The following is a 71,707-nucleotide window of genomic DNA, read 5'->3' as shown; positions in this document are numbered from 1 at the left end:
CCAGTAGGAGGTGCTGTAGACAGATCAACTCTCCAGTAGGAGGTGCTGTAATGTAGACAGATCAACTCTCCAGTAGGAGGTGCTGTAATGTAGACAGATCAACTCTCCAGTAGAAGGTGCTGTAGACAGATCAACTCTCCAGTAGGAGGTGCTGTAATGTAGACAGATCAACTCTCCAGTAGGAGGTGCTGTAATGTAGACAGATCAACTCTCCAGTAGGAGGTGCTGTAATGTAGACAGATCAACCCTCCAGTAGGAGGTGCTGTAATGTAGACAGATCAACCCTCCAGTAGGAGGTGCTGTAATGTAGAGAGATCAACTCTCCAGTAGGAGGTGCTGTAGATAGATCAACTCTCCAGTAGGAGTTGCTGTAATGTAGATAGATCAACTCTCGAGTAGGAGGTGCAGTAATGTAGACAGATTAACTCTCCAGTAGGAGGTGCTGTAGACAGATCAACTCTCCAGTAGGAGGTGCTGTAGACAGATCAACTCTCCAGTAGGAGGTGCTGTAGACAGATCAACTCTCCAGTAGGAGGTGCTGTAGATAGATCAACACTCCAGTAGGAGGTGCTGTAGACAGATCAACTCTCCAGTAGGAGGTGCTGTAATGTAGACAGAACAACTCTCCAGTAGGAGGTGCTGTAATGTAGACAGATCAACTCTCCAGTAGGAGGTGCTGTAATGTAGACAGATCAACCCTCCAGTAGGAGGTGCTGTAATGTAGACAGATCAACTCTCCAGTAGGAGGTGCTGTAATGTAGACATAACAACTCTCCAGTAGGAGGTGCTGTAATGTAGACAGATCAACCCTCCAGTAGGAGGTGCTGTAATGTAGACAGATCAACTCTCCAGTAGGAGGTGCTGTAATGTAGACAGATCAACTCTCCAGTAGGAGGTGCTGTAATGTAGACAGATCAACTCTCCAGTAGGAGGTGCTGTAGATAGATCAACTCTCCAGTAGGAGGTGCTGTAATGTAGACAGATCAACTCTCCAGTAGGAGGTGCTGTAATGTAGACAGATCAACCCTCCAGTAGGAGGTGCTGTAATGTAGACAGATCAACCCTCCAGTAGGGGGTGCTGTAATGTAGACAGATCAACCCTCCAGTAGGAGGTGCTGTAATGTAGACAGATCAACCCTCCAGTAGGAGGTGCTGTAATGTAGACAGATCAACCCTCCAGTAGGAGGTGCTGTAGATAGATCAACTCTCCAGTAGGAGGTGCTGTAATGTAGATAGATCAACCCTCCAGTAGAAGGTGCTGTAATGTAGATAGATCAACCCTCCAGTAGGAGGTGCTGTAATGTAGACAGATCAACCCTCCAGTAGGAGGTGCTGTAGACAGATCAACTCTCCAGTAGGAGGTGCTGTAGACAGATCAACTCTCCAGTAGGAGGTGCTGTAGACAGATCAATCCTCCAGTAGGAGGTGCTGTAGATAGATCAACTCTCCAGTAGGAGGTGCTGTAGACAGATCAACTCTCCAGCAGGAGGTGCTGTAGACAGATCAACTCTCCAGTAGGAGGTGCTGTAGACAGATCAACCCTCCAGTAGGAGGTGCTGTAGACAGATCAACTCTCCAGTAGGAGGTGCTGTAGAGAGATCAACCCTCCAGTAGGAGGTGCTGTAGAGAGATCAACCCTCCAGTAGGAGGTGCTGTAGAGAGATCAACTCACCAGTAGGAGGTGCTGTAATGTAGACAGATCAATCCTCCAGTAGGAGGTGCTGTAATGTAGACAGATCAACTCTCCAGTAGGAGGTACTGTAATGTAGACAGATCAACTCTCCAGTAGGAGGTGCTGTAGATAGATCAACTCTCCAGTAGGAGGTGCTGTAGATAGATCAACTCTCCAGTAGGAGGTGCTGTAGATAGATCAACTCTCCAGTAGGAGGTGCTGTAGATAGATCAACTCTCCAGTAGGAGGTGCTGTAGAGAGATCAACTCTCCAGTAGGAGGTGCTGTAATGTAGATAGATCAACCCTCCAGTAGGAGGTGCTGTAGATAGATCAACCCTCCAGTAGTAGGTGCTGTAGATAGATCAACCCTCCAGTAGGAGGTGCTGTAGAGAGATCAACTCTCCAGTAGGAGGTGCTGTAATGTAGACAGATCAACTCTCCAGTAGGAGGTGCTGTAATGTAGACAGATAACCCTCCAGTAGGAGGTGCTGTAATGTAGACAGATCAACCCTCCAGTAGGAGGTGCTGTAGAGAGATCAACCCTCCAGTAGGAGGTGCTGTAGACAGATCAACCCTCCAGTAGGAGGTGCTGTAATGTAGACAGATCAACTCTCCAGTAGGAGGTGCTGTAGACAGATCAACTCTCCAGTAGGAGGTGCTGTAGACAGATCAACTCTCCAGTAGGAGGTGCTGTAATGTAGACAGATCAACTCTCCGGTAGGAGGTGCTGTAGACAGATCAACTCTCCAGTAGGAGGTGCTGTAGATAGACAGATCAACTCTCCAGTAGGAGGTGCTGTAGACAGATCAACCCTCCTGTAGGAGGTGCTGTAATGTAGACAGATCAACTCTCCAGTAGGAGGTGCTGTAATGTAGACAGATCAACCCTCCAATAGGAGGTGCTGTAATGTAGACAGATCAACCCTCCAGTAGGAGGTGCTGTAATGTAGACAGATCAACCCTCCAGTAGGAGGTGCTGTAGACAGATCAACTCTCCAGTAGGAGGTGCTGTAGACAGATCAACTCTCCAGTAGGAGGTGCTGTAGACAGATCAACTCTCCAGTAGGAGGTGCTGTAGACAGATCTATCCTCCAGTAGGAGGTGCTGTAGATAGATCAACTCTCCAGTAGGAGGTGCTGTAGACAGATCAATTCTCCAGTAGGAGGTGCTGTAGACAGATCAACCCTCCAGTAGGAGGTGCTGTAGACAGATCAACTCTCCAGTAGGAGGTGCTGTAGAGAGATCAACCCTCCAGTAGGAGGTGCTGTAGAGAGATCAACTCACCAGTAGGAGGTGCTGTAGACAGATCAATCCTCCAGTAGGAGGTGCTGTAATGTAGACAGATCAACCCTCCAGTAGGAGGTGCTGTAATGTAGACAGATCAACTCTCCAGTAGGAGGTGCTGTAATGTAGACAGATCAACTCTCCAGTAGGAGGTGCTGTAATGTAGACAGATCAACTCTCCAGTAGGAGGTGCTGTAGATAGATCAACTCTCCAGTAGGAGGTGCTGTAATGTAGACAGATCAACTCTCCAGTAGGAGGTGCTGTAGACAGATCAACTCTCCAGTAGGATGTGCTGTAGACAGATCAACTCTCCAGTAGGAGGTGCTGTAATGTAGACAGATCAACCCTCCAGTAGGAGGTGCTGTAATGTAGACAGATCAACTCTCCAGTAGGAGGTGCTGTAATGTAGACAGATCAACTCTCCAGTACGAGGTGCTGTAATGTAGACAGATCAACTCTCCAGTAGGAGGTGCTGTAATGTAGACAGATCAACTCTCCAGTAGGAGGTGCTGTAGACAGATCAACTCTCCAGTAGGAGGTGCTGTAATGTAGACAGATCAACTCTCCAGTAGGAGGTGCTGTAGACAGATCAACTCTCCAGTAGGATGTGCTGTAGACAGATCAACTCTCCAGTAGGAGGTGCTGTAATGTAGACAGATCAACCCTCCAGTAGGAGGTGCTGTAATGTAGACAGATCAACTCTCCAGTAGGAGGTGCTGTAATGTAGACAGATCAACTCTCCAGTACGAGGTGCTGTAATGTAGACAGATCAACTCTCCAGTAGGAGGTGCTGTACATAGATCAACTCTCCAGTAGGAGGTGCTGTAATGTAGACAGATCAACTCTCCAGTAGGAGGTGCTGTAATGTAGACAGATCAACCCTCCAGTAGGAGGTGCTGTAATGTAGACAGATCAACCCTCCAGTAGGGGGTGCTGTAATGTAGACAGATCAACCCTCCAGTAGGAGGTGCTGTAATGTAGACAGATCAACCCTCCAGTAGGAGGTGCTGTAGATAGATCAACTCTCCAGTAGGAGGTGCTGTAATGTAGATAGATCAACCCTCCAGTAGGAGGTGCTGTAATGTAGATAGATCAACCCTCCAGTAGGAGGTGCTGTAGATAGATCAACTCTCCAGTAGGAGGTGCTGTAATGTAGACAGATCAACCCTCCAGTAGAGGGGCTGTAAACAGATCAAACCTCCAGTAGGAGGTGCTGTAGACAGATCAACTCTCCAGTAGGAGGTGCTGTAGACAGATCAACTCTCCAGTAGGAGGTGCTGTAGACAGATCAATCCTCCAGTAGGAGGTGCTGTAGATAGATCAACTCTCCAGTAGGAGGTGCTGTAGACAGATCAACTCTCCAGCAGGAGGTGCTGTAGACAGATCAACTCTCCAGTAGGAGGTGCTGTAGACAGATCAACCCTCCAGTAGGAGGTGCTGTAGACAGATCAACTCTCCAGTAGGAGGTGCTGTAGAGAGATCAACCCTCCAGTAGGAGGTGCTGTAGAGAGATCAACTCACCAGTAGGAGGTGCTGTAGACAGATCAATCCTCCAGTAGGAGGTGCTGTAATGTAGACAGATCAATCCTCCAGTAGGAGGTGCTGTAATGTAGACAGATCAACTCTCCAGTAGGAGGTGCTGTAGATAGATCAACTCTCCAGTAGGAGGTGCTGTAGATAGATCAACCCTACAGTAGGAGGTGCTGTAGATAGATCAACTCTCCAGTAGGAGGTGCTGTAGAGAGATCAACTCTCCAGTAGGAGGTGCTGTAATGTAGATAGATCAACCCTCCAGTAGGAGGTGCTGTAGATAGATCAACCCTCCAGTAGTAGGTGCTGTAGATAGATCAACCCTCCAGTAGGAGGTGCTGTAGAGAGATCAACTCTCCAGTAGGAGGTGCTGTAATGTAGACAGATCAACTCTCCAGTAGGAGGTGCTGTAATGTAGACAGATAAACCCTCCAGTAGGAGGTGCTGTAATGTAGACAGATCAACCCTCCAGTAGGAGGTGCTGTAGAGAGATCAACCCTCCAGTAGGAGGTGCTGTAGACAGATCAACCCTCCAGTAGGAGGTGCTGTAATGTAGACAGATCAACTCTCCAGTAGGAGGTGCTGTAGACAGATCAACTCTCCAGTAGGAGGTGCTGTAGACAGATCAACTCTCCAGTAGGAGGTGCTGTAATGTAGACAGATCAACTCTCCAGTAGGAGGTGCTGTAGACAGATCAACTCTCCAGTAGAAGGTGCTGTAGACAGATCAACTCTCCAGTAGGAGGTGCTGTAGACAGACAGATCAACTCTCCAGTAGGAGGTGCTGTAATGTATAGAGATCAACTCTCCAGTAGGAGGTGCTGTAGATAGACAGATCAACTCTCCAGTAGGAGGTGCTGTAATGTAGACAGATCAACCCTCCAATAGGAGGTGCTGTAATGTAGACAGATCAACCCTCCAGTAGGAGGTGCTGTAGACAGATCAACCCTCCAGTAGGAGGTGCTGTAGACAGATCAACTCTCCAGTAGGAGGTGCTGTAGACAGATCAACTCTCCAGTAGGAGGTGCTGTAGACAGATCAACTGTCCAGTAGGAGGTGCTGTAATGTAGACAGATCAACCCTCCAGTAGGAGGTGCTGTAATGTAGACAGATCAACTCTCCAGTAGGAGGGGCTTTAATGTAGACAGATCAACCCTCCAGTAGGAGGTGCTGTAATGTAGACAGATCAACTCTCCAGTAGGAGGTGCTGTAGACAGATCAACTCTCCAGTAGCAGGTGCTGTAGACAGATCAACTCTCCAGTAGGAGGTGCTGTAATGTAGACAGATCAACCCTCCAGTAGGAGGTGCTGTAATGTAGACAGATCAACTCTCCAGTAGGAGGTGCTGTAATATAGACAGATCAACCCTCCAGTAGGAGGTGCTGTAGACAGATCAACTCTCCAGTAGGAGGTGCTGTAATGTAGACAGATCAACTCTCCAGTAGGAGGTGCTGTAATGTAGACAGATCAACTCTCCAGTAGTAGGTGCTGTAGACAGATCAACCCTCCAGTAGGAGGTGCTGTAATGTAGACAGATCAACTCTCCATTAGGAGGTGCTGTAATGTAGATAGATCAACTCTCCAGTAGGAGGTGCTGTAATGTAGACAGATCAACTCTCCAGTAGGAGGTGCTGTAATGTAGACAGATCAACTCTCCATTAGGAGGTGCTGTAATGTAGAGAGATCAACTCTCCAGTAGGAGGTGCTGTAGATAGATCAACTCTCCAGTAGGAGTTGCTGTAATGTAGATAGATCAACTCTCGAGTAGGAGGTGCTGTAATGTAGACAGATCAACTCTCCAGTCGGAGGTGCTGTAGACAGATCAACTCTCCAGTAGGAGGTGCTGTAGACAGATCAACTCTCCAGTAGGAGGTGCTGTAGACAGATCAACACTCCAGTAGGAGGTGCTGTAGACAGATCAACCCTCCAGTAGGAGGTGCTGTAGACAGATCAACCCTCCAGTAGGAGGTGCTGTAGATAGATCAACTCTCCAGTAGGAGGTGCTGTAGACAGATCAACCCTCCAGTAGGAGGTGCTGTAATGTAGACAGATCAACTCTCCAGTAGGAGGTGCTGTAATGTAGACAGATCAACTCTCCAGTAGGAGGTGCTGTAATGTAGAAAGATCAACCCTCCAGTAGGAGGTGCTGTAATGTACACAGATCAACCCTCCAATAGGAGGTGCTGTAGAGAGATCAACCCTCCAGTAGGAGGTGCTGTAGACAGATCAACCCTCCAGTAGGAGGTGCTGTAATGTAGACAGATCAACTCTCCAGTAGGAGGTGATGTAGATAGATCAACTCTCCAGTAGGAGGTGCTGTAGACAGATCAACCCTCCAGTAGGAGGTGCTGTAATGTAGACAGATCAACTCTCCAGTAGGAGGTGCTGTAGACAGATCAACTCTCCAGTAGGAGGTGCTGTAGCTGGACAGATCAACTTTCCAGTAGGAGGTGCTGTAATGTAGACAGATCAACCCTCCAGTAGGAGGTGCTGTAATGTAGACAGATCAACTCTCCAGTAGGAGGTGTTGTAATGTAGACAGATCAACTCTCCAGTAGGAGGTGCTGTAATGTAGACAGATCAACTCTCCAGTAGGAGGTGCTGTAGACAGATCAACTCTCCAGTAGAAGGTGCTGTAGATAGACAGATCAACTCTCCAGTAGGAGGTGCTGTAATGTAGACAGATCAACCCTCCAGTAGGAGGTGCTGTAATGTAGACAGATCAACTGTCCAGTAGGAGGTGCTGTAGACAGATCAACTCTCCAGTAGGAGGTGCTGTAGATAGATCAACTCTCCAGTAGGAGGTGCTGTAGACAGATCAACTCTCCAGTAGGAGGTGCTGTAATGTAGACAGATCAACTCTCCGTCGGAGGTGCTGTAATGTATAGAGATCAACTCTCCAGTAGGAGGTGCTGTAGATAGACAGATCAACTATCCAGTAGGAGGTGCTGTAATGTAGACAGATCAACTCTCCAGTAGGAGGTGCTGTAATGTAGACATAACAACTCTCCAGTAGGAGGTGCTGTAATGTAGACAGATCAACCCTCCAGTAGGAGGTGCTGTAGACAGATCAACTCTCCAGTAGGAGGTGCTGTAGACAGATCAACTCTCCAGTAGTAGGTGCTGTAGACAGATCAACTCTCCAGTAGGAGGTGCTGTAGACAGATCAACTCTCCAGTAGGAGGTGCTGTAGACAGATCAACTCTCCAGTAGGAGGTGCTGTAATGTAGACAGATCAACCCTCCAGTAGGAGGTGCTGTAATGTAGACAGATCAACCCTCCAGTAGGAGGTGCTGTAATGTAGACAGATCAACTCTCCAGTAGGAGGTGCTGTAATGTAGACAGATCAACTCTCCAGTAGGAGGTGCTGTAATGTAGACAGATCAACTCTCCAGTAGGAGGTGCTGTAGATAGATCAACTCTCCAGTAGGAGGTGCTGTAATGTAGACAGATCAACTCTCCAGTAGGAGGTGCTGTAATGTAGACAGATCAACCCTCCAGTAGGAGGTGCTGTAATGTAGACAGATCAACCCTCCAGTAGGGGGGTGCTGTAATGTAGACAGATCAACCCTCCAGTAGGAGGTGCTGTAATGTAGACAGATCAACCCTCCAGTAGGAGGTGCTGTAATGTAGACAGATCAACCCTCCAGTAGGAGGTGCTGTAATGTAGATAGATCAACCCTCCAGTAGGAGGTGCTGTAATGTAGACAGATCAACTCTCCAGTAGGAGGTGCTGTAGACAGATCAACTCTCCAGTAGAAGGTGCTGTAGACAGATCAATCCTCCAGTAGGAGGTGCTGTAGATAGATCAACTCTCCAGTAGGAGGTGCTGTAGACAGATCAACTCTCCAGCAGGAGGTGCTGTAGATAGATCAACTCTCCAGTAGGAGGTGCTGTAGACAGATCAACCCTCCAGTAGGAGGTGCTGTAGACAGATCAACTCTCCAGTAGGAGGTGCTGTAGAGAGATTAACCCTCCAGTAGGAGGTGCTGTAGAGAGATCAACCCTCCAGTAGGAGGTGCTGTAGAGAGATCAACTCACCAGTAGGAGGTGCTGTAATGTAGACAGATCAATCCTCCAGTAGAAGGTGCTGTAATGTAGACAGATCAACTCTCCAGTAGGAGGTGCTGTAATGTAGACAGATCAACTCTCCAGTAGGAGGTGCTGTAGATAGATCAACTCTCCAGTAGGAGGTGCTGTAGATAGATCAACTCTCCAGTAGGAGGTGCTGTAGATAGATCAACTCTCCAGTAGGAGGTGCTGTAGATAGATCAACTCTCCAGTAGGAGGTGCTGTAGAGAGATCAACTCTCCAGTAGGAGGTGCTGTAATGTAGATAGATCAACCCTCCAGTAGGAGGTGCTGTAGATAGATCAACCCTCCAGTAGTAGGTGCTGTAGATAGATCAACCCTCCAGTAGGAGGTGCTGTAGAGAGATCAACTCTCCAGTAGGAGGTGCTGTAATGTAGACAGATCAACTCTCCAGTAGGAGGTGCTGTAATGTAGACAGATAACCCTCCAGTAGGAGGTGCTGTAATGTAGACAGATCAACTCTCCAGTAGGAGGTGCTGTAGACAGATCAACTCTCCAGTAGGAGGTGCTGTAGACAGATCAACTCTCCAGTAGGAGGTGCTGTAATGTAGACAGATCAACTCTCCAGTAGGAGGTGCTGTAGACAGATCAACTCTCCAGTAGAAGGTGCTGTAGACAGATCAACTCTCCAGTAGGAGGTGCTGTAGATAGACAGATCAACTCTCCAGTAGGAGGTGCTGTAGACAAATCAACCCTCCTGTAGGAGGTGCTGTAATGTAGACAGATCAACTCTCCAGTAGGAGGTGCTGTAATATAGATAGATCAACCCTCCAGTAGGAGGTGCTGTAATGTAGACAGATCAACTGTCCAGTAGGAGGTGCTGTAGACAGATCAACTCTCCAGTAGGAGGTGCTGTAGATAGATCAACTCTCCAGTAGGAGGTGCTGTAGACAGATCAACTCTCCAGTAGGAGGTGCTGTAATGTAGACAGATCAACTCTCCGTCGGAGGTGCTGTAATGTATAGAGATCAACTCTCCAGTAGGAGGTGCTGTAGATAGACAGATCAACTATCCAGTAGGAGGTGCTGTAATGTAGACAGATAAACTCTCCAGTAGGAGGTGCAGTAATGTAGACATAACAACTCTCCAGTAGGAGGTGCTGTAATGTAGACAGATCAACCCTCCAGTAGGAGGTGCTGTAGACAGATCAACTCTCCAGTAGGAGGTGCTGTAGACAGATCAACTCTCCAGTAGTAGGTGCTGTAGACAGATCAACTCTCCAGTAGGAGGTGCTGTAGACAGATCAACTCTCCAGTAGGAGGTGCTGTAATGTAGACAGATCAACCCTCCAGTAGGAGGTGCTGTAATGTAGACAGATCAACCCTCCAGTAGGAGGTGCTGTAATGTAGACAGATCAACTCTCCAGTAGGAGGTGCTGTAATGTAGACAGATCAACTCTCCAGTAGGAGGTGCTGTAATGTAGACAGATCAACTCTCCAGTAGGAGGTGCTGTAGATAGATCAACTCTCCAGTAGGAGGTGCTGTAATGTAGACAGATCAACTCTCCAGTAGGAGGTGCTGTAATGTAGACAGATCAACCCTCCAGTAGGAGGTGCTGTAATGTAGACAGATCAACCCTCCAGTAGGGGGTGCTGTAATGTAGACAGATCAACCCTCCAGTAGGAGGTGCTGTAATGTAGACAGATCAACCCTCCAGTAGGAGGTGCTGTAATGTAGACAGATCAACCCTCCAGTAGGAGGTGCTGTAGATAGATCAACTCTCCAGTAGGAGGTGCTGTAATGTAGATAGATCAACCCTCCAGTAGAAGGTGCTGTAATGTAGATAGATCAACCCTCCAGTAGGAGGTGCTGTAATGTAGACAGATCAACCCTCCAGTAGGAGGTGCTGTAGACAGATCAACTCTCCAGTAGGAGGTGCTGTAGACAGATCAACTCTCCAGTAGAAGGTGCTGTAGACAGATCAATCCTCCAGTAGGAGGTGCTGTAGATAGATCAACTCTCCAGTAGGAGGTGCTGTAGACAGATCAACTCTCCAGCAGGAGGTGCTGTAGACAGATCAACTCTCCAGTAGGAGGTGCTGTAGACAGATCAACCCTCCAGTAGGAGGTGCTGTAGACAGATCAACTCTCCAGTAGGAGGTGCTGTAGAGAGATCAACCCTCCAGTAGGAGGTGCTGTAGAGAGATCAACCCTCCAGTAGGAGGTGCTGTAGAGAGATCAACTCACCAGTAGGAGGTGCTGTAATGTAGACAGATCAATCCTCCAGTAGGAGGTGCTGTAATGTAGACAGATCAACTCTCCAGTAGGAGGTACTGTAATGTAGACAGATCAACTCTCCAGTAGGAGGTGCTGTAGATAGATCAACTCTCCAGTAGGAGGTGCTGTAGATAGATCAACTCTCCAGTAGGAGGTGCTGTAGATAGATCAACTCTCCAGTAGGAGGTGCTGTAGATAGATCAACTCTCCAGTAGGAGGTGCTGTAGAGAGATCAACTCTCCAGTAGGAGGTGCTGTAATGTAGATAGATCAACCCTCCAGTAGGAGGTGCTGTAGATAGATCAACCCTCCAGTAGTAGGTGCTGTAGATAGATCAACCCTCCAGTAGGAGGTGCTGTAGAGAGATCAACTCTCCAGTAGGAGGTGCTGTAATGTAGACAGATCAACTCTCCAGTAGGAGGTGCTGTAATGTAGACAGATAAACCCTCCAGTAGGAGGTGCTGTAATGTAGACAGATCAACCCTCCAGTAGGAGGTGCTGTAGAGAGATCAACCCTCCAGTAGGAGGTGCTGTAGACAGATCAACCCTCCAGTAGGAGGTGCTGTAATGTAGACAGATCAACTCTCCAGTAGGAGGTGCTGTAGACAGATCAACTCTCCAGTAGGAGGTGCTGTAGACAGATCAACTCTCCAGTAGGAGGTGCTGTAATGTAGACAGATCAACTCTCCGGTAGGAGGTGCTGTAGACAGATCAACTCTCCAGTAGGAGGTGCTGTAGATAGACAGATCAACTCTCCAGTAGGAGGTGCTGTAGACAGATCAACCCTCCTGTAGGAGGTGCTGTAATGTAGACAGATCAACTCTCCAGTAGGAGGTGCTGTAATGTAGACAGATCAACCCTCCAATAGGAGGTGCTGTAATGTAGACAGATCAACCCTCCAGTAGGAGGTGCTGTAATGTAGACAGATCAACCCTCCAGTAGGAGGTGCTGTAGACAGATCAACTCTCCAGTAGGAGGTGCTGTAGACAGATCAACTCTCCAGTAGGAGGTGCTGTAGACAGATCAACTCTCCAGTAGGAGGTGCTGTAGACAGATCTATCCTCCAGTAGGAGGTGCTGTAGATAGATCAACTCTCCAGTAGGAGGTGCTGTAGACAGATCAATTCTCCAGTAGGAGGTGCTGTAGACAGATCAACCCTCCAGTAGGAGGTGCTGTAGACAGATCAACTCTCCAGTAGGAGTTGCTGCTGTAGATAGATCAACCCTCCAGTAGGAGGTGCTGTAGAGAGATCAACTCACCAGTAGGAGGTGCTGTAGACAGATCAATCCTCCAGTAGGAGGTGCTGTAATGTAGACAGATCAATCCTCCAGTAGGAGGTGCTGTAATGTAGACAGATCAACTCTCCAGTAGGAGGTGCTGTAGATAGATCAACCCTCCAGTAGGAGGTGCTGTAGATAGATCAACTCTCCAGTAGGAGGTGCTGTGGATAGATCAACTCTCCAGTAGGAGGTGCTGTAGAGAGATCAACTCTCCAGTAGGAGGTGCTGTAATGTAGATAGATCAACCCTCCAGTAGGAGGTGCTGTAGATAGATCAACCCTCCAGTAGTAGGTGCTGTAGATAGATCAACCCTCCAGTAGGAGGTGCTGTAGAGAGATCAACTCTCCAGTAGGAGGTGCTGTAATGTAGACAGATCAACTCTCCAGTAGGAGGTGCTGTAATGTAGACAGATCAACTCTCCAGTAGGAGGTGCTGTAGACAGATCAACTCTCCAGTAGGAGGTGCTGTAGACAGATCAACTCTCCAGTAGGAGGTGCTGTAATGTAGACAGATCAACCCTCCAGTAGGAGGTGCTGTAGACAGATCAACTCTCCAGTAGGAGGTGCTGTAGACAGATCAACTCTCCAGTAGGAGGTGCTGTAGACAGATCAACTCTCCAGTAGGAGGTGCTGTAATGTAGACAGATCAACCCTCCAGTAGGAGGTGCTGTAATGTAGACAGATCAACTCTCCAGTAGAAGGTGCTGTAATGTAGACAGATCAACCCTCCAGTAGGAGGTGCGGTAATGTAGACAGATTAACTCTCCAGTAGGAGGTGCTGTAATGTAGACAGATCAAATCTCCAGTAGGAGGTGCTGTAGACAGATCAACTCTCCAGTAGGAGGTGCTGTAATGTAGACAGATCAACCCTCCAGTAGGAGGTGCTGTAATGTAGACAGATCAACCCTCCAGTAGGAGGTGCTGTAATGTAGACAGATCAACTCTCCAGTAGGAGGTGCTGTAATATAGACAGATCAACCCTCCAGTAGGAGGTGCTGTAGACAGATCAACTCTCCAGTAGGAGGTGCTGTAATGTAGACAGATCAACTCTCCAGTAGGAGGTGCTGTAATGTAGACAGATCAACTCTCCAGTAGAAGGTGCTGTAGACAGATCAACTCTCCAGTAGGAGGTGCTGTAATGTAGACAGATCAACTCTCCAGTAGGAGGTGCTGTAATGTAGACAGATCAACTCTCCAGTAGGAGGTGCTGTAATGTAGACAGATCAACCCTCCAGTAGGAGGTGCTGTAATGTAGACAGATCAACCCTCCAGTAGGAGGTGCTGTAATGTAGACAGATCAACTCTCCATTAGGAGGTGCTGTAATGTAGATAGATCAACTCTCCAGTAGGAGGTGCTGTAATGTAGACAGATCAACTCTCCATTAGGAGGTGCTGTAATGTAGAGAGATCAACTCTCCAGTAGGAGGTGCTGTAGATAGATCAACTCTCCAGTAGGAGTTGCTGTAATGTAGATAGATCAACTCTCGAGTAGGAGGTGCAGTAATGTAGACAGATTAACTCTCCAGTAGGAGGTGCTGTAGACAGATCAACTCTCCAGTAGGAGGTGCTGTAGACAGATCAACTCTCCAGTAGGAGGTGCTGTAGACAGATCAACTCTCCAGTAGGAGGTGCTGTAGACAGATCAACACTCCAGTAGGAGGTGCTGTAGACAGATCAACTCTCCAGTAGGAGGTGCTGTAATTAGACATAACAACTCTCCAGTAGGAGGTGCTGTAATGTAGACAGATCAACTCTCCAGTAGGAGGTGCTGTAATGTAGACAGATCAACCCTCCAGTAGGAGGTGCTGTAATGTAGACAGATCAACTCTCCAGTAGGAGGTGCTGTAATGTAGACATATCAACTCTCCAGTAGGAGGTGCTGTAATGTAGACAGATCAACCCTCCAGTAGGAGGTGCTGTAATGTAGACAGATCAACTCTCCAGTAGGAGGTGCTGTAATGTAGACAGATCAACTCTCCAGTAGGAGGTGCTGTAATGTAGACAGATCAACTCTCCAGTAGGAGGTGCTGTAGATAGATCAACTCTCCAGTAGGAGGTGCTGTAATGTAGACAGATCAACTCTCCAGTAGGAGGTGCTGTAATGTAGACAGATCAACCCTCCAGTAGGAGGTGCTGTAATGTAGACAGATCAACCCTCCAGTAGGGGGGTGCTGTAATGTAGACAGATCAACCCTCCAGTAGGAGGTGCTGTAATGTAGACAGATCAACCCTCCAGTAGGAGGTGCTGTAATGTAGACAGATCAACCCTCCAGTAGGAGGTGCTGTAGATAGATCAACTCTCCAGTAGGAGGTGCTGTAATGTAGACAGATCAACCCTCCAGTAGAAGGTGCTGTAATGTAGATAGATCAACCCTCCAGTAGGAGGTGCTGTAATGTAGACAGATCAACCCTCCAGTAGGAGGTGCTGTAGACAGATCAACTCTCCAGTAGGAGGTGCTGTAGACAGATCAACTCTCCAGTAGGAGGTGCTGTAGACAGATCAACCCTCCAGTAGGAGGTGCTGTAGATAGATCAACTCTCCAGTAGGAGGTGCTGTAGACAGATCAACTCTCCAGCAGGAGGTGCTGTAGACAGATCAACTCTCCAGTAGGAGGTGCTGTAGACAGATCAACCCTCCAGTAGGAGGTGCTGTAGACAGATCAACTCTCCAGTAGGAGGTGCTGTAGAGAGATCAACCCTCCAGTAGGAGGTGCTGTAGAGAGATCAACCCTCCAGTAGGAGGTGCTGTAGAGAGATCAACTCTCCAGTAGGAGGTGCTGTAATGTAGACAGATCAATCCTCCAGTAGGAGGTGCTGTAATGTAGACAGATCAACTCTCCAGTAGGAGGTACTGTAATGTAGACAGATCAACTCTCCAGTAGGAGGTGCTGTAGATAGATCAACTCTCCAGTAGGAGGTGCTGTAGATAGATCAACTCTCCAGTAGGAGGTGCTGTAGATAGATCAACTCTCCAGTAGGAGGTGCTGTAGATAGATCAACTCTCCAGTAGGAGGTGCTGTAGAGAGATCAACTCTCCAGTAGGAGGTGCTGTAATGTAGATAGATCAACACTCCAGTAGGAGGTGCTGTAGACAGATCAACCCTCCAGTAGTAGGTGCTGTAGATAGATCAACCCTCCAGTAGGAGGTGCTGTAGAGAGATCAACTCTCCAGTAGGAGGTGCTGTAATGTAGACAGATCAACTCTCCAGTAGGAGGTGCTGTAATGTAGACAGATAAACCCTCCAGTAGGAGGTGCTGTAATGTAGACAGATCAACCCTCCAGTAGGAGGTGCTGTAGAGAGATCAACCCTCCAGTAGGAGGTGCTGTAGACAGATCAACCCTCCAGTAGGAGGTGCTGTAATGTAGACAGATCAACTCTCCAGTAGGAGGTGCTGTAGACAGATCAACTCTCCAGTAGGAGGTGCTGTAGACAGATCAACTCTCCAGTAGGAGGTGCTGTAATGTAGACAGATCAACTCTCCGGTAGGAGGTGCTGTAGACAGATCAACTCTCCAGTAGGAGGTGCTGTAGATAGACAGATCAACTCTCCAGTAGGAGGTGCTGTAGACAGATCAACCCTCCTGTAGGAGGTGCTGTAATGTAGACAGATCAACTCTCCAGTAGGAGGTGCTGTAATGTAGACAGATCAACCCTCCAATAGGAGGTGCTGTAATGTAGACAGATCAACCCTCCAGTAGGAGGTGCTGTAATGTAGACAGATCAACCCTCCAGTAGGAGGTGCTGTAGACAGATCAACTCTCCAGTAGGAGGTGCTGTAGACAGATCAACTCTCCAGTAGGAGGTGCTGTAGACAGATCAACTCTCCAGTAGGAGGTGCTGTAGACAGATCTATCCTCCAGTAGGAGGTGCTGTAGACAGATCAACTCTCCAGTAGGAGGTGCTGTAGACAGATCAACTCTCCAGTAGGAGGTGCTGTAGACAGATCAACCCTCCAGTAGGAGGTGCTGTAGACAGATCAACTCTCCAGTAGGAGGTGCTGTAGAGAGATCAACCCTCCAGTAGGAGGTGCTGTAGAGAGATCAACTCACCAGTAGGAGGTGCTGTAGACAGATCAACCCTCCAGTAGGAGGTGCTGTAATGTAGACAGATCAATCCTCCAGTAGGAGGTGCTGTAATGTAGACAGATCAACTCTCCAGTAGGAGGTGCTGTAGATAGATCAACCCTCCAGTAGGAGGTGCTGTAGATAGATCAACTCTCCAGTAGGAGGTGCTGTGGATAGATCAACTCTCCAGTAGGAGGTGCTGTAGAGAGATCAACTCTCCAGTAGGAGGTGCTGTAATGTAGATAGATCAACCCTCCAGTAGGAGGTGCTGTAGATAGATCAACCCTCCAGTAGTAGGTGCTGTAGATAGATCAACCCTCCAGTAGGAGGTGCTGTAGAGAGATCAACTCTCCAGTAGGAGGTGCTGTAATGTAGACAGATCAACTCTCCAGTAGGAGGTGCTGTAATGTAGACAGATCAACTCTCCAGTAGGAGGTGCTGTAGACAGATCAACTCTCCAGTAGGAGGTGCTGTAGACAGATCAACCCTCCAGTAGGAGGTGCTGTAATGTAGACAGATCAACCCTCCAGTAGGAGGTGCTGTAATTAGACAGATCAACTCTCCAGTAGGAGGTGCTGTAGACAGATCAACTCTCCAGTAGGAGGTGCTGTAGACAGATCAACTCTCCAGTAGGAGGTGCTGTAATGTAGACAGATCAACCCTCCAGTAGGAGGTGCTGTAATGTAGACAGATCAACTCTCCAGTAGAAGGTGCTGTAATGTAGACAGATCAACCCTCCAGTAGGAGGTGCGGTAATGTAGACAGATTAACTCTCCAGTAGGAGGTGCTGTAATGTAGACAGATCAAATCTCCAGTAGGAGGTGCTGTAGACAGATCAACTCTCCAGTAGGAGGTGCTGTAATGTAGACAGATCAACCCTCCAGTAGGAGGTGCTGTAATGTAGACAGATCAACCCTCCAGTAGGAGGTGCTGTAATGTAGACAGATCAACTCTCCAGTAGGAGGTGCTGTAATATAGACAGATCAACCCTCCAGTAGGAGGTGCTGTAGACAGATCAACTCTCCAGTAGGAGGTGCTGTAATGTAGACAGATCAACTCTCCAGTAGGAGGTGCTGTAATGTAGACAGATCAACTCTCCAGTAGGAGGTGCTGTAGACAGATCAACTCTCCAGTAGGAGGTGCTGTAATGTAGACAGATCAACTCTCCAGTAGGAGGTGCTGTAATGTAGACAGATCAACTCTCCAGTAGGAGGTGCTGTAATGTAGACAGATCAACCCTCCAGTAGGAGGTGCTGTAATGTAGACAGATCAACCCTCCAGTAGGAGGTGCTGTAATGTAGACAGATCAACTCTCCATTAGGAGGTGCTGTAATGTAGATAGATCAACTCTCCAGTAGGAGGTGCTGTAATGTAGACAGATCAACTCTCCATTAGGAGGTGCTGTAATGTAGAAGATCAACTCTCCAGTAGGAGGTGCTGTAGATAGATCAACTCTCCAGTAGGAGTTGCTGTAATGTAGATAGATCAACTCTCGAGTAGGAGGTGCAGTAATGTAGACAGATTAACTCTCCAGTAGGAGGTGCTGTAGACAGATCAACTCTCCAGTAGAAGGTGCTGTAGACAGATCAACTCTCCAGTAGGAGGTGCTGTAGACAGATCAACTCTCCAGTAGGAGGTGCTGTAGACAGATCAACACTCCAGTAGGAGGTGCTGTAGACAGATCAACCCTCCAGTAGGAGGTGCTGTAGACAGATCAACTCTCCAGTAGGAGGTGCTGTAGACAGATCAACCCTCCAGTAGGAGGTGCTGTAGATAGATCAACTCTCCAGTAGGAGGTGCTGTAGACAGATCAACCCTCCAGTAGGAGGTGCTGTAATGTAGACAGATCAACTCTCCAGTAGGAGGTGCTGTAATGTAGACAGATCAACTCTCCAGTAGGAGGTGCTGTAATGTAGACAGATCAACCCTCCAGTAGGAGGTGCTGTAATGTAGACAGATCAACCCTCCAGTAGGAGGTGCTGTAATGTAGACAGATCAACTCTCCATTAGGAGGTGCTGTAATGTAGATAGATCAACTCTCCAGTAGGAGTTGCTGTAATGTAGATAGATCAACTCTCCAGTAGGAGGTGCTGTAGATAGATCAACTCTCCAGTAGGAGGTGCTGTAGATAGATCAACTCTCGAGTAGGAGGTGCAGTAATGTAGACAGATTAACTCTCCAGTAGGAGGTGCTGTAGACAGATCAACTCTCCAGTAGGAGGTGCTGTAGACAGATCAACTCTCCAGTAGGAGGTGCTGTAGACAGATCAACACTCCAGTAGGAGGTGCTGTAGACAGATCAACCCTCCAGTAGGAGGTGCTGTAGACAGATCAACTCTCCAGTAGGAGGTGCTGTAGACAGATCAACCCTCCAGTAGAAGGTGCTGTAATGTAGACAGATCAACTCTCCAGTAGGAGGTGCTGTAATGTAGACAGATCAACTCTCCAGTAGGAGGTGCTGTAATGTAGAAAGATCAACCCTCCAGTAGGAGGTGCTGTAATGTACACAGATCAACCCTCCAATAGGAGGTGCTGTAGAGAGATCAACCCTCCAGTAGGAGGTGCTGTAGACAGATCAACCCTCCAGTAGGAGGTGCTGTAATGTAGACAGATCAACTCTCCAGTAGGAGGTGATGTAGATAGATCAACTCTCCAGTAGGAGGTGCTGTAGACAGATCAACCCTCCAGTAGGAGGTGCTGTAATGTAGACAGATCAACTCTCCAGTAGGAGGTGCTGTAGACAGATCAACTCTCTAGTAGAAGGTGCTGTAGTTGGACAGATCAACTTTCCAGTAGGAGGTGCTGTAATGTAGACAGATCAACCCTCCAGTAGGAGGTGCTGTAATGTAGACAGATCAACTCTCCAGTAGGAGGTGCTGTAGACAGATCAACTCTCCAGTAGGAGGTGCTGTAGATAGATCAACTCTCCAGTAGGAGGTGCTGTAGACAGATCAACCCTCCAGTAGGAGGTGCTGTAATGTAGACAGATAAACTCTCCAGTAGGAGGTGCTGTAATGTAGACAGATCAACTCTCCAGTCGGAGGTGCTGTAATGTATAGAGATCAACTCTCCAGTAGGAGGTGCTGTAGATAGACAGATCAACTATCCGGTAGGAGGTGCTGTAATGTAGACAGATCAACTCTCCAGTAGGAGGTGCTGTAGATAGATCAACTCTCCAGTAGGAGTTGCTGTAATGTAGATAGATCAACTCTCGAGTAGGAGGTGCAGTAATGTAGACAGATCAACTCTCCAGTAGGAGGTGCTGTAGACAGATCAACTCTCCAGTAGGAGGTGCTGTAGACAGATCAACTCTCCAGTAGGAGGTGCTGTAGACAGATCAACACTCCAGTAGGAGGTGCTGTAGACAGATCAACCCTCCAGTAGGAGGTGCTGTAGACAGATCAACTCTCCAGTAGGAGGTGCTGTAGACAGATCAAACCTCCAGTAGGAGGTGCTGTAGATAGATCAACTCTCCAGTAGGAGGTGCTGTAGACAGATCAACCCTCCAGTAGGAGGTGCTGTAATGTAGACAGATCAACTCTCCAGTAGGAGGTGCTGTAATGTAGACAGATCAACTCTCCAGTAGGAGGTGCTGTAATGTAGAAAGATCAACCCTCCAGTAGGAGGTGCTGTAATGTACACAGATCAACCCTCCAATAGGAGGTGCTGTAGAGAGATCAACCCTCCAGTAGGAGGTGCTGTAGACAGATCAACCCTCCAGTAGGAGGTGCTATAATGTAGACAGATCAACTCTCCAGTAGGAGGTGCTGTAGACAGATCAACTCTCTAGTAGAAGGTGCTGTAGTTGGACAGATCAACTTTCCAGTAGGAGGTGCTGTAATGTAGACAGATCAACTCTCCAGTCGGAGGTGCTGTAATGTACTCCAGTAGGAGGTGCTGTAAGTAGACAGATCAACTCTCCAGTAGGAGGTGCTGTAGACAGATCAACTCTCCAGTAGGAGGTGCTGTAGATAGATCAACTCTCCAGTAGGAGGTGCTGTAGACAGATCAACCCTCCAGTAGGAGGTGCTGTAATGTAGACAGATAAACTCTCCAGTAGGAGGTGCTGTAATGTAGACAGATCAACTCTCCAGTCGGAGGTGCTGTAATGTATAGAGATCAACTCTCCAGTAGGAGGTGCTGTAGATAGACAGATCAACTATCCGGTAGGAGGTGCTGTAATGTAGACAGATCAACTCTCCAGTAGGAGGTGCTGTAATGTAGACAGATCAACTCTCCAGTAGGAGGTGCTGTAATGTAGACAGATCAACTCTCCAGTAGGAGGTGCTGTAGACAGATCAACTCTCCAGTAGAAGGTGCTGTAGATAGACAGATCAACTCTCCAGTAGGAGGTGCTGTAATGTAGACAGATCAACCCTCCAGTAGGAGGTGCTGTAATGTAGACAGATCAACTCTCCAGTAGGAGGTGCTGTAGACAGATCAACTCTCCAGTAGGAGGTGCTGTAGATAGATCAACTCTCCAGTAGGAGGTGCTGTAGACAGATCAACCGTCCAGTAGGAGGTGCTGTAATGTAGACAGATAAACTCTCCAGTAGGAGGTGCTGTAATGTAGACAGATCAACTCTCCAGTCGGAGGTGCTGTAATGTATAGAGATCAACTCTCCAAATAGGAGGTGCTGTAAATAGACAGATCAACTATCCAGTAGGAGGTGCTGTAATGTAGACAGATCAACTCTCCAGTAGGAGGTGCTGTAATGTAGACATAACAACTCTCCAGTAGGAGGTGCTGTAATGTAGACAGATCAACCCTCCAGTAGGAGGTGCTGTAGACAGATCAACTCTCCAGTAGGAGGTGCTGTAGACAGATCAACTCTCCAGTAGTAGGTGCTGTAGACAGATCAACTCTCCAGTAGGAGGTGCTGTAGACAGATCAACTCTCCAGTAGGAGGTGCTGTAGACAGATCAACTCTCCAGTAGGAGGTGCTGTAATGTAGACAGATCAACCCTCCAGTAGGAGGTGCTGTAATGTAGACAGATCAACCCTCCAGTAGGAGGTGCTGTAATGTAGACAGATCAACTCTCCAGTAGGAGGTGCTGTAATGTAGACAGATCAACTCTCCAGTAGGAGGTGCTGTAATGTAGACAGATCAACTCTCCAGTAGGAGGTGCTGTAGATAGATCAACTCTCCAGTAGGAGGTGCTGTAATGTAGACAGATCAACTCTCCAGTAGGAGGTGCTGTAATGTAGACAGATCAACCCTCCAGTAGGGGGTGCTGTAATGTAGACAGATCAACCCTCCAGTAGGAGGTGCTGTAATGTAGACAGATCAACCCTCCAGTAGGAGGTGCTGTAATGTAGACAGATCAACCCTCCAGTAGGAGGTGCTGTAGATAGATCAACTCTCCAGTAGGAGGTGCTGTAATGTAGATAGATCAACCCTCCAGTAGGAGGTGCTGTAATGTAGATAGATCAACCCTCCAGTAGGAGGTGCTGTAGATAGATCAACTCTCCAGTAGGAGGTGCTGTAGACAGATCAACTCTCCAGTAGGAGGGGCTGTAAACAGATCAAACCTCCAGTAGGAGGTGCTGTAGACAGATCAACTCTCCAGTAGGAAGTGCTGTAGACAGATCAACTCTCCAGTAGGAGGTGCTGTAGACAGATCAACTCTCCAGTAGGAGGTGCTGTAGACAGATCAACTCTCCAGTAGGAGGTGCTGTAATGACAGATCAACTCTCCAGTAGGAGGTGCTGTAATGTAGACAGATCAACTCTCCAGTAGGAGGTGCTGTAATGTAGACAGATCAACCCTCCAGTAGGAGGTGCTGTAGACAGATCAACTCTCCAGTAGGAGGTGCTGTATAGACAGATCAACCCTCCAGTAGGAGGTGCTGTAGACAGATCAACTCTCCAGTAGGAGGTGCTGTAGACAGATCAACCCTCCAGTAGGAGGTGCTGTAGACAGATCAACTCTCCAGTAGGAGGTGCTGTAATAGACAGATCAACCCTCCAGTAGGAGGTGCTGTATTGACAGATCAACTCTCCAGTAGGAGGTGCTGTAATGTAGACAGATCAACTCTCCAGTAGGAGGTGCTGTAATGTAGACAGATCAACTCTCCAGTAGGAGGTGCTGTAATGTAGACAGATCAACTCTCCAGTAGGAGGTGCTGTAGATAGATCAACTCTCCAGTAGGAGGTGCTGTAATGACAGATCAACTCTCCAGTAGGAGGTGCTGTAATTAGACAGATCAACCCTCCAGTAGGAGGTGCTGTAATGTAGACAGATCAACCCTCCAGTAGGGAGGTGCTGTAATGTAGACAGATCAACCCTCCAGTAGGAGGTGCTGTAATGTAGACAGATCAACCCTCCAGTAGGAGGTGCTGTAATGTAGACAGATCAACCCTCCAGTAGGAGGTGCTGTAGACAGATCAACTCTCCAGTAGGAGGTGCTGTAATGTAGACAGATCAACCCTCCAGTAGGAGGTGCTGTAATGTAGACAGATCAACCCTCCAGTAGGAGGTGCTGTAGATAGATCAACTCTCCAGTAGGAGGTGCTGTAATGTAGAAAGATCAACCCTCCAGTAGGAGGTGCTGTAAACAGATCAAACCTCCAGTAGGAGGTGCTGTAGACAGATCAACTCTCCAGTAGGAGGTGCTGTAGACAGATCAACTCTCCAGTAGGAGGTGCTGTAGACAGATCAATCCTCCAGTAGGAGGTGCTGTAGATAGATCAACTCTCCATTAGGAGGTGCTGTAGACAGATCAACTCTCCAGTAGGAGGTGCTGTAGACAGATCAACTCTCCAGTAGGAGGTGCTGTAGACAGATCAACCCTCCAGTAGGAGGTGCTGTAGACAGATCAACTCTCCAGTAGGAGGTGCTGTAGAGAGATCAACCCTCCAGTAGGAGGTGCTGTAGAGAGATCAACTCACCAGTAGGAGGTGCTGTAGACAGATCAATCCTCCAGTAGGAGGTGCTGTAATGTAGACAGATCAATCCTCCAGTAGGAGGTGCTGTAATGTAGACAGATCAACTCTCCAGTAGGAGGTGCTGTAGATAGATCAACCCTCCAGTAGGAGGTGCTGTAGATAGATCAACTCTCCAGTAGGAGGTGCTGTAATATCAACCCTCAGTAGGAGGTGCTGTAGACAGATCAACTCTCCAGTAGGAGGTGCTGTAGAGAGATCAACTCTCCAGTAGGAGGTGCTGTAATGTAGATAGATCAACCCTCCAGTAGGAGGTGCTGTAGACAGATCAACCCTCCAGTAGTAGGTGCTGTAGATAGATCAACCCTCCAGTAGGAGGTGCTGTAGAGAGATCAACTCTCCAGTAGGAGGTGCTGTAATGTAGACAGATCAACTCTCCAGTAGGAGGTGCTGTAATGTAGACAGATCAACCCTCCAGTAGGAGGTGCTGTAATGTAGACAGATCAACCCTCCAGTAGGAGGTGCTGTAGAGAGATCAAGCCCTCCAGTAGGAGGTGCTGTAGACAGATCAACCCTCCAGTAGGAGGTGCTGTAATGTAGACAGATCAACTCTCCAGTAGGAGGTGCTGTAGACATATCAACTCTCCAGTAGGAGGTGCTGTAGACAGATCAACCCTCCAGTAGGAGGTGCTGTAATGTAGACAGATCAACTCTCCAGTAGGAGGTGCTGTAAGACAGATCAACTCTCCAGTAGGAGGTGCTGTAATGTAGACAGATCAACTCTCCAGTAGGAGGTGCTGTAATGTAGACAGATCAACTCTCCAGTAGGAGGTGCTGTAATGTAGAGATCAACTCTCCAGTAGGAGGTGCTGTAGATAGATCAACTCTCCAGTAGGAGTTGCTGTAATGTAGATAGATCAACTCTCGGTAGGAGGTGCTGTAATGTAGACAGATCAACTCTCCAGTAGGAGGTGCTGTAGACAGATCAACTCTCCAGTAGGAGGTGCTGTAGACAGATCAACTCTCCAGTAGGAGGTGCTGTATAGACAGATCAACACTCCAGTAGGAGGTGCTGTAGACAGATCAACCCTCCAGTAGGAGGTGCTGTAGACAGATCAACCCTCCAGTAGGAGGTGCTGTAGATAGAAATCAACTCTCCAGTAGGAGGTGCTGTAGACAGATCAACCCTCCAGTAGGAGGTGCTGTAATGTAGACAGATCAACTCTCCAGTAGGAGGTGCTGTAATGTAGACAGATCAACTCTCCAGTAGGAGGTGCTGTAATGTAGACAGATCAACCCTCCAGTAGGAGGTGCTGTAATGTAGACAGATCAACCCTCCAGTAGGAGGTGCTGTAGAGAGATCAACTCTCCAGTAGGAGGTGCTGTAGACAGATCAACCCTCCAGTAGGAGGTGCTGTAATAGACAGATCAACCCTCCAGTAGGAGGTGCTGTAGACAGATCAACTCTCCAGTAGGAGGTGCTGTAAGACAGATCAACTCTCCAGTAGGAGGTGCTGTAATGTAGACAGATCAACTCTCCAGTAGGAGGTGCTGTAATAGACAGATCAACTCTCCAGTAGGAGGTGCTGTAGTGTAGACAGATCAACTCTCCAGTAGGAGGTGCTGTAATGTAGACAGATCAACCCTCCAGTAGGAGGTGCTGTAATGTAGACAGATCAACTCTCCAGTAGGAGGTGCTGTAATGAGACAGATCAACTCTCCAGTAGGAGGTGCTGTAATGTAGACAGATCAACTCTCCAGTAGGAGGTGCTGTAAGACAGATCAACTCTCCAGTAGAAGGTGCTGTAGATAGACAGATCAACTCTCCAGTAGGAGGTGCTGTAATGTAGACAGATCAACCCTCCAGTAGGAGGTGCTGTAATGTAGACAGATCAACTCTCCAGTAGGAGGTGCTGTAATAGACAGATCAACTCTCCAGTAGGAGGTGCTGTAGATAGATCAACTCTCCAGTAGGAGGTGCTGTAGACAGATCAACTCTCCAGTAGGAGGTGCTGTAATGTAGACAGATCAACTCTCCAGTCGGAGGTGCTGTAATGTAGACAGATCAACTCTCCAGTAGGAGGTGCTGTAGATGTAGACAGATCAACTCTCCAGTAGGAGGTGCTGTAATGTAGACAGATCAACTCTCCAGTAGGAGGTGCTGTAATGTAGACATATCAACTCTCCAGTAGGAGGTGCTGTAATGTAGACAGATCAACCCTCCAGTAGGAGGTGCTGTAGACAGATCAACTCTCCAGTAGGAGGTGCTGTAATGTAGACAGATCAACTCTCCAGTAGTAGGTGCTGTATAGACAGATCAACTCTCCAGTAGGAGGTGCTGTAGACAGATCAACTCTCCAGTAGGAGGTGCTGTAGACAGATCAACTCTCCAGTAGGAGGTGCTGTAATGTAGACAGATCAACCCTCCAGTAGGAGGTGCTGTAATGTAGACAGATCAACTCTCCAGTAGGAGGTGCTGTAATGTAGACAGATCAACTCTCCAGTAGGAGGTGCTGTAATGTAGACAGATCAACTCTCCAGTAGGAGGTGCTGTAGATAGATCAACTCTCCAGTAGGAGGTGCTGTAATGTAGACAGATCAACTCTCCAGTAGGAGGTGCTGTAATGTAGACAGATCAACCCTCCAGTAGGAGGTGCTGTAATGTAGACAGATCAACCCTCCAGTAGGGGGTGCTGTAATGTAGACAGATAAACCCTCCAGTAGGAGGTGCTGTAATGTAGACAGATCAACCCTCCAGTAGGAGGTGCTGTAATGTAGACAGATCAACCCTCCAGTAGGAGGTGCTGTAGATAGATCAACTCTCCAGTAGGAGGTGCTGTAATGTAGATAGATCAACCCTCCAGTAGGAGGTGCTGTAATGTAGATAGATCAACCCTCCAGTAGGAGGTGCTGTAGATAGATCAACTCTCCAGTAGGAGGTGCTGTAATGTAGACAGATCAACCCTCCAGTAGAGGGGCTGTAAACAGATCAAACCTCCAGTAGGAGGTGCTGTAGACAGATCAACTCTCCAGTAGGAGGTGCTGTAGACAGATCAACTCTCCAGCAGGAGGTGCTGTAGACAGATCAACTCTCCAGTAGGAGGTGCTGTAGACAGATCAACCCTCCAGTAGGAGGTGCTGTAGACAGATCAACTCTCCAGTAGGAGGTGCTGTAGAGAGATCAACCCTCCAGTAGGAGGTGCTGTAGAGAGATCAACTCACCAGTAGGAGGTGCTGTAGAGAGATCAACTCACCAGTAGGAGGTGCTGTAGACAGATCAATCCTCCAGTAGGAGGTGCTGTAATGTAGACAGATCAACTCTCCAGTAGGAGGTGCTGTAGATAGATCAACTCTCCAGTAGGAGGTGCTGTAGATAGATCAACCCTACAGTAGGAGGTGCTGGAGATAGATCAACTCTCCAGTAGGAGGTGCTGTAGAGAGATCAACTCTCCAGTAGGAGGTGCTGTAATGTAGACAGATCAACTCTCCAGTAGGAGGTGCTGTAATGTAGACAGATCAACTCTCCAGTAGGAGGTGCTGTAATGTAGACAGATCAACTCTCCAGTAGGAGGTGCTGTAGATAGATCAACTCTCCAGTAGGAGGTGCTGTAATGTAGACAGATCAACTCTCCAGTAGGAGGTGCTGTAATGTAGACAGATCAACCCTCCAGTAGGAGGTGCTGTAATGTAGACAGATCAACCCTCCAGTAGGGGGTGCTGTAATGTAGACAGATCAACCCTCCAGTAGGAGGTGCTGTAATGTAGACAGATCAACCCTCCAGTAGGAGGTGCTGTAATGTAGACAGATCAACCCTCCAGTAGGAGGTGCTGTAATGTAGATAGATCAACCCTCCAGTAGGAGGTGCTGTAATGTAGATAGATCAACCCTCCAGTAGGTGGTGCTGTAGATAGATCAACTCTCCAGTAGGAGGTGCTGTAATGTAGACAGATCAACCCTCCAGTAGAGGGGCTGTAAACAGATCAAACCTCCAGTAGGAGGTGCTGTAGACAGATCAACTCTCCAGTAGGAGGTGCTGTAGACAGATCAACTCTCCAGTAGGAGGTGCTGTAGACAGATCAATCCTCCAGCAGGAGGTGCTGTAGATAGATCAACTCTCCAGTAGGAGGTGCTGTAGACAGATCAACTCTCCAGCAGGAGGTGCTGTAGACAGATCAACTCTCCAGTAGGAGGTGCTGTAGACAGATCAACCCTCCAGTAGGAGGTGCTGTAGACAGATCAACTCTCCAGTAGGAGGTGCTGTAGAGAGATCAACCCTCCAGAAGGAGGTGCTGTAGAGAGATCAACTCACCAGTAGGAGGTGCTGTAGACAGATCAATCCTCCAGTAGGAGGTGCTGTAATGTAGACAGATCAATCCTCCAGTAGGAGGTGCTGTAATGTAGACAGATCAACTCTCCAGTAGGAGGTGCTGTAGATAGATCAACTCTCCAGTAGGAGGTGCTGTAGATAGATCAACTCTCCAGTAGGAGGTGCTGTAATGTAGATAGATCAACCCTACAGTAGGAGGTGCTGTAGATAGATCAACTCTCCAGTAGGAGGTGCTGTAGAGAGATCAACTCTCCAGTAGGAGGTGCTGTAATGTAGATAGATCAACCCTCCAGTAGGAGGTGCTGTAGACAGATCAACCCTCCAGTAGTAGGTGCTGTAGATAGATCAACCCTCCAGTAGGAGGTGCTGTAGAGAGATCAACTCTCCAGTAGGAGGTGCTGTAATGTAGACAGATCAACTCTCCAGTAGGAGGTGCTGTAATGTAGACAGATAAACCCTCCAGTAGGAGGTGCTGTAATGTAGACAGATCAACCCTCCAGTAGGAGGTGCTGTAGAGAGATCAACCCTCCAGTAGGAGGTGCTGTAGACAGATCAACCCTCCAGTAGGAGGTGCTGTAATGTAGACAGATCAACTCTCCAGTAGGAGGTGCTGTAGACAGATCAACCCTCCAGTAGGAGGTGCTGTAATGTAGACAGATCAACCCTCCAGTAGGAGATGCTGTAATGTAGACAGATCAACCCTCCAGTAGGAGATGCTGTAATGTAGACAGATCAACTCTCCATTAGGAGGTGCTGTAATGTAGATAGATCAACTCTCCAGTAGGAGGTGCTGTAATGTAGACAGATCAACTCTCCATTAGGAGGTGCTGTAATGTAGAGAGATCAACTCTCCAGTAGGAGGTGCTGTAGATAGATCAACTCTCCAGTAGGAGTTGCTGTAATGTAGATAGATCAACTCTCGAGTAGGAGGTGCTGTAATGTAGACAGATCAACTCTCCAGTAGGAGGTGCTGCAGACTGATCAACTCTCCAGTAGGAGGTGCTGTAGACAGATCAACTCTCCAGTAGGAGGTGCTGTAGACAGATCAACACTCCAGTAGGAGGTGCTGTAGACAGATCAACCCTCCAGTAGGAGGTGCTGTAGACAGATCAACCCTCCAGTAGGAGGTGCTGTAGATAGATCAACTCTCCAGTAGGAGGTGCTGTAGACAGATCAACCCTCCAGTAGGAGGTGCTGTAATGTAGACAGATCAACTCTCCAGTAGGAGGTGCTGTAATGTAGACAGATCAACTCTCCAGTAGGAGGTGCTGTAATGTAGAAAGATCAACCCTCCAGTAGGAGGTGCTGTAATGTACACAGATCAACCCTCCAATAGGAGGTGCTGTAGAGAGATCAACCCTCCAGTAGGAGGTGCTGTAGACTGATCAACCCTCCAGTAGGAGGTGCTGTAATGTAGACAGATCAACTCTCCAGTAGGAGGTGCTGTAGACAGATCAACTCTCCAGTAGGAGGTGCTGTAGCTGGACAGATCAACTTTCCAGTAGGAGGTGCTGTAATGTAGACAGATCAACCCTCCAGTAGGAGGTGCTGTAATGTAGACAGATCAACTCTCCAGTAGGAGGTGCTGTAATGTAGACAGATCAACTCTCCAGTAGGAGGTGCTGTAATGTAGACAGATCAACTCTCCAGTAGGAGATGCTGTAGACAGATCAACTCTCCAGTAGAAGGTGCTGTAGATAGACAGATCAACTCTCCAGTAGGAGGTGCTGTAATGTAGACAGATCAACCCTCCAGTAGGAGGTGCTGTAATGTAGACAGATCAACTGTCCAGTAGGAGGTGCTGTAGACAGATCAACTCTCCAGTAGGAGGTGCTGTAGATAGATCAACTCTCCAGTAGGAGGTGCTGTAGACAGATCAACTCTCCAGTAGGAGGTGCTGTAATGTAGACAGATCAACTCTCCGTCGGAGGTGCTGTAATGTATAGAGATCAACTCTCCAGTAGGAGGTGCTGTAGATAGACAGATCAACTATCCAGTAGGAGGTGCTGTAATGTAGACAGATCAACTCTCCAGTAGGAGGTGCTGTAATGTAGACATAACAACTCTCCAGTAGGAGGTGCTGTAATGTAGACAGATCAACCCTCCAGTAGGAGGTGCTGTAGACAGATCAACTCTCCAGTAGGAGGTGCTGTAGACAGATCAACTCTCCAGTAGTAGGTGCTGTAGACAGATCAACTCTCCAGTAGGAGGTGCTGTAGACAGATCAACTCTCCAGTAGGAGGTGCTGTAGACAGATCAACTCTCCAGTAGGAGGTGCTGTAATGTAGACAGATCAACCCTCCAGTAGGAGGTGCTGTAATGTAGACAGATCAACTCTCCAGTAGGAGGTGCTGTAATGTAGACAGATCAACTCTCCAGTAGGAGGTGCTGTAATGTAGACAGATCAACTCTCCAGTAGGAGGTGCTGTAGATAGATCAACTCTCCAGTAGGAGGTGCTGTAATGTAGACAGATCAACTCTCCAGTAGGAGGTGCTGTAATGTAGACAGATCAACCCTCCAGTAGGAGGTGCTGTAATGTAGACAGATCAACCCTCCAGTAGGGGGTGCTGTAATGTAGACAGATCAACCCTCCAGTAGGAGGTGCTGTAATGTAGACAGATCAACCCTCCAGTAGGAGGTGCTGTAGATAGATCAACTCTCCAGTAGGAGGTGCTGTAATGTAGATAGATCAACCCTCCAGTAGGAGGTGCTGTAATGTAGATAGATCAACCCTCCAGTAGGAGGTGCTGTAGATAGATCAACTCTCCAGTAGGAGGTGCTGTAATGTAGACAGATCAACCCTCCAGTAGAGGGGCTGTAAACAGATCAAACCTCCAGTAGGAGGTGCTGTAGACAGATCAACTCTCCAGTAGGAGGTGCTGTAGACAGATCAACTCTCCAGTAGGAGGTGCTGTAGACAGATCAATCCTCCAGTAGGAGGTGCTGTAGATAGATCAACTCTCCAGTAGGAGGTGCTGTAGACAGATCAACCCTCCAGCAGGAGGTGCTGTAGACAGATCAACTCTCCAGTAGGAGGTGCTGTAGACAGATCAACCCTCCAGTAGGAGGTGCTGTAGACAGATCAACTCTCCAGTAGGAGGTGCTGTAGAGAGATCAACCCTCCAGTAGGAGGTGCTGTAGAGAGATCAACTCACCAGTAGGAGGTGCTGTAGACAGATCAATCCTCCAGTAGGAGGTGCTGTAATGTAGACAGATCAATCCTCCAGTAGGAGGTGCTGTAATGTAGACAGATCAACTCTCCAGTAGGAGGTGCTGTAGATAGATCAACTCTCCAGTAGGAGGTGCTGTAGATAGATCAACCCTCCAGTAGGAGGTGCTGTAGATAGATCAACTCTCCAGTAGGAGGTGCTGTAGAGAGATCAACTCTCCAGTAGGAGGTGCTGTAATGTAGATAGATCAACCCTCCAGTAGGAGGTGCTGTAGATAGATCAACCCTCCAGTAGTAGGTGCTGTAGATAGATCAACCCTCCAGTAGGAGGTGCTGTAGAGAGATCAACTCTCCAGTAGGAGGTGCTGTAATGTAGACAGATCAACTCTCCAGTAGGAGGTGCTGTAATGTAGACAGATAAACCCTCCAGTAGGAGGTGCTGTAATGTAGACAGATCAACCCTCCAGTAGGAGGTGCTGTAGAGAGATCAACCCTCCAGTAGGAGGTGCTGTAGACAGATCAACCCTCCAGTAGGAGGTGCTGTAATGTAGACAGATCAACTCTCCAGTAGGAGGTGCTGTAGACAGATCAACTCTCCAGTAGGAGGTGCTGTAGACAGATCAACTCTCCAGTAGGAGGTGCTGTAATGTAGACAGATCAACTCTCCAGTAGGAGGTGCTGTAGACAGATCAACTCTCCAGTAGAAGGTGCTGTAGACAGATCAACTCTCCAGTAGGAGGTGCTGTAGACAGACAGATCAACTCTCCAGTAGGAGGTGCTGTAATGTATAGAGATCAACTCTCCAGTAGGAGGTGCTGTAGATAGACAGATCAACTCTCCAGTAGGAGGTGCTGTAATGTAGACAGATCAACCCTCCAGTAGGAGGTGCTGTAATGTAGACAGATCAACCCTCCAGTAGGAGGTGCTGTAGACAGATCAACCCTCCAGTAGGAGGTGCTGTAGACAGATCAACTCTCCAGTAGGAGGTGCTGTAGACAGATCAACTCTCCAGTAGGAGGTGCTGTAGACAGATCAACTGTCCAGTAGGAGGTGCTGTAATGTAGACAGATCAACCCTCCAGTAGGAGGTGCTGTAATGTAGACAGATCAACTCTCCAGTAGGAGGTGCTGTAATGTAGACAGATCAACCCTCCAGTAGGAGGTGCTGTAATGTAGACAGATCAACTCTCCAGTAGGAGGTGCTGTAGACAGATCAACTCTCCAGTAGGAGGTGCTGTAGACAGATCAACTCTCCAGTAGGAGGTGCTGTAATGTAGACAGATCAACCCTCCAGTAGGAGGTGCTGTAATGTAGACAGATCAACTCTCCAGTAGGAGGTGCTGTAATATAGACAGATCAACCCTCCAGTAGGAGGTGCTGTAGACAGATCAACTCTCCAGTAGGAGGTGCTGTAATGTAGACAGATCAACTCTCCAGTAGGAGGTGCTGTAATGTAGACAGATCAACTCTCCAGTAGTAGGTGCTGTAGACAGATCAACCCTCCAGTAGGAGGTGCTGTAATGTAGACAGATCAACTCTCCATTAGGAGGTGCTGTAATGTAGACAGATCAACTCTCCAGTAGGAGGTGCTGTAATGTAGACAGATCAACTCTCCAGTAGGAGGTGCTGTAATGTAGACAGATCAACTCTCCATTAGGAGGTGCTGTAATGTAGAGAGATCAACTCTCCAGTAGGAGGTGCTGTAGACAGATCAACTCTCCAGTAGGAGTTGCTGTAATGTAGATAGATCAACTCTCGAGTAGGAGGTGCTGTAATGTAGACAGATCAACTCTCCAGTCGGAGGTGCTGTAGACAGATCAACTCTCCAGTAGGAGGTGCTGTAGACAGATCAACTCTCCAGTAGGAGGTGCTGTAGACAGATCAACACTCCAGTAGGAGGTGCTGTAGACAGATCAACCCTCCAGTAGGAGGTGCTGTAGACAGATCAACCCTCCAGTAGGAGGTGCTGTAGATAGATCAACTCTCCAGTAGGAGGTGCTGTAGACAGATCAACCCTCCAGTAGGAGGTGCTGTAATGTAGACAGATCAACTCTCCAGTAGGAGGTGCTGTAATGTAGACAGATCAACTCTCCAGTAGGAGGTGCTGTAATGTAGAAAGATCAACCCTCCAGTAGGAGGTGCTGTAATGTACACAGATCAACCCTCCAGTAGGAGGTGCTGTAGAGAGATCAACCCTCCAGTAGGAGGTGCTGTAGACAGATCAACCCTCCAGTAGGAGGTGCTGTAATGTAGACAGATCAACTCTCCAGTAGGAGGTGATGTAGATAGATCAACTCTCCAGTAGGAGGTGCTGTAGACAGATCAACCCTCCAGTAGGAGGTGCTGTAATGTAGACAGATCAACTCTCCAGTAGGAGGTGCTGTAGACAGATCAACTCTCCAGTAGGAGGTGCTGTAGCTGGACAGATCAACTCTCCAGTAGGAGGTGCTGTAATGTAGACAGATCAACCCTCCAGTAGGAGGTGCTGTAATGTAGACAGATCAACTCTCCAGTAGGAGGTGCTGTAATGTAGACAGATCAACTCTCCAGTAGGAGGTGCTGTAATGTAGACAGATCAACTCTCCAGTAGGAGGTGCTGTAGACAGATCAACTCTCCAGTAGAAGGTGCTGTAGATAGACAGATCAACTCTCCAGTAGGAGGTGCTGTAATGTAGACAGATCAACCCTCCAGTAGGAGGTGCTGTAATGTAGACAGATCAACTCTCCAGTAGGAGGTGCTGTAGACAGATCAACTCTCCAGTAGGAGGTGCTGTAGACAGATCAACTCTCCAGTAGGAGGTGCTGTAGACAGATCAACTCTCCAGTAGGAGGTGCTGTAATGTAGACAGATCAACTCTCCAGTCGGAGGTGCTGTAATGTATACAGATCAACTCTCCAGTAGGAGGTGCTGTAGATAGACAGATCAACTCTCCAGTAGGAGGTGCTGTAATGTAGACAGATCAACTCTCCAGTAGGAGGTGCTGTAATGTAGACATATCAACTCTCCAGTAGGAGGTGCTGTAATGTAGACAGATCAACCCTCCAGTAGGAGGTGCTGTAGACAGATCAACTCTCCAGTAGGAGGTGCTGTAGACAGATCAACTCTCCAGTAGGAGGTGCTGTAGACAGATCAACTCTCCAGTAGGAGGTGCTGTAGACAGATCAACTCTCCAGTAGGAGGTGCTGTAGACAGATCAACTCTCCAGTAGGAGGTGCTGTAATGTAGACAGATCAACCCTCCAGTAGGAGGTGCTGTAATGTAGACAGATCAACCCTCCAGTAGGAGGTGCTGTAATGTAGACAGATCAACTCTCCAGTAGGAGGTGCTGTAATGTAGACAGATCAACTCTCCAGTAGGAGGTGCTGTAATTGACAGATCAACTCTCCAGTAGGAGGTGCTGTAGACAGATCAACTCTCCAGTAGGAGGTGCTGTAATGTAGACAGATCAACTCTCCAGTAGGAGGTGCTGTAATGTAGACAGATCAACCCTCCAGTAGGAGGTGCTGTAATGTAGACAGATCAACCCTCCAGTAGGAGGTGCTGTAATGTAGACAGATCAACCCTCCAGTAGGAGGTGCTGTAATGTAGACAGATCAACTCTCCAGTAGGAGGTGCTGTAATGTAGACAGATCAACCCTCCAGTAGGAGGTGCTGTAGATAGATCAACCCTCCAGTAGGAGGTGCTGTAATGTAGATAGATCAACCCTCCAGTAGGAGGTGCTGTAATGTAGACAGATCAACCCTCCAGTAGGAGGTGCTGTAATGTAGACAGATCAACCCTCCAGTAGGAGGTGCTGTAGACAGATCAACTCTCCAGTAGGAGGTGCTGTAGACAGATCAACCCTCCAGCAGGAGGTGCTGTAGATAGATCAACTCTCCAGTAGGAGGTGCTGTAGACAGATCAACCCTCCAGTAGGAGGTGCTGTAGACAGATCAACTCTCCAGTAGGAGGTGCTGTAGAGAGATCAACCCTCCAGTAGGAGGTGCTGTAGAGAGATCAACCCTCCAGTAGGAGGTGCTGTAGAGAGATCAACTCTCCAGTAGGAGGTGCTGTAATGTAGACAGATCAATCCTCCAGTAGGAGGTGCTGTAATGTAGACAGATCAACTCTCCAGTAGGAGGTGCTGTAATGTAGACAGATCAACTCTCCAGTAGGAGGTGCTGTAGATAGATCAACTCTCCAGTAGGAGGTGCTGTAGATAGATCAACTCTCCAGTAGGAGGTGCTGTAGACAGATCAACTCTCCAGTAGGAGGTGCTGTAGATAGATCAACTCTCCAGTAGGAGGTGCTGTAGACAGATCAACTCTCCAGTAGGAGGTGCTGTAATGTAGATAGATCAACCCTCCAGTAGGAGGTGCTGTAGATAGATCAACCCTCCAGTAGTAGGTGCTGTAGATAGATCAACCCTCCAGTAGGAGGTGCTGTAGAGAGATCAACTCTCCAGTAGGAGGTGCTGTAATGTAGACAGATCAACTCTCCAGTAGGAGGTGCTGTAATGTAGACAGATAAACCCTCCAGTAGGAGGTGCTGTAATGTAGACAGATCAACTCTCCAGTAGGAGGTGCTGTAGACAGATCAACTCTCCAGTAGGAGGTGCTGTAGACAGATCAACTCTCCAGTAGGAGGTGCTGTAATGTAGACAGATCAACTCTCCAGTAGGAGGTGCTGTAAGGACAGATCAACTCTCCAGTAGAAGGTGCTGTAGACAGATCAACTCTCCAGTAGGAGGTGCTGTAGATGACAGATCAACTCTCCAGTAGGAGGTGCTGTAGAGACAAATCAACCCTCCTGTAGGAGGTGCTGTAATGTAGACAGATCAACTCTCCAGTAGGAGGTGCTGTAATGTAGACAGATCAACTCTCCAGTAGGAGGTGCTGTAATGTGACAGATCAACTCTCCAGTAGGAGGTGCTGTAGACAGATCAACTCTCCAGTAGGAGGTGCTGTAGACAGATCAACTCTCCAGTAGGAGGTGCTGTAATAGACAGATCAACTCTCCAGTAGGAGGTGCTGTAATGTAGACAGATCAACTCTCCAGTCGGAGGTGCTGTAATGTATAGAGATCAACTCTCCAGTAGGAGGTGCTGTAGATAGACAGATCAACTATCCAGTAGGAGGTGCTGTAATGTAGACAGATCAACTCTCCAGTAGGAGGTGCTGTAATGTAGACATAACAACTCTCCAGTAGGAGGTGCTGTAATGTAGACAGATCAACCCTCCAGTAGGAGGTGCTGTAGACAGATCAACTCTCCAGTAGGAGGTGCTGTAGACAGATCAACTCTCCAGTAGTAGGTGCTGTGAGACAGATCAACTCTCCAGTAGGAGGTGCTGTAGACAGATCAACTCTCCAGTAGGAGGTGCTGTAATGTAGACAGATCAACCCTCCAGTAGGAGGTGCTGTAATGTAGACAGATCAACCCTCCAGTAGGAGGTGCTGTAATGTAGACAGATCAACTCTCCAGTAGGAGGTGCTGCAATGTAGACAGATCAACTCTCCAGTAGGAGGTGCTGTAATGTAGACAGATCAACTCTCCAGTAGGAGGTGCTGTATAGATAGATCAACTCTCCAGTAGGAGGTGCTGTAATGTAGACAGATCAACTCTCCAGTAGGAGGTGCTGTAATGTAGACAGATCAACCCTCCAGTAGGGAGGTGCTGTAATGTAGACAGATCAACCCTCCAGTAGGAGGTGCTGTAATGTAGACAGATCAACCCTCCAGTAGGAGGTGCTGTAATGTAGACAGATCAACCCTCCAGTAGGAGGTGCTGTAATGTAGACAGATCAACCCTCCAGTAGGAGGTGCTGTAGATAGATCAACTCTCCAGTAGGAGGTGCTGTAATGTAGACAGATCAACCCTCCAGTAGGAGGTGCTGTAATGTAGATAGATCAACCCTCCAGTAGGAGGTGCTGTAATGTAGACAGATCAACCCTCCAGTAGGAGGTGCTGTAGACAGATCAACTCTCCAGTAGGAGGTGCTGTAGACAGATCAACTCTCCAGTAGGAGGTGCTGTAGACAGATCAATCCTCCAGTAGGAGGTGCTGTAGACAGATCAACTCTCCAGTAGGAGGTGCTGTAGACAGATCAACTCTCCAGCAGGAGGTGCTGTAGACAGATCAACTCTCCAGTAGGAGGTGCTGTAGACAGATCAACCCTCCAGTAGGAGGTGCTGTAGACAGATCAACTCTCCAGTAGGAGGTGCTGTAGACAGATCAACCCTCCAGTAGGAGGTGCTGTAGAGAGATCAACCCTCCAGTAGGAGGTGCTGTAGAGAGATCAACTCACCAGTAGGAGGTGCTGTAATGTAGACAGATCAATCCCTCCAGTAGGAGGTGCTGTAATGTAGACAGATCAACTCTCCAGTAGGAGGTACTGTAATGTAGACAGATCAACTCTCCAGTAGGAGGTGCTGTAGACAGATCAACTCTCCAGTAGGAGGTGCTGTAGACAGATCAACTCTCCAGTAGGAGGTGCTGTAGGTAGATCAACTCTCCAGTAGGAGGTGCTGTAGACAGATCAACTCTCCAGTAGGAGGTGCTGTAGACAGATCAACTCTCCAGTAGGAGGTGCTGTAATGTAGATAGATCAACCCTCCAGTAGGAGGTGCTGTAGATAGATCAACCCTCAGTAGGAGGTGCTGTAGACAGATCAACCCTCCAGTAGGAGGTGCTGTAGACAGATCAACCCTCCAGTAGGAGGTGCTGTAAAGACAGATCAACTCTCCAGTAGGAGGTGCTGTAATGACAGATCAACACTCCAGTAGGAGGTGCTGTAGACAGATCAACTCCTCCAGTAGGAGGTGCTGTAGACAGATCAACCCTCCAGTAGGAGGTGCTGTAGACAGATCAACCCTCCAGTAGGAGGTGCTGTAGATAGATCAACTCTCCAGTAGGAGGTGCTGTAGACAGATCAACCCTCCAGTAGGAGGTGCTGTAATTAGACAGATCAACTCTCCAGTAGGAGGTGCTGTAATGTAGACAGATCAACTCTCCAGTAGGAGGTGCTGTAATGTAGACAGATCAACCCTCCAGTAGGAGGTGCTGTAATGTACACAGATCAACCCTCCAATAGGAGGTGCTGTAGAGAGATCAACCCTCCAGTAGGAGGTGCTGTAAGACAGATCAACCCTCCAGTAGGAGGTGCTGTAATGTAGACAGATCAACTCTCCAGTAGGAGGTGATGTAGATAGATCAACTCTCCAGTAGGAGGTGCTGTAGACAGATCAACCCTCCAGTAGGAGGTGCTGTAATGTAGACAGATCAACTCTCCAGTAGGAGGTGCTGTAGACAGATCAACTCTCTAGTAGAAGGTGCTGTAGTTGGACAGATCAACTTTCCAGTAGGAGGTGCTGTAATGTAGACAGATCAACCCTCCAGTAGGAGGTGCTGTAATGTAGACAGATCAACTCTCCAGTAGGAGGTGCTGTAGACAGATCAACTCTCCAGTAGGAGGTGCTGTAGACAGATCAACTCTCCAGTAGGAGGTGCTGTAGACAGATCAACCCTCCAGTAGGAGGTGCTGTAATGTAGACAGATCAACTCTCCAGTAGGAGGTGCTGTAATGTAGACAGATCAACTCTCCAGTCGGAGGTGCTGTAATGTATAGAGATCAACTCTCCAGTAGGAGGTGCTGTAGATGACAGATCAACTCTCCGGTAGGAGGTGCTGTAATGTAGACAGATCAACTCTCCAGTAGGAGGTGCTGTAGATAGATCAACTCTCCAGTAGGAGTTGCTGTAATGTAGATAGATCAACTCTCCAGTAGGAGGTGCTTGTAGACAGATCAACCCTCCAGTAGGAGGTGCTGTAGACAGATCAACCCTCCAGTAGGAGGTGCTGTAGACAGATCAACTCTCCAGTAGGAGGTGCTGTAGACAGATCAACTCTCCAGTAGGAGGTGCTGTAGACAGATCAACCCTCCAGTAGGAGGTGCTGTAGACAGATCAACTCTCCAGTAGGAGGTGCTGTAGACAGATCAACCCTCCAGTAGGAGGTGCTGTAGATAGATCAACTCTCCAGTAGGAGGTGCTGTAGACAGATCAACCCTCCAGTAGAAGGTGCTGTAATGTAGACAGATCAACTCTCCAGTAGGAGGTGCTGTAATGTAGACAGATCAACTCTCCAGTAGGAGGTGCTGTAATGTAGAAAGATCAACCCTCCAGTAGGAGGTGCTGTAATGTACACAGATCAACCCTCCAGTAGGAGGTGCTGTAGAGAGATCAACCCTCCAGTAGGAGGTGCTGTAGACAGATCAACCCTCCAGTAGGAGGTGCTGTAATGTAGACAGATCAACTCTCCAGTAGGAGGTGCTGTAGACAGATCAACTCTCCAGTAGAAGGTGCTGTAGATAGACAGATCAACTCTCCAGTAGGAGGTGCTGTAATGTAGACAGATCAACCCTCCAGTAGGAGGTGCTGTAATGTAGACAGATCAACTCTCCAGTAGGAGGTGCTGTAGACAGATCAACTCTCCAGTAGGAGGTGCTGTAGATAGATCAACTCTCCAGTAGGAGGTGCTGTAGACAGATCAACCCTCCAGTAGGAGGTGCTGTAATGTAGACAGATAAACTCTCCAGTAGGAGGTGCTGTAATGTAGACAGATCAACTCTCCAGTCGGAGGTGCTGTAATGTATAGAGATCAACTCTCCAGTAGGAGGTGCTGTAGATAGACAGATCAACTATCCGGTAGGAGGTGCTGTAATGTAGACAGATCAACTCTCCAGTAGGAGGTGCTGTAGACAGATCAATCCTCCAGTAGGAGGTGCTGTAATGTAGACAGATCAACTCTCGAGTAGGAGGTGCTGTAATGTAGACAGATCAACTCTCCAGTAGGAGGTGCTGTAGACAGATCAACTCTCCAGTAGGAGGTGCTGTAGACAGATCAACTCTCCAGTAGGAGGTGCTGTAGACAGATCAACACTCCAGTAGGAGGTGCTGTAAGACAGATCAACCCTCCAGTAGGAGGTGCTGTAGACAGATCAACTCTCCAGTAGGAGGTGCTGTAGACAGATCAAACCCTCCAGTAGGAGGTGCTGTAGACAGATCAACTCTCCAGTAGGAGGTGCTGTAGACAGATCAACCCTCCAGTAGGAGGTGCTGTAATGTAGACAGATCAACTCTCCAGTAGGAGGTGCTGTAATGTAGACAGATCAACTCTCCAGTAGGAGGTGCTGTAATGTAGAAAGATCAACCCTCCAGTAGGAGGTGCTGTAATGTACACAGATCAACCCTCCAATAGGAGGTGCTGTAGAGAGATCAACCCTCCAGTAGGAGGTGCTGTAGACAGATCAACCCTCCAGTAGGAGGTGCTATAATGTAGACAGATCAACTCTCCAGTAGGAGGTGCTGTAGACAGATCAACTCTCTAGTAGAAGGTGCTGTAGTTGGACAGATCAACTTTCCAGTAGGAGGTGCTGTAATGTAGACAGATCAACCCTCCAGTAGGAGGTGCTGTAATGTAGACAGATCAACTCTCCAGTAGGAGGTGCTGTAGACATATCAACTCTCCAGTAGGAGGTGCTGTAGATAGATCAACTCTCCAGTAGGAGGTGCTGTAGACAGATCAACCCTCCAGTAGGAGGTGCTGTAATGTAGACAGATCAACTCTCCAGTAGGAGGTGCTGTAATGTAGACAGATCAACTCTCCAGTAGGAGGTGCTGTAATGTATAGAGATCAACTCTCCAGTAGGAGGTGCTGTAGATAGACAGATCAACTCTCCGGTAGGAGGTGCTGTAATGTAGACAGATCAACTCTCCAGTAGGAGGTGCTGTAATGTAGACAGATCAACTCTCCAGTAGGAGGTGCTGTAATGTAGACAGATCAACTCTCCAGTAGGAGGTGCTGTAGACAGATCAACTCTCCAGTAGAAGGTGCTGTAGATAGACAGATCAACTCTCCAGTAGGAGGTGCTGTAATGTAGACAGATCAACCCTCCAGTAGGAGGTGCTGTAATGTAGACAGATCAACTCTCCAGTAGGAGGTGCTGTAGACAGATCAACTCTCCAGTAGGAGGTGCTGTAGATAGATCAACTCTCCAGTAGGAGGTGCTGTAGACAGATCAACCCTCCAGTAGGAGGTGCTGTAATGTAGACAGATAAACTCTCCAGTAGGAGGTGCTGTAATGTAGACAGATCAACTCTCCAGTAGGAGGTGCTGTAATGTAGACATATCAACTCTCCAGTAGGAGGTGCTGTAATGTAGACAGATCAACTCTCCAGTAGGAGGTGCTGTAATGTAGACAGATCAACTCTCCAGTAGGAGGTGCTGTAATGTAGACATAACAACTCTCCAGTAGGAGGTGCTGTAATGTAGACAGATCAACCCTCCAGTAGGAGGTGCTGTAGACAGATCAACTCTCCAGTAGGAGGTGCTGTAGACAGATCAACTCTCCAGTAGTAGGTGCTGTAGACAGATCAACTCTCCAGTAGGAGGTGCTGTAGACAGATCAACCCTCCAGTAGGAGGTGCTGTAGACAGATCAACTCTCCAGTAGGAGGTGCTGTAATGTAGACAGATCAACCCTCCAGTAGGAGGTGCTGTAATGTAGACAGATCAACCCTCCAGTAGGAGGTGCTGTAATGTAGACAGATCAACCCTCCAGTAGGAGGTGCTGTAATGTAGACAGATCAACTCTCCAGTAGGAGGTGCTGTAATGTAGACAGATCAACTCTCCAGTAGGAGGTGCTGTAGATAGATCAACTCTCCAGTAGGAGGTGCTGTAATGTAGACAGATCAACTCTCCAGTAGGAGGTGCTGTAATGTAGACAGATCAACCCTCCAGTAGGGGGGTGCTGTAATGTAGACAGATCAACCCTCCAGTAGGAGGTGCTGTAATGTAGACAGATCAACCCTCCAGTAGGAGGTGCTGTAATGTAGACAGATCAACCCTCCAGTAGGAGGTGCTGTAGATAGATCAACTCTCCAGTAGGAGGTGCTGTAATGTAGATAGATCAACCCTCCAGTAGGAGGTGCTGTAATGTAGATAGATCAACCCTCCAGTAGGAGGTGCTGTAGATAGATCAACTCTCCAGTAGGAGGTGCTGTAATGTAGACAGATCAACCCTCCAGTAGGAGGGGCTGTAAACAGATCAAACCTCCAGTAGGAGGTGCTGTAGACAGATCAACTCTCCAGTAGGAGGTGCTGTAGACAGATCAACTCTCCAGTAGGAGGTGCTGTAGACAGATCAACTCTCCAGTAGGAGGTGCTGTAGACAGATCAACCCTCCAGTAGGAGGTGCTGTAGACAGATCAACTCTCCAGTAGGAGGTGCTGTAGACAGATCAACCCTCCAGTAGGAGGTGCTGTAGACAGATCAACCCTCCAGTAGGAGGTGCTGTAGAGACAGATCAACCCTCCAGTAGGAGGTGCTGTAATGAGACAGATCAACTCTCCAGTAGGAGGTGCTGTAATGAGAGAGATCAACCCTCCAGTAGGAGGTGCTGTAATGACAGATCAACCCTCCAGTAGGAGGTGCTGTAGACAGATCAACCCTCCAGTAGGAGGTGCTGTAATGTAGACAGATCAATCCTCCAGTAGGAGGTGCTGTAATGTAGACAGATCAACTCTCCAGTAGGAGGTGCTGTAGATAGATCAACTCTCCAGTAGGAGGTGCTGTAGACAGATCAACCCTCCAGTAGGAGGTGCTGTAATGTAGACAGATCAACTCTCCAGTAGGAGGTGCTGTAGACAGATCAACTCTCTAGTAGAAGGTGCTGTAGTTGGACAGATCAACTTTCCAGTAGGAGGTGCTGTAATGTAGACAGATCAACCCTCCAGTAGGAGGTGCTGTAATGTAGACAGATCAACTCTCCAGTAGGAGGTGCTGTAGACAGATCAACTCTCCAGTAGGAGGTGCTGTAGATAGATCAACTCTCCAGTAGGAGGTGCTGTAGACAGATCAACCCTCCAGTAGGAGGTGCTGTAATGTAGACAGATAAACTCTCCAGTAGGAGGTGCTGTAATGTAGACAGATCAACTCTCCAGTCGGAGGTGCTGTAATGTATAGAGATCAACTCTCCAGTAGGAGGTGCTGTAGATAGACAGATCAACTATCCGGTAGGAGGTGCTGTAATGTAGACAGATCAACTCTCCAGTAGGAGGTGCTGTAGATAGATCAACTCTCCAGTAGGAGTTGCTGTAATGTAGATAGATCAACTCTCGAGTAGGAGGTGCAGTAATGTAGACAGATCAACTCTCCAGTAGGAGGTGCTGTAGACAGATCAACTCTCCAGTAGGAGGTGCTGTAGACAGATCAACTCTCCAGTAGGAGGTGCTGTAGACAGATCAACACTCCAGTAGGAGGTGCTGTAGACAGATCAACCCTCCAGTAGGAGGTGCTGTAGACAGATCAACTCTCCAGTAGGAGGTGCTGTAGACAGATCAAACCTCCAGTAGGAGGTGCTGTAGATAGATCAACTCTCCAGTAGGAGGTGCTGTAGACAGATCAACCCTCCAGTAGGAGGTGCTGTAATGTAGACAGATCAACTCTCCAGTAGGAGGTGCTGTAATGTAGACAGATCAACTCTCCAGTAGGAGGTGCTGTAATGTAGAAAGATCAACCCTCCAGTAGGAGGTGCTGTAATGTACACAGATCAACCCTCCAATAGGAGGTGCTGTAGAGAGATCAACCCTCCAGTAGGAGGTGCTGTAGACAGATCAACCCTCCAGTAGGAGGTGCTATAATGTAGACAGATCAACTCTCCAGTAGGAGGTGCTGTAGACAGATCAACTCTCTAGTAGAAGGTGCTGTAGTTGGACAGATCAACTTTCCAGTAGGAGGTGCTGTAATGTAGACAGATCAACCCTCCAGTAGGAGGTGCTGTAATGTAGACAGATCAACTCTCCAGTAGGAGGTGCTGTAGACAGATCAACTCTCCAGTAGGAGGTGCTGTAGATAGATCAACTCTCCAGTAGGAGGTGCTGTAGACAGATCAACCCTCCAGTAGGAGGTGCTGTAATGTAGACAGATAAACTCTCCAGTAGGAGGTGCTGTAATGTAGACAGATCAACTCTCCAGTCGGAGGTGCTGTAATGTATAGAGATCAACTCTCCAGTAGGAGGTGCTGTAGATAGACAGATCAACTATCCGGTAGGAGGTGCTGTAATGTAGACAGATCAACTCTCCAGTAGGAGGTGCTGTAGATAGATCAACTCTCCAGTAGGAGTTGCTGTAATGTAGATAGATCAACTCTCGAGTAGGAGGTGCAGTAATGTAGACAGATCAACTCTCCAGTAGGAGGTGCTGTAGACAGATCAACTCTCCAGTAGGAGGTGCTGTAGACAGATCAACTCTCCAGTAGGAGGTGCTGTAGACAGATCAACACTCCAGTAGGAGGTGCTGTAGACAGATCAACCCTCCAGTAGGAGGTGCTGTAGACAGATCAACTCTCCAGTAGGAGGTGCTGTAGACAGATCAAACCTCCAGTAGGAGGTGCTGTAGATAGATCAACTCTCCAGTAGGAGGTGCTGTAGACAGATCAACCCTCCAGTAGGAGGTGCTGTAATGTAGACAGATCAACTCTCCAGTAGGAGGTGCTGTAATGTAGACAGATCAACTCTCCAGTAGGAGGTGCTGTAATGTAGAAAGATCAACCCTCCAGTAGGAGGTGCTGTAATGTACACAGATCAACCCTCCAATAGGAGGTGCTGTAGAGAGATCAACCCTCCAGTAGGAGGTGCTGTAGACAGATCAACCCTCCAGTAGGAGGTGCTATAATGTAGACAGATCAACTCTCCAGTAGGAGGTGCTGTAGACAGATCAACTCTCTAGTAGAAGGTGCTGTAGTTGGACAGATCAACTTTCCAGTAGGAGGTGCTGTAATGTAGACAGATCAACCCTCCAGTAGGAGGTGCTGTAATGTAGACAGATCAACTCTCCAGTAGGAGGTGCTGTAGACATATCAACTCTCCAGTAGGAGGTGCTGTAGATAGATCAACTCTCCAGTAGGAGGTGCTGTAGACAGATCAACCCTCCAGTAGGAGGTGCTGTAATGTAGACAGATAAACTCTCCAGTAGGAGGTGCTGTAATGTAGACAGATCAACTCTCCAGTCGGAGGTGCTGTAATGTATAGAGATCAACTCTCCAGTAGGAGGTGCTGTAGATAGACAGATCAACTATCCGGTAGGAGGTGCTGTAATGTAGACAGATCAACTCTCCAGTAGGAGGTGCTGTAATGTAGACAGATCAACTCTCCAGTAGGAGGTGCTGTAATGTAGACAGATCAACTCTCCAGTAGGAGGTGCTGTAGACAGATCAACTCTCCAGTAGAAGGTGCTGTAGATAGACAGATCAACTCTCCAGTAGGAAGTGCTGTAATGTAGACAGATCAACCCTCCAGTAGGAGGTGCTGTAATGTAGACAGATCAACTCTCCAGTAGGAGGTGCTGTAGACAGATCAACTCTCCAGTAGGAGGTGCTGTAGATAGATCAACTCTCCAGTAGGAGGTGCTGTAGACAGATCAACCGTCCAGTAGGAGGTGCTGTAATGTAGACAGATAAACTCTCCAGTAGGAGGTGCTGTAATGTAGACAGATCAACTCTCCAGTCGGAGGTGCTGTAATGTAGACATAACAACTCTCCAGTAGGAGGTGCTGTAATGTAGACAGATCAACCCTCCAGTAGGAGGTGCTGTAATGTAGACAGATCAACTCTCCAGTAGGAGGTGCTGTAATGTAGACATAACAACTCTCCAGTAGGAGGTGCTGTAATGTAGACAGATCAACCCTCCAGTAGGAGGTGCTGTAGACAGATCAACTCTCCAGTAGGAGGTGCTGTAGACAGATCAACTCTCCAGTAGTAGGTGCTGTAGACAGATCAACTCTCCAGTAGGAGGTGCTGTAGACAGATCAACTCTCCAGTAGGAGGTGCTGTAGACAGATCAACTCTCCAGTAGGAGGTGCTGTAATGTAGACAGATCAACCCTCCAGTAGGAGGTGCTGTAATGTAGACAGATCAACCCTCCAGTAGGAGGTGCTGTAATGTAGACAGATCAACCCTCCAGTAGGAGGTGCTGTAATGTAGACAGATCAACTCTCCAGTAGGAGGTGCTGTAATGTAGACAGATCAACTCTCCAGTAGGAGGTGCTGTAGATAGATCAACTCTCCAGTAGGAGGTGCTGTAATGTAGACAGATCAACTCTCCAGTAGGAGGTGCTGTAATGTAGACAGATCAACCCTCCAGTAGGGGGTGCTGTAATGTAGACAGATCAACCCTCCAGTAGGAGGTGCTGTAATGTAGACAGATCAACCCTCCAGTAGGAGGTGCTGTAATGTAGACAGATCAACCCTCCAGTAGGAGGTGCTGTAGATAGATCAACTCTCCAGTAGGAGGTGCTGTAATGTAGATAGATCAACCCTCCAGTAGGAGGTGCTGTAATGTAGATAGATCAACCCTCCAGTAGGAGGTGATGTAGATAGATCAACTCTCCAGTAGGAGGTGCTGTAATGTAGACAGATCAACCCTCCAGTAGAGGGGCTGTAAACAGATCAAACCTCCAGTAGGAGGTGCTGTAGACAGATCAACTCTCCAGTAGGAGGTGCTGTAGACAGATCAACTCTCCAGTAGGAGGTGCTGTAGACAGATCAACTCTCCAGTAGGAGGTGCTGTAGACAGATCAATCCTCCAGTAGGAGGTGCTGTAGATAGATCAACTCTCCATTAGGAGGTGCTGTAGACAGATCAACTCTCCAGTAGGAGGTGCTGTAGACAGATCAACTCTCCAGTAGGAGGTGCTGTAGACAGATCAACCCTCCAGTAGGAGGTGCTGTAGACAGATCAACTCTCCAGTAGGAGGTGCTGTAGAGAGATCAACCCTCCAGTAGGAGGTGCTGTAGAGAGATCAACTCACCAGTAGGAGGTGCTGTAGACAGATCAATCCTCCAGTAGGAGGTGCTGTAATGTAGACAGATCAATCCTCCAGTAGGAGGTGCTGTAATGTAGACAGATCAACTCTCCAGTAGGAGGTGCTGTAGATAGATCAACCCTACAGTAGGAGGTGCTGTAGATAGATCAACTCTCCAGTAGGAGGTGCTGTAGATAGATCAACTCTCCAGTAGGAGGTGCTGTAGAGATCAACTCTCCAGTAGGAGGTGCTGTAATGTAGATAGATCAACCCTCCAGTAGGAGGTGCTGTAGATAGGTCAACCCTCCAGTAGTAGGTGCTGTAGATAGATCAACCCTCCAGTAGGAGGTGCTGTAGAGAGATCAACTCTCCAGTAGGAGGTGCTCTAATGTAGACAGATCAACTCTCCAGTAGGAGGTGCTGTAATGTAGACAGATAAACCCTCCAGTAGGAGGTGCTGTAATGTAGACAGATCAACCCTCCAGTAGGAGGTGCTGTAGAGAGATCAAGCCTCCAGTAGGAGGTGCTGTAGACAGATCAACCCTCCAGTAGGAGGTGCTGTAATGTAGACAGATCAACTCTCCAGTAGGAGGTGCTGTAGACATATCAACTCTCCAGTAGGAGGTGCTGTAGACAGATCAACTCTCCAGTAGGAGGTGCTGTAATTTAGACAGATCAACTCTCCAGTAGGAGGTGCTGTAGGCAGATCAACTCTCCAGTAGAAGGTGCTGTAGACAGATCAACTCTCCAGTAGGAGGTGCTGTAGATAGACAGATCAACTCTCCAGTAGGAGGTGCTGTAGACAGATCAACCCTCCTGTAGGAGGTGCTGTAATGTAGACAGATAAACTCTCCAGTAGGAGGTGCTGTAATGTAGACATAACAACTCTCCAGTAGGAGGTGCTGTAATGTAGACAGATCAACCCTCCAGTAGGAGGTGCTGTAGACAGATCAACTCTCCAGTAGGAGGTGCTGTAGACAGATCAACTCTCCAGTAGTAGGTGCTGTAGACAGATCAACTCTCCAGTAGGAGGTGCTGTAGACAGATCAACTCTCCAGTAGGAGGTGCTGTAGACAGATCAACTCTCCAGTAGGAGGTGCTGTAATGTAGACAGATCAACCCTCCAGTAGGAGGTGCTGTAATGTAGACAGATCAACCCTCCAGTAGGAGGTGCTGTAATGTAGACAGATCAACTCTCCAGTAGGAGGTGCTGTAATGTAGACAGATCAACTCTCCAGTAGGAGGTGCTGTAATGTAGACAGATCAACTCTCCAGTAGGAGGTGCTGTAGATAGATCAACTCTCCAGTAGGAGGTGCTGTAATGTAGACAGATCAACTCTCCAGTAGGAGGTGCTGTAATGTAGACAGATCAACCCTCCAGTAGGAGGTGCTGTAATGTAGACAGATCAACCCTCCAGTAGGAGGTGCTGTAATGTAGACAGATCAACCCTCCAGTAGGAGGTGCTGTAGATAGATCAACTCTCCAGTAGGAGGTGCTGTAATGTAGATAGATCAACCCTCCAGTAGGAGGTGCTGTAATGTAGATAGATCAACCCTCCAGTAGGAGGTGCTGTAGATAGATCAACTCTCCAGTAGGAGGTGCTGTAATGTAGACAGATCAAACCTCCAGTAGAGGGGCTGTAAACAGATCAAACCTCCAGTAGGAGGTGCTGTAGACAGATCAACTCTCCAGTAGGAGGTGCTGTAGACAGATCAACTCTCCAGTAGGAGGTGCTGTAGACAGATCAACTCTCCAGTAGGAGGTGCTGTAGACAGATCAATCCTCCAGTAGGAGGTGCTGTAGATAGATCAACTCTCCATTAGGAGGTGCTGTAGACAGATCAACTCTCCAGTAGGAGGTGCTGTAGACAGATCAACTCTCCAGTAGGAGGTGCTGTAGACAGATCAACCCTCCAGTAGGAGGTGCTGTAGACAGATCAACTCTCCAGTAGGAGGTGCTGTAGAGAGATCAACCCTCCAGTAGGAGGTGCTGTAGAGAGATCAACTCACCAGTAGGAGGTGCTGTAGACAGATCAATCCTCCAGTAGGAGGTGCTGTAATGTAGACAGATCAACCCTCCAGTAGGAGGTGCTGTAATGTAGACAGATCAACTCTCCAGTAGGAGGTGCTGTAATGTAGACAGATCAACTCTCCAGTAGGAGGTGCTGTAGATAGATCAACTCTCCAGTAGGAGGTGCTGTAATGTAGACAGATCAACTCTCCAGTAGGAGGTGCTGTAATGTAGACAGATCAACCCTCCAGTAGGGGGTGCTGTAATGTAGACAGATCAACCCTCCAGTAGGAGGTGCTGTAATGTAGACAGATCAACCCTCCAGTAGGAGGTGCTGTAATGTAGACAGATCAACCCTCCAGTAGGAGGTGCTGTAGATAGATCAACTCTCCAGTAGGAGGTGCTGTAATGTAGATAGATCAACCCTCCAGTAGGAGGTGCTGTAATGTAGATAGATCAACCCTCCAGTAGGAGGTGCTGTAGATAGATCAACTCTCCAGTAGGAGGTGCTGTAATGTAGACAGATCAACCCTCCAGTAGAGGGGCTGTAAACAGATCAAACCTCCAGTAGGAGGTGCTGTAGACAGATCAACTCTCCAGTAGGAGGTGCTGTAGACAGATCAACTCTCCAGTAGGAGGTGCTGTAGACAGATCAACTCTCCAGTAGGAGGTGCTGTAGACAGATCAATCCTCCAGTAGGAGGTGCTGTAGATAGATCAACTCTCCATTAGGAGGTGCTGTAGACAGATCAACTCTCCAGTAGGAGGTGCTGTAGACAGATCAACTCTCCAGTAGGAGGTGCTGTAGACAGATCAACCCTCCAGTAGGAGGTGCTGTAGACAGATCAACTCTCCAGTAGGAGGTGCTGTAGAGAGATCAACCCTCCAGTAGGAGGTGCTGTAGAGAGATCAACTCACCAGTAGGAGGTGCTGTAGACAGATCAATCCTCCAGTAGGAGGTGCTGTAATGTAGACAGATCAATCCTCCAGTAGGAGGTGCTGTAATGTAGACAGATCAACTCTCCAGTAGGAGGTGCTGTAGATAGATCAACCCTACAGTAGGAGGTGCTGTAGATAGATCAACTCTCCAGTAGGAGGTGCTGTAGATAGATCAACTCTCCAGTAGGAGGTGCTGTAGAGAGATCAACTCTCCAGTAGGAGGTGCTGTAATGTAGATAGATCAACCCTCCAGTAGGAGGTGCTGTAGATAGGTCAACCCTCCAGTAGTAGGTGCTGTAGATAGATCAACCCTCCAGTAGGAGGTGCTGTAGAGAGATCAACTCTCCAGTAGGAGGTGCTCTAATGTAGACAGATCAACTCTCCAGTAGGAGGTGCTGTAATGTAGACAGATAAACCCTCCAGTAGGAGGTGCTGTAATGTAGACAGATCAACCCTCCAGTAGGAGGTGCTGTAGAGAGATCAAGCCTCCAGTAGGAGGTGCTGTAGACAGATCAACCCTCCAGTAGGAGGTGCTGTAATGTAGACAGATCAACTCTCCAGTAGGAGGTGCTGTAGACATATCAACTCTCCAGTAGGAGGTGCTGTAGACAGATCAACTCTCCAGTAGGAGGTGCTGTAATTTAGACAGATCAACTCTCCAGTAGGAGGTGCTGTAGGCAGATCAACTCTCCAGTAGAAGGTGCTGTAGACAGATCAACTCTCCAGTAGGAGGTGCTGTAGATAGACAGATCAACTCTCCAGTAGGAGGTGCTGTAGACAGATCAACCCTCCTGTAGGAGGTGCTGTAATGTAGACAGATAAACTCTCCAGTAGGAGGTGCTGTAATGTAGACATAACAACTCTCCAGTAGGAGGTGCTGTAATGTAGACAGATCAACCCTCCAGTAGGAGGTGCTGTAGACAGATCAACTCTCCAGTAGGAGGTGCTGTAGACAGATCAACTCTCCAGTAGTAGGTGCTGTAGACAGATCAACTCTCCAGTAGGAGGTGCTGTAGACAGATCAACTCTCCAGTAGGAGGTGCTGTAGACAGATCAACTCTCCAGTAGGAGGTGCTGTAATGTAGACAGATCAACCCTCCAGTAGGAGGTGCTGTAATGTAGACAGATCAACCCTCCAGTAGGAGGTGCTGTAATGTAGACAGATCAACTCTCCAGTAGGAGGTGCTGTAATGTAGACAGATCAACTCTCCAGTAGGAGGTGCTGTAATGTAGACAGATCAACTCTCCAGTAGGAGGTGCTGTAGATAGATCAACTCTCCAGTAGGAGGTGCTGTAATGTAGACAGATCAACTCTCCAGTAGGAGGTGCTGTAATGTAGACAGATCAACCCTCCAGTAGGGGGTGCTGTAATGTAGACAGATCAACCCTCCAGTAGGAGGTGCTGTAATGTAGACAGATCAACCCTCCAGTAGGAGGTGCTGTAATGTAGACAGATCAACCCTCCAGTAGGAGGTGCTGTAGATAGATCAACTCTCCAGTAGGAGGTGCTGTAATGTAGATAGATCAACCCTCCAGTAGGAGGTGCTGTAATGTAGATAGATCAACCCTCCAGTAGGAGGTGCTGTAGATAGATCAACTCTCCAGTAGGAGGTGCTGTAATGTAGACAGATCAAACCTCCAGTAGAGGGGCTGTAAACAGATCAAACCTCCAGTAGGAGGTGCTGTAGACAGATCAACTCTCCAGTAGGAGGTGCTGTAGACAGATCAACTCTCCAGTAGGAGGTGCTGTAGACAGATCAACTCTCCAGTAGGAGGTGCTGTAGACAGATCAATCCTCCAGTAGGAGGTGCTGTAGATAGATCAACTCTCCATTAGGAGGTGCTGTAGACAGATCAACTCTCCAGTAGGAGGTGCTGTAGACAGATCAACTCTCCAGTAGGAGGTGCTGTAGACAGATCAACCCTCCAGTAGGAGGTGCTGTAGACAGATCAACTCTCCAGTAGGAGGTGCTGTAGAGAGATCAACCCTCCAGTAGGAGGTGCTGTAGAGAGATCAACTCACCAGTAGGAGGTGCTGTAGACAGATCAATCCTCCAGTAGGAGGTGCTGTAATGTAGACAGATCAATCCTCCAGTAGGAGGTGCTGTAATGTAGACAGATCAACTCTCCAGTAGGAGGTGCTGTAGATAGATCAACCCTACAGTAGGAGGTGCTGTAGATAGATCAACTCTCCAGTAGGAGGTGCTGTAGATAGATCAACTCTCCAGTAGGAGGTGCTGTAGAGAGATCAACTCTCCAGTAGGAGGTGCTGTAATGTAGATAGATCAACCCTCCAGTAGGAGGTGCTGTAGATAGATCAACCCTCCAGTAGTAGGTGCTGTAGATAGATCAACCCTCCAGTAGGAGGTGCTGTAGAGAGATCAACTCTCCAGTAGGAGGTGCTGTAATGTAGACAGATCAACTCTCCAGTAGGAGGTGCTGTAATGTAGACAGATAAACCCTCCAGTAGGAGGTGCTGTAATGTAGACAGATCAACCCTCCAGTAGGAGGTGCTGTAGAGAGATCAACCCTCCAGTAGGAGGTGCTGTAGACAGATCAACCCTCCAGTAGGAGGTGCTGTAATGTAGACAGATCAACTCTCCAGTAGGAGGTGCTGTAGACATATCAACTCTCCAGTAGGAGGTGCTGTAGACAGATCAACTCTCCAGTAGGAGGTGCTGTAATTTAGACAGATCAACTCTCCAGTAGGAGGTGCTGTAGGCAGATCAACTCTCCAGTAGAAGGTGCTGTAGACAGATCAACTCTCCAGTAGGAGGTGCTGTAGATAGACAGATCAACTCTCCAGTAGGAGGTGCTGTAGACAGATCAACCCTCCTGTAGGAGGTGCTGTAATGTAGACAGATAAACTCTCCAGTAGGAGGTGCTGTAATGTAGACAGATCAACTCTCCAGTAGGAGGTGCTGTAATGTATAGAGATCAACTCTCCAGTAGGAGGTGCTGTAGATAGACAGATCAACTCTCCAGTAGGAGGTGCTGTAATGTAGACAGATCAACCCTCCAGTAGGAGGTGCTGTAATGTAGACAGATCAACCCTCCAGTAGGAGGTGCTGTAATGTAGACAGATCAACCCTCCAGTAGGAGGTGCTGTAGACAGATCAACTCTCCAGTAGGAGGTGCTGTAGACAGATCAACTCTCCAGTAGGAGGTGCTGTAGACAGATCAACTCTCCAGTAGGAGGTGCTGTAATGTATAGAGATCAACTCTCCAAATAGGAGGTGCTGTAAATAGACAGATCAACTATCCAGTAGGAGGTGCTGTAATGTAGAGAGATCAACTCTCCAGTAGGAGGTGCTGTAGATAGATCAACTCTCCAGTAGGAGTTGCTGTAATGTAGATAGATCAACTCTCGAGTAGGAGGTGCAGTAATGTAGACAGATCAACTCTCCAGTAGGAGGTGCTGTAGACAGATCAACTCTCCAGTAGGAGGTGCTGTAGACAGATCAACTCTCCAGTAGGAGGTGCTGTAGATAGATCAACTCTCCAGTAGGAGGTGCTGTAGACAGATCAACCCTCCAGTAGGAGGTGCTGTAATGTAGACAGATAAACTCTCCAGTAGGAGGTGCTGTAGACAGATCAACTCTCCAGTAGGAGGTGCTGTAATGTAGACAGATCAACTCTCCAGTAGGAGGTGCTGTAATGTAGAAAGATCAACCCTCCAGTAGGAGGTGCTGTAATGTACACAGATCAACCCTCCAATAGGAGGTGCTGTAGAGACATCAACCCTCCAGTAGGAGGTGCTGTAGACAGATCAACCCTCCAGTAGGAGGTGCTGTAATGTAGACAGATCAACTCTCCAGTAGGAGGTGATGTAGATAGATCAACTCTCCAGTAGGAGGTGCTGTAGACAGATCAACCCTCCAGTAGGAGGTGCTGTAATGTAGACAGATCAACTCTCCAGTAGGAGGTGCTGTAGACAGATCAACTCTCTAGTAGAAGGTGCTGTAGTTGGACAGATCAACTTTCCAGTAGGAGGTGCTGTAATGTAGACAGATCAACCCTCCAGTAGGAGTTGCTGTAATGTAGACAGATCAACTCTCCAGTAGGAGGTGCTGTAGACAGATCAACTCTCCAGTAGGAGGTGCTGTAGATAGATCAACTCTCCAGTAGGAGGTGCTGTAGACAGATCAACCCTCCAGTAGGAGGTGCTGTAATGTAGACAGATAAACTCTCCAGTAGGAGGTGCTGTAATGTAGACAGATCAACTCTCCAGTCGGAGGTGCTGTAATGTATAGAGATCAACTCTCCAGTAGGAGGTGCTGTAGATAGACAGATCAACTATCCAGTAGGAGGTGCTGTAATGTAGACAGATCAACTCTCCAGTAGGAGGTGCTGTAATGTAGACAGATCAACTCTCCAGTAGGAGGTGCTGTAATGTAGACAGATCAACTCTCCAGTAGGAGGTGCTGTAGACAGATCAACTCTCCAGTAGAAGGTGCTGTAGATAGACAGATCAACTCTCCAGTAGGAGGTGCTGTAATGTAGACAGATCAACCCTCCAGTAGGAGGTGCTGTAATGTAGACAGATCAACTCTCCAGTAGGAGGTGCTGTAGACAGATCAACTCTCCAGTAGGAGGTGCTGTAGATAGATCAACTCTCCAGTAGGAGGTGCTGTAGACAGATCAACCGTCCAGTAGGAGGTGCTGTAATGTAGACAGATAAACTCTCCAGTAGGAGGTGCTGTAATGTAGACAGATCAACTCTCCAGTCGGAGGTGCTGTAATGTATAGAGATCAACTCTCCAAATAGGAGGTGCTGTAAATAGACAGATCAACTATCCAGTAGGAGGTGCTGTAATGTAGACAGATCAACTCTCCAGTAGGAGGTGCTGTAATGTAGACATAACAACTCTCCAGTAAGGGGTGCTGTAATGTAGACAGATCAACCCTCCAGTAGGAGGTGCTGTAGACAGATCAACTCTCCAGTAGGAGGTGCTGTAGACAGATCAACTCTCCAGTAGTAGGTGCTGTAGACAGATCAACTCTCCAGTAGGAGGTGCTGTAGACAGATCAACTCTCCAGTAGGAGGTGCTGTAGACAGATCAACTCTCCAGTAGGAGGTGCTGTAATGTAGACAGATCAACCCTCCAGTAGGAGGTGCTGTAATGTAGACAGATCAACCCTCCAGTAGGAGGTGCTGTAATGTAGACAGATCAACTCTCCAGTAGGAGGTGCTGTAATGTAGACAGATCAACTCTCCAGTAGGAGGTGCTGTAATGTAGACAGATCAACTCTCCAGTAGGAGGTGCTGTAGATAGATCAACTCTCCAGTAGGAGGTGCTGTAATGTAGACAGATCAACTCTCCAGTAGGAGGTGCTGTAATGTAGACAGATCAACCCTCCAGTAGGGGGTGCTGTAATGTAGACAGATCAACCCTCCAGTAGGAGGTGCTGTAATGTAGACAGATCAACCCTCCAGTAGGAGGTGCTGTAATGTAGACAGATCAACCCTCCAGTAGGAGGTGCTGTAGATAGATCAACTCTCCAGTAGGAGGTGCTGTAATGTAGATAGATCAACCCTCCAGTAGGAGGTGCTGTAATGTAGATAGATCAACCCTCCAGTAGGAGGTGCTGTAGATAGATCAACTCTCCAGTAGGAGGTGCTGTAATGTAGACAGATCAACCCTCCAGTAGAGGGGCTGTAAACAGATCAAACCTCCAGTAGGAGGTGCTGTAGACAGATCAACTCTCCAGTAGGAGGTGCTGTAGACAGATCAACTCTCCAGTAGGAGGTGCTGTAGACAGATCAACTCTCCAGTAGGAGGTGCTGTAGACAGATCAATCCTCCAGTAGGAGGTGCTGTAGATAGATCAACTCTCCATTAGGAGGTGCTGTAGACAGATCGACTCTCCAGTAGGAGGTGCTGTAGACAGATCAACTCTCCAGTAGGAGGTGCTGTAGACAGATCAACCCTCCAGTAGGAGGTGCTGTAGACAGATCAACTCTCCAGTAGGAGGTGCTGTAGAGAGATCAACCCTCCAGTAGGAGGTGCTGTAGAGAGATCAACTCACCAGTAGGAGGTGCTGTAGACAGATCAATCCTCCAGTAGGAGGTGCTGTAATGTAGACAGATCAATCCTCCAGTAGGAGGTGCTGTAATGTAGACAGATCAACTCTCCAATAGGAGGTGCTGTAGATAGATCAACCCTACAGTAGGAGGTGCTGTAGATAGATCAACTCTCCAGTAGGAGGTGCTGTAGATAGATCAACTCTCCAGTAGGAGGTGCTGTAGAGAGATCAACTCTCCAGTAGGACTTGCTGTAATGTAGATAGATCAACCCTCCAGTAGGAGGTGCTGTAGATAGATCAACCCTCCAGTAGTAGGTGCTGTAGATAGATCAACCCTCCAGTAGAAGGTGCTGTAGAGAGATCAACTCTCCAGTAGGAGGTGCTGTAATGTAGACAGATCAACTCTCCAGTAGGAGGTGCTGTAATGTAGACAGATAAACCCTCCAGTAGGAGGTGCTGTAATGTAGACAGATCAACCCTCCAGTAGGAGGTGCTGTAGAGAGATCAACCCTCCAGTAGGAGGTGCTGTAGACAGATCAACCCTCCAGTAGGAGGTGCTGTAATGTAGACAGATCAACTCTCCAGTAGGAGGTGCTGTAGACATATCAACTCTCCAGTAGGAGGTGCTGTAGACAGATCAACTCTCCAGTAGGAGGTGCTGTAATTTAGACAGATCAACTCTCCAGTAGCAGGTGCTGTAGACAGATCAACTCTCCAGTAGAAGGTGCTGTAGACAGATCAACTCTCCAGTAGGAGGTGCTGTAGATAGACAGATCAACTCTCCAGTAGGAGGTGCTGTAGACAGATCAACCCTCCTGTAGGAGGTGCTGTAATGTAGACAGATAAACTCTCCAGTAGGAGGTGCTGTAATGTAGACAGATCAACTCTCCAGTAGGAGCTGCTGTAATGTATAGAGATCAACTCTCCAGTAGGAGGTGCTGTAGATAGACAGATCAACTCTCCAGTAGGAGGTGCTGTAATGTAGACAGATCAACCCTCCAGTAGGAGGTGCTGTAATGTAGACAGATCAACCCTCCAGTAGGAGGTGCTGTAATGTAGACAGATCAACCCTCCAGTAGGAGGTGCTGTAGACAGATCAACTCTCCAGTAGGAGGTGCTGTAGACAGATCAACTCTCCAGTAGGAGGTGCTGTAGACAGATCAACTCTCCAGTAGGAGGTGCTGTAATGTAGACAGATCAACCCTCCAGTAGGAGGTGCTGTAATGTAGACAGATCAACCCTCCAGTAGGAGGTGCTGTAATGTAGACAGATCACCCCTCCAGTAGGAGGTGCTGTAATGTAGACAGATCAACTCTCCAGTAGGAGGTGCTGTAATGTAGACAGATCACCCCTCCAGTAGGAGGTGCTGTAATGTATACAGATCAACCCTCCAGTAGGAGGTGCTGTAATGTAGACAGATCAACTCTCCAGTAGGAGGTGCTGTAATGTAGACAGATCAACCCTCCAGTAGGAGGTGCTGTAATGTAGACAGATCAACCCTCCAGTAGGAGGTGCTGTAATGTAGACAGATCAACCCTCCAGTAGGAGGTGCTGTAATGTAGACAGATCAACCCTCCAGTAGGAGGTGCTGTAATGTAGACAGATCAACCCTCCATTAGGAGGTGCTGTAGATAGATCAACCCTCCAGTAGGGGGTGCTGTAATGTAGATAGATCAACCCTCCAGTAGGAGGTGCTGTAGATAGATCAACCCTCCAGTAGGAGGTGCTGCCCAGCCTACTGTATTGTTTTGTGATGGTGGATATAAGGTTGAATAACTGACGACGACGTAACCCCGTGGTGAAGACGGCCCCCTCAAAACAACAGGTGACTTTGTGTTTTTAAATCCACTGCATTTTCCATTTTCACGTCACACTACGCTGAAAAACTATGTTGAAACAACGTTTATTCAACCAGTTTGTGCCCCAGTGGGACCTGACTCTCACCAAGCAGAGACATGCTGTCAGTCAGTGTGTGTGTTACAGTGTGTGTTGTGTTACATTGTGTGTGTGTGTGTGTGTGTGTGTGTGTGTTGTGTTACAGTGTGTGTGTGTGTGTGTGTTGTGTTACAGTGTGTGTGTGTGTGTGTGTGTGTGTGTGTGTGTGTGTGTGTGTGTGTTGTGTTACAGTGTGTGTTACAGTGTGTTATAGTGTGTGTTACAGTGTGTGTTACAGTGTGTTATAGTGTGTGTGTCTTACAGTAGGAGGTGCTGTAATGTAGACAGATCAACCCTCCAGTAGGAGGTGCTGTAATGTAGACAGATCAACCCTCCAGTAGGAGGTGCTGTAATGTAGACAGATCACCCCTCCAGTAGGAGGTGCTGTAATGTAGACAGATCAACTCTCCAGTAGGAGGTGCTGTAATGTAGACAGATCACCCCTCCAGTAGGAGGTGCTGTAATGTATACAGATCAACCCTCCAGTAGGAGGTGCTGTAATGTAGACAGATCAACTCTCCAGTAGGAGGTGCTGTAATGTAGACAGATCAACCCTCCAGTAGGAGGTGCTGTAATGTAGACAGATCAACCCTCCAGTAGGAGGTGCTTTAATGTAGACAGATCAACCCTCCAGTAGGAGGTGCTGTAATGTAGACAGATCAACCCTCCAGTAGGAGTTGCTGTAATGTAGACAGATCAACCCTCCAGTAGGAGGTGCTGTAGATAGATCAACTCTCCAGTAGGAGGTGCTGTAATGTAGACAGATCAACTCTCCAGTAGGAGGTGCTGTAGATAGATCAACCCTCCAGTAGGAGGTGCTGTAATGTAGACAGATCAACCCTCCAGTAGGAGGTGCTGTAGATAGATCAACCCTCCAGTAGGAGGTGCTGTAGATAGATCAACCCTCCAGTAGGAGGTGCTGTAGACAGATCAACCCTCCAGTAGGAGGTGCTGTAGACAGATCAACTCTCCAGTAGGAGGTGCTGTAATGTAGACAGATCAACCCTCCAGTAGGAGGTGCTGTAGATAGATCAACCCTCCAGTAGGAGGTGCTGCCCAGCCTACTGTATTGTTTTGTGATGGTGGATATAAGGTTGAATAACTGACGACGACGTAACCCCGTGGTGAAGACTGCCCCCTCAAAACAACAGGTGACTTTGTGTTTTTAAATCCACTGCATTTTCCATTTTCACGTCACACTACGCTGAAAAACTATGTTGAAACAACGTTTATTCAACCAGTTTGTGCCCCAGTGGGACCTGACTCTCACCAAGCAGAGACATGCTGTCAGTCAGTGTGTGTGTTACAGTGTGTGTTGTGTTACATTGTGTGTGTGTGTGTGTGTGTGTGTGTGTGTGTGTTGTGTTACAGTGTGTGTGTGTGTGTGTGTTGTGTTACAGTGTGTGTGTGTGTGTGTGTGTGTGTGTGTGTGTGTGTGTGTGTGTGTTGTGTTACAGTGTGTGTTACAGTGTGTTATAGTGTGTGTTACAGTGTGTGTTACAGTGTGTTATAGTGTGTGTGTCTTACAGTAGGAGGTGCTGTAATGTAGACAGATCAACCCTCCAGTAGGAGGTGCTGTAATGTAGACAGATCAACCCTCCAGTAGGAGGTGCTGTAATGTAGACAGATCACCCCTCCAGTAGGAGGTGCTGTAATGTAGACAGATCAACTCTCCAGTAGGAGGTGCTGTAATGTAGACAGATCACCCCTCCAGTAGGAGGTGCTGTAATGTATACAGATCAACCCTCCAGTAGGAGGTGCTGTAATGTAGACAGATCAACTCTCCAGTAGGAGGTGCTGTAATGTAGACAGATCAACCCTCCAGTAGGAGGTGCTGTAATGTAGACAGATCAACCCTCCAGTAGGAGGTGCTTTAATGTAGACAGATCAACCCTCCAGTAGGAGGTGCTGTAATGTAGACAGATCAACCCTCCAGTAGGAGTTGCTGTAATGTAGACAGATCAACCCTCCAGTAGGAGGTGCTGTAGATAGATCAACTCTCCAGTAGGAGGTGCTGTAATGTAGACAGATCAACTCTCCAGTAGGAGGTGCTGTAGATAGATCAACCCTCCAGTAGGAGGTGCTGTAATGTAGACAGATCAACCCTCCAGTAGGAGGTGCTGTAGATAGATCAACCCTCCAGTAGGAGGTGCTGTAGATAGATCAACCCTCCAGTAGGAGGTGCTGTAGACAGATCAACCCTCCAGTAGGAGGTGCTGTAGACAGATCAACTCTCCAGTAGGAGGTGCTGTAATGTAGACAGATCAACCCTCCATTAGGAGGTGCTGTAGATAGATCAACCCTCCAGTAGGGGGTGCTGTAATGTAGATAGATCAACCCTCCAGTAGGAGGTGCTGTAGATAGATCAACCCTCCAGTAGGAGGTGCTGCCCAGCCTACTGTATTGTTTTGTGATGGTGGATATAAGGTTGAATAACTGACGACGACGTAACCCCGTGGTGAAGACTGCCCCCTCAAAACAACAGGTGACTTTGTGTTTTTAAATCCACTGCATTTTCCATTTTCACGTCACACTACGCTGAAAAACTATGTTGAAACAACGTTTATTCAACCAGTTTGTGCCCCAGTGGGACCTGACTCTCACCAAGCAGAGACATGCTGTCAGTCAGTGTGTGTGTTACAGTGTGTGTTGTGTTACATTGTGTGTGTGTGTGTGTGTGTGTGTGTGTGTGTGTTACAGTGTGTGTGTGTGTGTGTGTTGTGTTACAGTGTGTGTGTGTGTGTGTGTGTTGTGTTACAGTGTGTGTTACAGTGTGTTATAGTGTGTGTTACAGTGTGTGTTACAGTGTGTTATAGTGTGTGTGTCTTACAGTGTGTGTGTTACTGTGTGTTACAGTGTGTGTGTGTTACAGTGTGTGTGTGTTACAGTGTGTGTGTGTGTTACAGTGTGTTATAGTGTGTGTGTTAGTGTGTGTTACAGTGTGTGTGTGTTGTGTTACAGTGTGTGTGTTACAGTGTGGGTGTGTGTGTGTGTGTTACAGTGTGTGTTACAGTGTGTGTGTGTGTGTGTGTTACATTGTCTGTGTGTTACATTGTGTGTGTGTCACAGTGTGTGTTACAGTGTGTGTGTTACAGTGTGTGTGTTACAGTGTGTGTGTGTGTGTGTGTGTGTTACAGTGTGTGTGTGTGTTACAGTGTGTGTGTGTGTTACAGTGTGTGTGTGTTACAGTGTGTGTGTGTTACAGTGTGTTACCGTGTGTGTGTGTGTGTTACCGTGTGTGTGTGATACAGTGTGTGTGTTACAGTGTGTGTTACAGTGTGTTACAGTGTGTTACAGTGTGTTACAGTGTGTGTGTGTGTGTTACAGTGTGTGTGTGATATAGTGTGTGTGTTACAGTGTGTGTTACAGTGTGTGTTACAGTGTGTTACAGTGTGTGTGTGTGTTACAGTGTGTGTGTGTTACAGTGTGTGTTACAGTGTGTGTGTGTTACTGTGTGTTACAGTGTGTGTGTGTTACAGTGTGTGTTACAGTGTGTGTGTGTGTTACAGTGTGTGTGTGTGTGTGTGTGTTACAGTGTGTGTTATAGTGTGTGTGTGTTAGTGCGTGTTACAGTGTGTGTGTGTTACAGTGCGTGTTATAGTGTGTGTGTGTTACAGTGCGTGTTAGAGTGTGTGTGTGTGTTACAGTGTGTTGGTGCCCCAGATCTGGGCCTGTTTCTCAGAGGACAACTTGCTGCTGTCCCAGTCAGAGTTCAGACGCAGAAGGAGGATGTGGAACGCGTGTTGCCAGGGCAACCAGGTGAACACCACCTTCTCTGATCGCGTTGAGCAGATGGCCGAGGAGAGACTGCAGGCACACCTGGTTAAGGTGGGGTTTTATAGTACACACACACATTAATACACACACAGTTGAAGTCGGAAGTTTACATACACTTAGGCCTACCTTCAAACTCAGTGCCTCTTTGCTTGACATCAAAAGAAATCAGCCAAGACCTCAGAAAAAACATTTGTAGACCTCCACAAGTCTGGTTCATCCTTGGGAGCAATTTCCAAATGCCTGAAGGTACCATGTTCATCTGTACAAACAATAGTACGCAAGTATAAACACCATGGGACCACGCAGCCGTCATACCGCTCAAGAAGGAGACGCGTTCTGTCTCCTAGAGATGAACGTACTTTGGTGCGAAAAGTGCGAATCAATCCCAGAACAGCAAAGGACCTTGTGAAGATGCTGGAGGAAACAGGTACAAAGTACCTATAACCACAGTAAAACAAGTCCTATATCGACATAACCTGAAAGGCCGCTCAGCAAGGAAGAAGCCACTGTTCCAAAACCACCATAAAAAAGCCAGACTACGGTTTGCAACTGCACATGGGGACAAAGATCGTACCTTTTGGAGAAATGTTCTCTGGTCTGATGAAACAAAAATAGAACTGTTTGGCCATAATGACCATCGTTATGTTTGGAGGAAAAAGGGGGAGGCTTGCGAGCCGAAGAACACCATCCCAACTATGAAGCACGGGGATGGCAGCATCATGTTGTGGGGTGCTTTGCTGCAGGAGGGACTTCACAAAATAGATGGCATCATGAAGGAGGAAAATTATGTTGCTGTATTGTAGCAACATCTCAAGACATCAGTCAGGAAGTTAAAGCTTGGTCGCAAATTGTAACGCTTGGACGTCGTGGGTATGGAGTCAGGCGCAGGAGGCAGAAAACGTTTGGTACAATGCTTCTTTAATAAGTACCACAAAAGAGAATATGCCCAAAACAACAGGGCGTAACAAAACCCAAAGTCCAAAACACGATCCACTACTCAAACACAGTGAAACTGAACGTAACAAGCCCGCACACAGAACAGGTGGGGAGGCGGGCTTAAATAACACCACTAATTACCTAAATGAACACAGGTGCAACTAATAAAGACATAACTAACAGAAAAACGAAAAGGGGATCGGTGGCAGCTAGTAGGCCGGTGACGACGACTGCCGAGCGCCCCCCGAACAGGGAGAGGAGCCACCCTCGGTAGGAGTCGTGACAGTACCCTCCCCCCCTGACGCGCGGCTCCCGCAGCGCGCCGACACCGGCCTCGGGGACGACCCGGAGGGCGACGCACAGGGTGGAGGCGATGGAAATCCCTCAACAGTGAAGGATCCAGTATGTCCCCCACCGGCACCCAGCACCTCTCCTCCGGACCGTACCCCTCCCAGTCCACGAGGTACTGCAGGCCCCCCACCCGGCGTCTTGAGTCCAGAATGGTACCTACTGTATACGCCGGGGACCCCCCGATGTCCAGAGGGGGTGGAGGGACCTCCGGCACCTCATCTTCGTGAAGGGGACCAGCTACCACCGGCCTGAGGAGAAACACATGAAACAAGGGGTTAATACGATAATAAGAAGGGAGTTTTAATCTATAACACACCTCGTTTATTCTCCTCAGGACTTTGAAGGGCCCTACACGCTGCGGACCCAGCTTCCGGCAGGGCAAGCGGAGGGGCAGGTTTCGGGTCGAGAGCCAGACCCTGTCCCCCGGTGCGAGTACGGGGGCCTCACTGCGGTGGCGGACAGCGCTCCTCTTCTGCCGTGCTCCTGCTTGCTTCAGGGATTCCTGGACAGCCCTCCAGGTTTCCTTGGAGCGCTGCACCCAATCTTCCACTGCAGGAGCCTCGGTCTGACTCTGATGCCACGGTGCCAGGACCGGCTGGTGGCCTAACACACACTGAAATGGTGACATGTTAGTGGATGAGTGGCGGAGTGAGTTTTGCGCCAGTTCAGCCCATGGTATGTACCTAGACCACTCCCCTGGCCTGTCCTGGCAATACAACCGCAGAAACCTACCCACTGTAACAACCGTCGTTAGGAATGGACCAAGGCACAGCGGGAATGTGGATACTCATATTTATTGATGAGAAACAAGTAAAGCATCCACATGAAAACCAACAAAAACAATACTCACGACGGCAACAGTGTGACAGGCTAAACAAGCAGTGATCACAAACAACTACCCACAACCCCAAAGAAAAACACACACCACTATATAAGACTCCCAATCAAAGGCAACTCAACACACCTGCCTTCAATTGGGAGTCTAATCACCAACACAAACCCCTTAACATACAAAAAACCTGCCACATCCTGACCCAAAACTGATACCATACCTCCCTCTGCTGGTCAGGACGTGACACCCACCTCCTGGTTCACCCTCTCCGCCTGCCCATTGCTCTCGGGGTGATAACCGGAGGTCAAGCTGACCGAGACCCCCAGACGCTCCATAAACGCCCTCCATACACGGGACGTGAACTGGGGACCCCGATCAGAGATGATGTCCTCCGGCACCCCGTAATGCTGGAAGACATGGGTGAATAGAGCCTCCGCAGTCTGTAGGGCCATAGGGAGACCAGGCAACGGGAGGAGACGACAGGACTTAGAGAACCGATCCACAACTACCAGAACCGTGGTATTCCCCTGAGACGGGGGAAGATCGGTAAGGAAGTCCACCGACAGGTGAGACCACGGCCTTTGTGGAACGGGAAGGGGCTGTAACTTCCCTCTCGGGAGATTCCTAGGAGCCTTACTCTGGGCGCACACCGAACAGGAAGAGACATAAAACCTCACGTCCTTAGCCAAGGTGGGCCACCAGTACTTCCCCCTAAGGCCTAGCACTGTCCTCGCCACCCAGGATGACCAGACGAGGGTAGTGTATGAGCCCATCGAATCAATTGATCACGGACACCAAGCGGAAAGTACTTACGGCCTGTGGGACAGTTAGAAGGTGCAGGCTCCATCTGTAACGCCCCCTCAATGTCCGCGTCCACCTCCCATACCACCTGGTGCTACCAGCTTAGAGGCTGGAAGGATGGGAGTAGGATCGATGGGCCGATCCTCAGTGTCATAGAGGCGGGACAGCGCGTCGGCCTTGGTGTTCATGGAGCCTGGTCTATACGAAATCCTGAACTGGAATCGGGTGAAGAACATGGCCCACCGTGCCTGACGCGGGTTCAGTCTCCTGGCTGCCCGGATATACCACAGGTTCCGGTGGTCAGTCCAGATGAGAAAAGGGTGTCTAGCCTCCTCACGTCAACGTCTCCACACGGTCAGAGCCTTGACCACAGCTAACACGTTCCCCCATATCATAGTTCCCCCTCCGCCGGACTGAGCTTCCTAGAAAAGAAAGAGCAGGGGCGGAGTTTTGGTGGCGTACCCGAGCGCTGTGATAGAACGGCACCCACCCCAGCCTCGGACGCGTCCACCTCCACTATGAACGGCAGAGAGGGGTCCGGGTGCGCCAGCACGGGCGCATCAGTGAACAGCGCCTTCAACTGGTTAAAGGCTCTGTCCGTCCTCTGTCACCCTCTGTAGGAGTCGTAACACAAATGGGTCTTCCAAATGGACGATGACCCCAAGCATACTTCCAAAGTTGTTGCGAAATGGCTTAAGGACAACAAAGTCAAGGTATTGGAGTGGCCACCACAAAGCCCTGACCTCAATCCTATAGAAAATTTGTGGGCAGAACTGAAAAAAGTGTTTTTCGAGCAAGGAGGCCTACAAACCTGACTTAGTTACACCAGCTCTGTCAGGAGGAATGGGCCAAAATTCACCCAACTTATTGTGGAAGGCTACCCGAAACGTTTGACCCAAGGTAAACAATTTAAAGGCAATGCTACCAAATACTAATTGAGTGTATGTAAACTTCTGACCTACTGGGAATATGATGAAAGAAATAAAAGCTGAAATAAATCAATTCTCTCTACTATTATTCTGACATTTCACATCTTTAAAATAAAGTGGTGATCCTAACTGACTTAAGACAGGGAATTTTTACTAGGATTAAATGTCAGGAATTGTGAAAAACTGAGTTTAAATGTATTTGGCTAAGGTGTATGAAAACTTCCGACATCAACTGTACATACAAACACACACACACACACACACATTAATACACACACATTAATACACACACACACATTAATACACACACACACACACACACACACACACACACACACACACACACACACACACACACACACACACACACACACACACACACACACACACACACACGCACTCAGCAGGTCGGATATGGGTCAGAGTTACTCAGCATAAAGTTAAGCCTGGGCTGCAGTCATCACACTGAGATCAATGTCACACACACACACACACACACAGAGAAACACACACACACACACACACACACACACACACACACACACACACACACACACACACACACACACACACACACACACACACACACACACACACAGACAGACAGACATGCACAATGCCAGGTTCTCTTTGGGGCCTCAGCCTCCCCCACTGTGTCTGCTGGTATTAACAGAGCGAGAGGGAGGGGGGAGAGAGAGAGGGAGGGGGAGAGATAAAGAGGGAGGGGGAGAGATATAGAGGGAGGGGGAGAGATAGAGAGTGAGGGGGATAGAGAGTGAGGGGGAGAGAGAGATAGAGAGGGAGGAGGGAGAGAGATAGAGAGGGAGGGGGAGAGAGAGAGGGAAAGGGAGAGAGAGAGAGGGAGGGGTGAGGGAGGCGGAGAGAGATAGAGAGGGAGGGGGAGAGAGGTAGGTATGAGGGAGGGAGAGATTGAGGGGAGGGGGTTGAGATAGAGAGGGAGAGAGGGGGAGGGAGAGAGAGAGAGAGGGAGGGGGAGAGAGAGATAGAGAGGGAGGAGGGAGAGAGATAGAGAGGAGGGGGAGAGAGAGAGGGAAAGGGAGAGAGAGAGAGGGAGGGGTGAGGGAGGGAGGCGGAGAGAGATAGAGAGGGAGGGGGAGATTGAGGGGAGGGGGTTGAGATAGAGAGGGAGGGAGGGGGAGAGAGAGAGAGAGATTGAGGGGAGGGGGTTGAGATAGAGGGAGAGAGAGAGAGAGAGAGAGAGAGAGAGAGAGAGAGAGAGGGAGGGGGAGAGACAGAGAGAGAGAGGGAGGGGGAGAGAGAGAGAGAGACAGAGAGAGAGAGAGAGAGAGAGAGAGAGAGAGAGAAGGTTTGTATTTTAATGGTAGCCGATAGCGACACAGTTGATATCTGATGTGGTTCTATTGTTGTGACGGGTGTGGTGGGTGTTAAGAGAGTAGGAGTGGAAATGTGTGTGTGTCCAAGAGTGTGTGTGTTTGTGTTTGTGTCTGTATCCGGGTCGGAGAGAGACCGGCAGTCCAGTCTGAGCTGTAGTCGCTGAGTGATGGAATGTAGTAGTTAGAGTACAGTAGTAGTTAGAGTACAGTAGTAGTTAGAGGGTTAGAGTACAGTAGTAGTTAGAGGGTTAGAGTACAGTAGTAGTTAGAGTACAGTAGTAGTTAGAGTACAGTAGTAGCTAGAGTACAGTAGTAGTTAGAGGGTTAGAATACAGTAGTAGTTAGAGGGTTAGAGTACAGTAGTAGTTAGAGTACAGTAGTAGTTAGATGGTCAGAGTACAGTAGTAGTTAGAGTACAGTAGTAGTTAGAGGGTTGGAGTACAGTAGTAGTTAGAGTACAGTAGTAGTTAGAGGGTTAGAGTACAGTAGTAGTTAGAGGGTCAGAGTACAGTAGTAGTTAGAGTACAGTAGTAGTTAGAGGGTTAGAGTACAGTAGTAGTTAGAGGGTTAGAGTACAGTAGTAGTTAGAGGGTTGGAGTACAGTAGTAGTTAGAGTACAGTAGTAGTTAGAGGGTTAGAGTACAGTAGTAGTTAGAGTACAGTAGTAGTTAGAGTACTGTAGCAGTTAGAGTACTGTAGTAGTTAGAGGGTTAGAGTACAGTAGTAGTTAGAGTACAGTAGTAGTTAGATGGTCAGAGTACAGTAGTAGTTAGAGTACAGTAGTAGTTAGAGGGTTAGAAGACAGTAGTAGTTAGAGTACAGTAGTAGTTAGAGTACAGTAGTAGTTAGAGGGTTAAAGTACAGTAGTAGTTAGAGTACAGTAGTAGTTAGAGTACAGTAGTAGTTAGAGGGTTAAAGTACAGTAGTAGTTAGAGTACAGTAGTAGTTAGAGTACAGTAGTAGTTAGAGGGTTAGAGTACAGTAGTAGTTAGAGTAAAGTAGTAGTTAGAGAACAGTAGTAGTTAGAGTACAGTAGTAGTTAGAGGGTTAGAGTACAGTAGTAGTTAGAGGGTTAGAGAACAGTAGTAGTTAGAGGGTTAGAGTACAGTAGTAGTTAGAGTACAGTAGTAGTTAGAGGGTTAGAGTACAGTAGTAGTTAGAGTACAGTAGTAGTTAGAGAACAGTAGTAGTTAGAGTACAGTAGTAGTCAGAGGGTTAGAGTACAGTAGTAGTTAGAGTACAGTAGTAGTTAGAGGGTTAGAGTACAGTAGTAGTTAGAGGGTTAGAGTACAGTAGTAGTTAGAGTACAGTAGTAGTTAGAGGGTTAAAGTACAATAGTAGTTAGAGTACAGTAGTAGTTACAGGGTTAGAGTACATAAGTAGTTAGAGGGTTAGAGTACAGTAGTAGTTAGAGGGTTAGAGTACAGTAGTAGTTAGAGGGTTAGAGTACAGTAGTAGTTAGAGTACAGTAGTAGTTAGAGGGTTAGAGTACAGTAGTAGTTAGAGTACAGTAGTAGTTAGAGGGTTAGAGTACAGTAGTAGTTAGAGTACAGTAGTAGTTAGAGTACAGTAGTAGTTAGAGTACAGTAGTAGTTAGAGGGTTAGAGTACAGTAGTAGTTAGAGGGTTAGAGTACAGTAGTAGTTAGAGTACAGTAGTAGTTAGAGGGTTAGAGTACAGTAGTAGTTAGAGTACAGTAGTAGTTAGATGGTTAGAGTACAGTAGTAGTTAGAGTACAGTAGTAGTTAGAGGGTTAGAGTACAGTAGTAGTTAGAGTACAGTAGTAGTTAGAGTACAGTAGTAGTTAGAGGGTTAGAGTACAGTAGTAGTTAGAGTACAGTAGTAGTTAGAGTACAGTAGTAGTTAGAGTACAGTAGTAGTTAGAGGGTTAGAGTACAGTAGTAGTTAGAGTACAGTAGTAGTTAGAGGGTTAGAGTACAGTAGTAGTTAGAGTACAGTAGTAGTTAGAGAACAGTAGTAGTTAGAGTACAGTAGTAGTTAGAGGGTTAGAGTACAGTAGTAGTTAGAGGGTTAGAGTACAGTAGTAGTTAGAGGGTTAGAGTACAGTAGTAGTTAGAGTACAGTAGTAGTTAGAGGGTTAAAGTACAATAGTAGTTAGAGTACAGTAGTAGTTACAGGGTTAGAGTACATAAGTAGTTAGAGGGTTAGAGTACAGTAGTAGTTAGAGGGTTAGAGTACAGTAGTAGTTAGAGGGTTAGAGTACAGTAGTAGTTAGAGTACAGTAGTAGTTAGAGGGTTAGAGTACAGTAGTAGTTAGAGTACAGTAGTAGTTAGAGGGTTAGAGTACAGTAGTAGTTAGAGTACAGTAGTAGTTAGAGTACAGTAGTAGTTAGAGGGTTAGAGTACAGTAGTAGTTAGAGGGTTAGAGTACAGTAGTAGTTAGAGTACAGTAGTAGTTAGAGTACAGTAGTAGCTAGAGTACAGTAGTAGTTAGAGGGTTAGAATACAGTAGTAGTTAGAGGGTTAGAGTACAGTAGTAGTTAGAGTACAGTAGTAGTTAGATGGTCAGAGTACAGTAGTAGTTAGAGTACAGTAGTAGTTAGAGGGTTGGAGTACAGTAGTAGTTAGAGTACAGTAGTAGTTAGAGGGTTAGAGTACAGTAGTAGTTAGAGGGTTAGAGTACAGTAGTAGTTAGAGTACAGTAGTAGTTAGAGGGTTAGAGTACAGTAGTAGTTAGAGGGTTAGAGTACAGTAGTAGTTAGAGTACAGTAGTAGTTAGAGGGTTGGAGTACAGTAGTAGTTAGAGTACAGTAGTAGTTAGAGTACAGTAGTAGTTAGAGGGTTAGAGTACAGTAGTAGTTAGAGTACAGTAGTAGTTAGAGGGTTAGAGTACAGTAGTAGTTAGAGTACAGTAGTAGTTAGAGGGTTAGAGTACAGTAGTAGTTAGAGTACAGTAGTAGTTAGAGTACAGTAGTAGTTAGAGTACAGTAGTAGTTAGAGGGTTAGAGTACAGTAGTAGTTAGAGGTAGTTAGAGCACAGTAGTAGTTAGAGTACAGTAGTAGTTAGAGTACAGTAGTAGTTAGATGGTTAGAGTACAGTAGTAGTTAGAGTACAGTAGTAGTTAGAGGGTTAGAGTACAGTAGTAGTTAGAGTACAGTAGTAGTTAGAGTACAGTAGTAGTTAGAGGGTTAGAGTACAGTAGTAGTTAGAGTACAGTAGTAGTTAGAGTACAGTAGTAGTTAGAGTACAGTAGTAGTTAGAGGGTTAGAGTACAGTAGTAGTTAGAGTACAGTAGTAGTTAGAGGGTTAGAGTACAGTAGTAGTTAGAGTACAGTAGTAGTTAGAGAACAGTAGTAGTTAGAGTACAGTAGTAGTTAGAGGGTTAGAGTACAGTAGTAGTTAGAGGGTTAGAGTACAGTAGTAGTTAGAGGGTTAGAGTACAGTAGTAGTTAGAGTACAGTAGTAGTTAGAGGGTTAAAGTACAATAGTAGTTAGAGTACAGTAGTAGTTACAGGGTTAGAGTACATAAGTAGTTAGAGGGTTAGAGTACAGTAGTAGTTAGAGGGTTAGAGTACAGTAGTAGTTAGAGGGTTAGAGTACAGTAGTAGTTAGAGTACAGTAGTAGTTAGAGGGTTAGAGTACAGTAGTAGTTAGAGTAAAGTAGTAGTTAGAGGGTTAGAGTACAGTAGTAGTTAGAGTACAGTAGTAGTTAGAGTACAGTAGTAGTTAGAGTACAGTAGTAGTTAGAGGGTTAGAGTACAGTAGTAGTTAGAGGGTTAGAGTACAGTAGTAGTTAGAGTACAGTAGTAGTTAGAGTACAGTAGTAGCTAGAGTACAGTAGTAGTTAGAGGGTTAGAATACAGTAGTAGTTAGAGGGTTAGAGTACAGTAGTAGTTAGAGTACAGTAGTAGTTAGATGGTCAGAGTACAGTAGTAGTTAGAGTACAGTAGTAGTTAGAGGGTTGGAGTACAGTAGTAGTTAGAGTACAGTAGTAGTTAGAGGGTTAGAGTACAGTAGTAGTTAGAGGGTTAGAGTACAGTAGTAGTTAGAGTACAGTAGTAGTTAGAGGGTTAGAGTACAGTAGTAGTTAGAGGGTTAGAGTACAGTAGTAGTTAGAGTACAGTAGTAGTTAGAGGGTTGGAGTACAGTAGTAGTTAGAGTACAGTAGTAGTTAGAGTACAGTAGTAGTTAGAGGGTTAGAGTACAGTAGTAGTTAGAGTACAGTAGTAGTTAGAGTACTGTAGCAGTTAGAGTACTGTAGTAGTTAGAGGGTTAGAGTACAGTAGTAGTTAGAGTACAGTAGTAGTTAGATGGTCAGAGTACAGTAGTAGTTAGAGTACAGTAGTAGTTAGAGGGTTAGAAGACAGTAGTAGTTAGAGTACAGTAGTAGTTAGAGTACAGTAGTAGTTAGAGGGTTAAAGTACAGTAGTAGTTAGAGTACAGTAGTAGTTAGAGTACAGTAGTAGTTAGAGGGTTAAAGTACAGTAGTAGTTAGAGTACAGTAGTAGTTAGAGTACAGTAGTAGTTAGAGGGTTAGAGTACAGTAGTAGTTAGAGTAAAGTAGTAGTTAGAGAACAGTAGTAGTTAGAGTACAGTAGTAGTTAGAGGGTTAGAGTACAGTAGTAGTTAGAGGGTTAGAGAACAGTAGTAGTTAGAGGGTTAGAGTACAGTAGTAGTTAGAGTACAGTAGTAGTTAGAGGGTTAGAGTACAGTAGTAGTTAGAGTACAGTAGTAGTTAGAGAACAGTAGTAGTTAGAGTACAGTAGTAGTCAGAGGGTTAGAGTACAGTAGTAGTTAGAGTACAGTAGTAGTTAGAGGGTTAGAGTACAGTAGTAGTTAGAGGGTTAGAGTACAGTAGTAGTTAGAGTACAGTAGTAGTTAGAGGGTTAAAGTACAATAGTAGTTAGAGTACAGTAGTAGTTACAGGGTTAGAGTACATAAGTAGTTAGAGGGTTAGAGTACAGTAGTAGTTAGAGGGTTAGAGTACAGTAGTAGTTAGAGTACAGTAGTAGTTAGAGGGTTAGAGTACAGTAGTAGTTAGAGTACAGTAGTAGTTAGAGGGTTAGAGTACAGTAGTAGTTAGAGTACAGTAGTAGTTAGAGTACAGTAGTAGTTAGAGGGTTAGAGTACAGTAGTAGTTAGAGGGTTAGAGTACAGTAGTAGTTAGAGTACAGTAGTAGTTAGAGTACAGTAGTAGTTAGAGGGTTAGAGTACAGTAGTAGTTAGAGTACAGTAGTAGTTAGATGGTTAGAGTACAGTAGTAGTTAGAGTACAGTAGTAGTTAGAGGGTTAGAGTACAGTAGTAGTTAGAGTACAGTAGTAGTTAGAGTACAGTAGTAGTTAGAAGGTTAGAGTACAGTAGTAGTTAGAGTACAGTAGTAGTTAGAGTACAGTAGTAGTTAGAGGGTTAGAGTACAGTAGTAGTTAGAGTACAGTAGTAGTTAGAGGGTTAGAGTACAGTAGTAGTTAGAGTACATGTAGTAGTTAGAGTAAAGTAGT

The sequence above is a fragment of the Salmo salar genome, chromosome ssa03, assembly GCF_905237065.1.
Source record: "Salmo salar chromosome ssa03, Ssal_v3.1, whole genome shotgun sequence".
Classification (NCBI taxonomy): Eukaryota; Metazoa; Chordata; class Actinopteri; order Salmoniformes; family Salmonidae; genus Salmo; species Salmo salar.
This window is presented reverse-complemented; position numbering follows the sequence as displayed.